This window comes from Coffea arabica, chromosome 1c, assembly GCF_036785885.1.
Source record: "Coffea arabica cultivar ET-39 chromosome 1c, Coffea Arabica ET-39 HiFi, whole genome shotgun sequence".
Taxonomy (NCBI): domain Eukaryota; kingdom Viridiplantae; phylum Streptophyta; class Magnoliopsida; order Gentianales; family Rubiaceae; genus Coffea; species Coffea arabica.
Window position 1 is genome coordinate 51,057,380 of NC_092310.1, and position 72,089 is coordinate 51,129,468.

A 72,089-nucleotide genomic window follows, 5' to 3' on the forward strand; every position below is an offset into this window, starting at 1 on the left:
TTCCTTTCCTCTTGCCTTTTCTCTCTATCCATATCTCTATTTATCTTAATGATAACCTATCATACCATAACCATCTCTGTTTACTATGATGAATATGATACTATTTTACTTGCAAGAGCAAATTTCATTGTCAACTAAAAAGAAATGAATATGCTTATAGTGATGATAAATAAATAAATAATACAATTGATAATTAAGAAGCATTGAAGAGGAGGGATTAGTGGGAAAATTATTGGGTTGATTATTATTCTGAAAACTTGTGTAGGATGTTAATACATGCATTTGATTTTCTTTACTTGATTAATATTATTGGTTCTAGTTTTGTTATCGATGGCTTTACTCTGTTTTATGAAGTTAATATATATTTCTGTGGAGGTCGGAGTATTGTTCTATTGCTGGTGGTAGCTTAGATCATTATTTGTTTTGCGACAGTGTTGTGTATTGAATTGAAATTTAGAGCATGAATTTGGTTATTGGTTGTCAAGGGAGAATTGATTTTTCAAAAAATATTTAAGGCTGAGATGATATTACAAGACAAAGGTTGGAATTTTTTGAGCTGCTGAAATTCTTGAACTGTTCAAACTGTTTGCTTTGTAGGTTTGTCGCATGTTTAGGAATCATTAGATTTGGCGTTGGAGTTTGAAGTGTTTGCTTGGTGGTGGTATTGTTGCGAATTTGGAAGAAAGTGTTGAGAAAACTAATTTTCTTTTGTTTTTTATAGAACAAGGGTAATTTAGGGTATTTGAGGAAAAATCTAGCTTGATGGGCCTATCTTGTCACCTAAATAGTAAAAGCAAAGGAACTAGGTGTAATTTTTAAAATCTGAGGAGAGCTCTCTGCAATTGTCAAAGACTTCAGGAGAGGTTTGTAAAATTTTCCCTTTATGAATACCAGTCCACACAAAACATATTCTGTTTACGTGAAAAGTTAAGATAATATTTGATCATGGCTTGCGTCAGTTTTTGGCTGCTTTTCTACATATATATATATATATATATATATATATATATATATATTCGAATATGTCTTCAATTTAATGATTTGATACCTCTGTTTACTGCTTTAGATCGAGAAAGGAGTCCTGCATTTTGTCTCCCACCCAATAAACTTTTAACTCATACATATATGCAAAGATGGTCAGTTTTTAGACTACATACATCAAACATGCAGTGTGTTTTTTCAATCTTAAACATGTTGAATGCATAATGTAAAGACTCTTAAATTGAACTTGAAACGGTGCGAAAAAAAGGGTAGGAAGTTAACGTAATTTATTCGGGTTTAGTTTAAGTTAAAGGTATATATAACTGAAAGAGCATTGCTACACAAATTAAAGTGACACCTGCAACACGAAATGTCAATGCCAATTTCCATTTTCAGTCACTTTCCCCTCTCTCATTCCCAGTTTATTCTTAACAGTGAATTGCAAAAACTTAGAAAAGGACTAGACAAATTTCAGTTCAATTTTCTCTCCAGAAAAATTGACAACTCCTTTTACTCGATGCACACTATTAGCCGATTTTCATGCTTGAATTAAAGGAAGTGACAAGCATTCGTTTGATACAGGAAAAAAACAAAATTGTTTTAACGTGGTTTGGGCTTGTCATCTCTGTGACGGCGATGTTGCTTTGATCACATTTTTAATAAATAACTCTTGTTTTCCATTTTGGTTTGATGTTAACCAAGAAAACGAAATAAGGGTGGAGTTGGAATAGGAAGCCACGGCCATCAAGAACTAGAAATATATTAAGCAATTCATTCTCCGTCCAAAGTTGTAATAAATATATTTCTGGTGAGAAACGTTGCAAAACAGATTGGCAAACTAAGAAAGAAGAAGTAAAGAAGTTCGAGAAAAGAATCATGTACCAAATCTAGGTTAAAATCCTTGAATCGCCATTTTTCTCTTTTCATTAAAAAAAAAAAAAAAAAAAAAACTTCGTAACTTTTAGCACCTTTTTTCCTCCACCACAATATTTACACCGACAAATGAAGAAAAGTTATAGAAACAACATTTGCAGGCTTTTGGCATTTTATGAATGCCACCATGCATGCACCAATAAGTGAGGTACACATAACTAAGAGTGCATATACTATTCAAGTGGGATTTTCATGTATTTCTAGCCATATGCATGGATTATCGCGTCAAACCTAGACGTATTCATTTTGATAAAGGAATTGAAGAAGGTGTAGGATTGCATGCATGAATGTTGAGATCTTTCGTATGAACATGCTAGGAAGGAAAGGTCATATGGGTCTTGTCAGTCACTTTCTGTTCCATTTCCTAAAACAAAGACGTGCATCTTATCTCTTCTTGTAGTTGTATTGTATAAGATAATGGATAGACCAAAGCGTACGATGATCTGTCAAGTCTTTGAAGCGAAAATCAGCATGTTTTTCTGTTGCTCTTCTGATTATAAAGTTGATTTGTATGCCAGCAGTACCTAAAAGAAACTTGTCATCTTATTCCTCCAAGTAGCACTTCCCTATAAACATAGAATCCAAAAAATCACCTCTGAAATTAATTCATGCAAAAAGGGTCGTTGCATGACTCTCATGCAACAGCTTAAATCGGTTTGTATAAATTAAACATTTGGAATACTTGTGACGGTATTGGGAACAAAGTAGAGGAATATCACAAACTTTCGTGGGCTCTTCGTTGATTATAATATAAACTAAAAGGTGGTGGAGGACTTGTAGGATGTTTGGTCGAGCTGGATCATGCGTCTGTTTAAACACTTAATTCCAATCTGTGATTTGCTATTTGCTGCATTAATTGACTCTCACCATCCTCATCTTCACGTTTCACTCTTCAACTTTTTCCTTCCCCTTGCAAGTAAAGAATTTATAGATGAAATCCAACATAGGCAGCATTACATCAGAGATAAGATTATAAGTATCAAAGCATGATTGGCGCACTGCTAAGCTCAAAACAATCCTGCAGACTGCAAAGTCAAGAAAAGATTAGCAGCCGAGCCGATTTAGTCATCTGCAAACATGCACCGACCACGAACGTGTAGAAGTTGTCAATTTCAATCATTAATTGTTGAAATCTTGAACTTAAATGATTAGACATAAAGCATAATTAGCACATTGCTAAGCTCAAAAGAGTCGTGCAAACCGCAAAATCAAGAATAGATTGCGCAGCCGGAGCACAAGAGAAGCAGGGAAAGAAGGGGGATATATTTATCCTTTTGTAATTACTTTCCAACTGGTAAAAAACAAAAACAGATCGAGAGAAAAGATTAGCAGCCAATCTAGTCGTCTAAAAACACAGATCACGGACACGTGAAGTTGCCGATTTGAATCATTATTTGTTTGGACGCATTACTCAACTATCAGATGAAACCATAATTGGCACGCTGCTAAGGTGAAAAGGATTGTGTAAACTAAGTCAAAAAAACAAAAAAAATTGACAGCCCATCTAGTCGTCTGGAACATCGATCACATTGATCATGGGAACGTAGAAGTTGTTATTTGATGAATAATCAATCACATCACGCTTATCCAAAGCTTTGCTACTATTTATTTGGCATCCATATATATATGGAGAATCCAAGCTGATTGGTCTGTGAGTTGAAGTAAACCCAAGATTAGCAATTATTACGTGCTTGTGATTCAATTCTTTGTCCACTAACAAAGGACGCTTCTATATTTCATCGAGGCTAAAAATTATAACGTTTTCCACCCAACACATTGGTAAAAAATGACTGCTTGACTCTATGGATATAGGTATGAGCTAAAAAGCAAGTAGAATACTTTGGAACCCTACTATCTTCCGCTGTTTATGTAAGCATTTGTTTACTTCTTTCAGAATACTAATGTTTCACGTAATTTCAAATATTTAAATACTTTGCAATTAAACTAGTATTTTTTTTCAATGATTAGTTGGGCCAATCGTGATAAAATTGGCACCTTGGTTGAGTATCAAAAGGACAGTGTTTTTTATTTTTATTTTTAACACTAACACAGTACTTTTTATTGATAAGCAGAATATAGTTGTACAAAGAAAGGCAACAATAAATTACATCCAAAACCAGAACACTATACTGCTGTATAAGTACTAATTAGCCAAACTAGTAGAGGAACAAAAAACTGCTATGCAAAACAGGAAGGAGGTAATCTTAATTCCACGGCTAACTCCCAAGTCTCTCAAGATCTACTCACGTTCTTCCACGCTGCAGTAGTAAAACAAATGTCCCTCACAACGGCTTGCATAATCTGACGAGAAGAAGGGTGCCCAGCATTATAGTAACAATCGTTTCTGGCTCTCCAAAGCTCATAATCAGTTGCGGCAAAAGCCATTATTTTTTGAACTTTACACACGAAGGGGTTAGTCGAACAGTGCTTAATGTACCAATGCACAGCTTAGCTTGCCAACTGAAAACAGTGTTACGAGCCAGATATAGCTGTAAAAGAATTAGTAATTTCAAATATTGAAAATCTTTTTTTTTTTAAGGGTAAATAAGTCTTCAAAAGATACCTGAACTTTTAGAGTGTAAAGTGTTAATTGACGCTTACTATTAATCTTTTGATCCAACTTTAATTTGTGCATCTCCATTTTACCGGTACAACCTGTAATTTGTACTCAATGCAGCCTAGTATTCACGGTATTTCCTGAGATGACTCGGGCAATACATAATTGGCACGAGCCCTCTCGATACGATATTAACACACTGGTGAATCTATTTCGAATATGATTCGAAGTGACTCAGTTGATACTGATTGAATCAATTTGAACTCATCACATATTGGCTAAAACTCGCCGAGTCATATTGTTTTGAATTGGAAATCAAACAAAAAAAAAAAAGAATTCTTGATGTTTTTATTTTTAGTATTTTTTTTAGAATTTTTATATGTTATAATATGCATATCACCCAATTTGAGATCGATATGTCATGATGGATATGGAACAATTGCGATTAGGGGCGACCGCGATGACAAACCTATCCACAGCCACAATAATCTCAGCCAAAACTTATGTTTCTCTCCAAATTCGTCAAAAAATTAAGATCGTGGGTAAGAAATTTTTTGTTAAAGAAAACCCAAGGGATCTACTAATTACCTATTTATGTTACCTAGGTAAACATGATCCTCTAGGCATAGACTTTAAAGCCAAAAAAGCTATATATAAAGAAATTTAATATGTCCAGCAATATTGTACACTCAAAAACCAGAAAAAGAAAGATAAGATGTAAATTTTGACAGCGAGTGTAAATGAAACTCAGATGGACCTTCCATCCAGTGTCAGGCCTTGCCTCTTTGTCCGTCCTCAGTCCCTCCATAAAGTTAACTCAATGTCATCACCCTCTCCATTGTCCCAATGGAACCCTTTCTTCATTGCTGGCGGAGTTAATAGCATACCCTCCGCCATGTTATCAATTAAGGCTGGCATGTTAAACACTGCCTCTTCATCCACGAACATCGTTGCAGAATGACAACAAATATTTTCTGCACCAATCTCAACATCCATCAATCCCAATATTGGATGATCTGGGACCTTATCTTGGCCCTTAACATCTAAAGGATCGTTCGCGGATGAATTCTTACAATCAAACTTCTCTACAGGATCTCCATGTTGCAAACTTGGCGAAGATGAGGAAGAAGGGTTTGCATCAACCAAAGATGGTCTAAAAGCTTGAGCAGCTTGAAGTGCAGCGATTTGAATATCGCTAGCCAAGGATGATTGAGCTCGTGCCACACGCCAAGCAGAGTCAGCAAAGTTGAGTGCAGCATGGTCACCACGAAGAGCCAGGGCAGCAACATCATGAGCCCTAGCTGCCATTTCCGGGGTTTGAAAAGTCCCCAACCAAATCCTCGTCTTCTTGTTTGGCTCACGCATTTCGCAAACCCATTTATTCCCATTTCTCCTCCTGACACCCCTATAAATGGGGTGGCGAGTCTCTTTAAACTTCCTCCTTCCTGCCTTTCTCTTATGTGACGCTAAAAATGGCCCCTGCTGCTCATTTGTCTTGGCTGATTTTTCTTTACAACTTTTTGCTGTAACGTTACAGTTATCATCACTGGAAGAAGAAGAAGAAGAGGATGGTGATGAAGATGAAGACGATGGTGAAGTTGACGAATGATATCCTTCAAAATCCATGTTTCCGCAGTTATTCTTGAGAAGGGATTTTTTCATTTTGCAGTGGAAGCACGGGAAGTTAATAGAGAATTTTTTGTAGTATATATACGGAAATATAAGTGCATAAAGGCCGCTGGGTAGGGTCAAATCTACAGGCCAACCCACGCAATGAACGCTGAGAGGGACGCAAAAATGCGGAAAAGCACGTGCTACATAAATTATACTCATTCCGAATTTTGGCACGTGAAGAATTGTGACGACTGGACTGGAGTTGCTAATAATGCACGTGAGGGAAAGGAACGGAGCAGGGCCGTGGGCAGTGGAAAGAGGGAGGCCACGTGTGTAAAATGATAATAATAATAATTAATCAACAACTTTGCAGGATGCAGAATTCTAAGAGTAGGACTTGATGAGGGACCACCTGGGGCAGGGCCCTGAAGCTGACACTTGATAGGTGTAACTCTCGTGGGTGAGATTCTAAGCGTAGGTCTTGACTGGTGAGCAGCTGGGGCTGGGCTCTGTAGTTGATACTTGATAGGTATAACCCCTTTGGGTAAATTCGTGGTCTGAATTGGGTAAGTGTAATGCTTTTGATTTTGAACTTTGTCTATACCATTTTCTGCATATTCATCTACTGCGTAAAGCTAGCATGTTAACACAAATTTACTTAATTAAGCAACAACGGCCAATTTTTTTACAAAAGATTGTGCGTTCAAATTTTACTGCTGATATTAAGTCTGTATTAAAAATCTCTATTAGCGACTTAATAGTCTTTTCGAAGAAATGTACTGAGTTGTGCTGGTAACCGAAGTCAAATCCATCCAAATTTTTTCCTACCAAAAAAAAAAAAATTCTACTTTTGTTTAATGCATGTTTGCATTTTTTATTTGTAGGAATTAAATCTTGACTCTTTATTTGAAATTAGGGTTAATTGCATAGTACCCCTGAACTTTCTTTGAATTGCATAGTACCCCTGAACTTTCTTTGAATTGCAAAGTACCCCCAAACTATCTTTTTCAGCACTATACTATACACACTCGAATTGTTAGTTCTTCTTATGTACTCTAACCAACTTGCCTCCGAAGAAGTTTAATGAGTAATGTGCTATTAATTGATGTCCTTAAATTTAGTTAAGTAGTCAAAATGCCATTTTTCCTCTGAAATTGGTTGGCTTATATACAAATATCATGATTTTTCTCTTTTATGCATGTACACATATAGAGGGAAAGAGAGGTAGAGGATGCGAGAGATTTTGAGTTTGTGTGAGAAAAAAGATAAGAAATGTATATATAAGTTAGTTGGAGAGGAAGAAGGATATTTTCGCCGCTTAACCAACTACAAAGATACTAATGATCTTTATTCATTAAATTTTGCCAGCAACAAGTTAATTGGAGTACACTGCTAAAAATTTATAGTTCAAAAATGTATGATGCTAAAATTGATAGTTAGGAGGGCACATTTTGCAACTAAAGAAAAGTTCAAAAGGGTATTTTGTAGCTAGTTAATCCTTGACATTATTCGGATGTTGGATGAAGATCTTGTGACATTCTTCATCTCCACTCTCGCTAAGATACTTAAATTCAAAATCAAAGAGAAGTAGATCTAGAAGTTGGGGAACTAGGTATAACATGTTTCCTCACTCTTCCTGCGGAGGTATAATATAAGACAACGCTATGCTTTTTTTCCTTAGTTAAAAAACGTGGTTGAATTTCAGCCAGACCTTGCTCTTGTACTATAGCCTAAACAAAATCGTTTTATTTAATTTGCAGGGGAGGGGTGTTGACATATAAACTCATTATTTATGTTTGAACTCATGTTACACGTGAATTCAGTGGCTTTTATTGTGCTTACAGAAAAAGAACAAGAAATGGTAGAAATGTATAGTTTAAGGTTAATAAAATATGAATTTAACAAGTCAAGATCGAGTATAACACATTCTTGTATTCTCAATTTTTTTTTTTTTTTTTGCTTAAGGTGGCTATTCCAGAAGAAGCAAATTGTTTAAAGTACGTACGTGTTTCCATGAACAAAAGCTTTGTGGGAAATTGTTTAGGTGTAAATTGAACAGCCAAAAAGAGCATATATGCATGGTTGTAAATTGTAATACTCCATTACATTATATATATGGTGGTTGAAGAAGCATAGTGCAATTTTGGACCCACAACATACACCAAGAAAAGCGTATTGAGATATTAATTGATTCCTCACATACTACATAAATCAACAAACAGAAAATATTTATGGTAATAAAGAAAATCCGGGTCAACTGATGCCTATTCGAGGAGTTGTTTTTCCTCAAAAATTTAACAGAAAACTCGTGTGAACAAGAATCTTCGGTCAGATGCTTTAGTTCATGAACTTAAAAAAACGTATGAGAAGACTAACACTGGCCGCTATGCTATGTACTCTTGGTCTCCCAAACAGTGACCAAAAATCAACTTCGCAGTCCCTTGATCACCTGACCTTAATTTCGTCCCCTGTTCACATATAATAGCTTTTCTTTAATTGGAAAAGGTGCGTGCGTAAGCTCGTTAGGCCCTATTATAATCAATTTGACTAGTTTTAATTTTTCCGGCAGAATATAAAACGACGTCTTTGTAGACTTGCTACAGCTACGCATGAGATGACGCAATTAATTAGAGATATTTGCCGGAGTTGGCAACCTAAAAATCGCATCAGTATGAGTCGTTAATCAAGAAACAGAAGACTTTAACGCCTATGGTTGGTTGCTTAGCTAGGGCCTGGACATTAATCATGGCGGTACAATTAAGTGGCATTGATTAGTGGTATTAGTAATCCAGCTTTGTGGTCGGTATCTACCAAGCTTCCGAACTTTGAACTCTCAAAAAGCAGCTCCGACCAGAAGAAAATTTGGGTGCTGTTATATCAAAATATTATATACTCTAGAAAAGTGCTGAGATCGAAAGGCCCACAAGAAGGTAGAAGAAACAAGATAACAACTGGTAAGAAATTTTCTGTATGATTGCTCATTTGTTTGGAAATCATTAGCCATTGGAGGGTTTTGAATCTTCATGAGTTAGACATCATCAATTTGTTCTTTTTCTTCTATTTCATGACTAGGCAAGTTTTTCCATCACCGTTTAGAAGAAGCTAACTGCAGACAGAATGATGGTCAACGATTCCTATTTGCAGGAAAAGTTAAAAATATCCATCAAGAACCCACAAAAAAAAAGTTGATATAATAGTGCGAGAGTTGGTGAGAATTTTTGCACCCTCACCAACTCGTAACTTTTCATCGAGGCATTGCAACCCTCGAGCAACTCTTTAACTTTTCATGAGGGTAAACGTTTGTACTTGTATTCTTTCGTAAAGAAATAAAAGCGAACGTGTAACAAAAATTATGTCTCTCATGAAAATTTATACGTATAATTTCATGCACGCTGACTTGTTCTAAAGATTTAAGGACTTCGTGATTTATACTTTTCTAGCACGTCGACAATGGTTGTTGAATGCAAAGAAAAAACATTGTAGTCTTCTTTGTTAAATGCATTCACATGTACCTATTCGTGCAAAATAACCTGCTAATATACTTTTGAGGATATATATATATATATATTTGAATAAATTTTATATTCACTGAGAGTGTATATATTATCTCAATATTAGATTTATGACATATATGTAAAAGTTAAATTTTGCATTTGTCAGTCATTCAAGATTCATAATATATACATTAATAATGTATATAAGGTTAATCCTATAAATTTTTCATAACAAACAATTATGTTTTCTATACTTTGTCGAATACCACAAACCCTATCGATTTAAGACACAAAATTCTTAATACTTTAATATATACTTTAAGTAACCAGTAGAAACGTCTTATACATCGAAAATTATTAGCATATGCTATATGGTGTATGCATCCCTCATTATGCTCGGATGGTAGGGCTGGTCTGTATTTTAAAAAAAAAAAAAATTTTTTTTTTTTGCCTCTTTCTTGATCATGATGCTTTTCTTTCCTTTTTGGTTTTCTTTGCATTGAATACTCTTGGAAAAAGAGAAAGCTTTCCTTAATCGATCTTAGGGTTTAGGTTTCCTTCATAACTGCGTAAAGTGGCATTGATATATGGTGCTGTAAAGGAGGATGAAAAACAGGGGAAAGGATAATGTATATCGTCACCAAATGAAAGCTCGAGGAAATAAGAGTTTTGACTATTGGGTATGTCTACGTAACTGTATAATAATTAACAACCTAAAGACATTCATAATTACAAATTAGTGTCATCCATAGGTTTAATCGTCAATAGCCAATCCCACATCAATTCTTTTTCCTTTTCTAAAGCAAAAGATTTTGTAGATTTCGAATGTTCTGATTTTTTTTATGTATCAGAAAGGAGATGATCATACTTACCTTTCCCAACAATCTTCGAAATTAAATTATTTTTGGTGCATTAAATTATCAATCTAAAACATTCTTTCTTGGTTCTCATATATTACGAAATTTTGGTCCGAGCCCTTTCGAAAAGGTCTATGGCCGGCCAGTAGCTTGAATTAACATATAATGTTGCTTTTTCTTTGTCTCTTTCATCAGCGTGCGTCGCATGGTAAAAATGTACTATTTTCCGGTGGAAAAGCTAGAAAATGCTATGATTATTACAATACTAATTCTGTCATTATCATAAAACACAAATGGAAAAAAATTTGGATCTTCTATGCATTTACAAACATGTCCATATACCCACTTCTATGCATTTGGATCTAACTACCTTTTGTATGAAAAGGTCGAAAAAATCATTTCCATATACCCTGTCTATGAACATCAATCAAAAGAGAATACTCACCAACTTTGGTATAACAATATGACAGGGAAACAAAAAAAAAAAGGATAAAATAAAAAAAAATCCCCTCATGATTTGGCGTATGTATACTTTAGCTCCCTATGATTTAGACACCTACAATTTAACCCTTGTAGTTGTAATAGTGAAGCTATTAGATTTTTCATTAGATTTGACGGTCAACCTTGAATAGTCAAACTCTTCATATACAATTATTATGAAATTTCTAAACCACCCCTTAAATCTATGGTTAATATAATGTTCTAAGTAAAAATTTGAGGGCAAACTATAGCTTATAGAAAATTTTGAGGTAAAAATAAAATTTAAATAAAAAATTATATTTGCTTCGTTTCATAAAAAAAGGCATGAACAAATCGAAAAAGGATCCGTGCTGGGCTTTTTTCCCCGCAGAAAATCGTCCCAAAAGGAACTCTGGCCCCGCACGTGGGCTGCACAGGGCACCTCATTAAATTAGGCAGGCCCACAAAGTGTGAAACTCAAGGGACCGAGAAGGGGAAGCCACCGACCGGAATGAATGTTCGGTCAAATCATTTTCCTTACTTCCATGAGTTTATCTCGAAGTCATTCCAATTGAGTTTAACCTTTTCTTTGGGTAAATAATCCAATTGAGTTAATTGCTGGTAAAATTTTAGAAAAAATTTCTTGAAATTATTAAATTCCTCAACAAATATATGGGATAATTCTAGTAACCTCCCCAAAGATTTATAACAGTCTCATTCCCCTCTCTTGAGGTTTCCAAAATAATCAGAGACCTTCCCTGATAGAATATTGGATTCCACTTCTTACATCTTCATGGGCGAAAAGACTTAAATACCTGCACAAGTTGCCAAATGTTTCGCAATTATATGGACAAATTAAGCTAAGTTAGTTATAAATACGGTTATAATTTAGATTCCTTTAATTAATATCTAAAATGCCATGAAGAAAATGGCACCAAATTCATGCGGTGCTTGATGATTGATATATGGCCTAGAAAGCTCCAAGTACAACAAGTCATTTCAATTAGTTTCTTTAAACCATTGTTGATATATGGTAGAGAAAGCTTGATACATGATATAGAAAAGCTCTAAATTCTTACATTTGTTGAAGAGCTCTTTAAGCTTCTACCAGTTTAGTTTTTAAGAATTTTGAAATTTTTCAATATTCCTTGACAGTTTATATTGATATAGTGGTTGTTTGTGTATGGTAGATTATATTTAGCTAATTTTCTATTACTTGACTGATTTGATTTGCTAATCCTCTACAAAAATTATGCTTAGTTGATTCTATGTTTCTTGTATGACTTGGATTGCTTCATATAGTAAAATGCCAAATCGGTGTGCTTAGCTCATTTATGTATGCTTTGTAAATGTGTGAGAGGCTACATATATGCTAATTTGCTATTGAAAATTATTACTTGTCATTCACCTGTAACTTCACTAATGCAAGACAATGAGGGCATTTGTGGTGTCAAGTTGTTTTCTCTCTCTAGCGTCGAAATTTTTATTTTCATTTTTGAATTGGGTTGGATTTTGGACTGCCTATCTAGTTTTAGGGGAAGTTTCTAATATTTTGAAAACCTCAGGGGAGGGGAGCGAGACCATTAGAAACTTCAGGGGAGGTTTTTTTGAAATTATCCCAATACCTTTTTCATACATGGGTGGATAATTTCTTTTCGTTCTAACAAGGTTAGACAACGGCACTTGGGTGTTTAGTCCAATCAGTTGAACTGGTTCAGGTCAAGGTCAATCACTGAAATAATTTCATCTTTAAATTTGATATTATCAGAAAACTATTGGGAAAATTATGAAGAAAAAATTTCAATGAATAATAATTAGAAGCAAAAAAAAAAAAAAAAAAAACAACTCCTCTTGTGGTGGAAATTCAGTAGATGGTTTAGAGAAAAGACGAGGCTATATCGAACAAAATTGCTTATGGACAACGTTATGGTGGTTGTTAATTCTTCCACCGTAGAAGTAGCTTTTGGAGGTGGACCAGACATGTTGGAAAATCACGAAAGCATACAGCGCATATCCTCTTACGTTTGATGCACAAGGGACTGGACCTCATTGAAAAATGACATGAATTGCTATGTTTTTTGTATTCTTTTCTACTGACTAACAACCCAAGAACGAAGACAGATTTGTCGCTGACAAATTTGTACCGAAACGTGGGTTCCATCTTATTTTGTCAATTTTACACTTGGATGTTGGCACTGGCTCTGACGTCTGATAAAATGATGGAAATTAGTATTAATTTCAACCTCTTAAAGAAGATGGAAAATTAGGGATATGCGTGTGATATTACTTGATTGGAGGTTTCGTTTCTCCGTCAAGGAAAGAGGGCTGCATGATGATGGCTACCAAATTTCCGTCAATGTGAATGTAAAAGATCCGGGGGATGTAATCAAAATGGAGTATGCAATTTGTCTTCTTTTTTTTTTTGGCATATCTAGATTCTTAGGTCCTTTTGTCACATCTCAACCTCAAACTTAACTATGAATCAGTTGAATATATAGCAAGCAAATCTGACAATGTTGAAACACGCACAGATTTTTTTTATTTATCCGAATTTCAAACCTGTTGGAGTTTCTTGATATAATCTTTATTATTTTTGGATTTTCAATAGGATGCCGGTGATTTTTCACATTAATTTATTGCGTATACAACTAGTATCTGCCATTGGTAAATATTTTATGAAATGAAAATATACGCTTTTGCATTATATATTTCGCTATTTTCCGAATTTACTTTAGGCGAAAATCAGAAGCCAACTGGTCTCCTTCAAATTTCTATAGTTGCATGTGATTGATTGTATAGCAAAATTTGCTGAACAACGAATGCATCACGTTTATTACTGCTCCAGAAAACTATTTGCCACTGATATTTCTTGAAAATCATCGCTTGGCAAGTTGGCAACAGCAAGCCGAAAAATCTGCAGTGCTGGTGCACATTCTCTCCTCACTGTTCTTCGTTCTCTGCATTCTCTGTTTGTTTTTCTACCATAGGGTCCAGATGGAACATGGATTATAAAGACCTAAACAGTGGGTAACTTGGACCACGCATTCGTATCCTTATTCCTTCCGCAGTAGGCCTACTGTTGCAGTTGGTGAAGAAGGAACTGATTACGTCTGATACAAAAAATTCATAGGTGCCCGTGCATGTACGCGAAAGATTGTCCCATTTTTTGTCAGAATGGCTTCTCTGGACTTGCATATTTTGCCATCTCTGTCAATCCGCATACGGATCATGTTTGTAGTCTTTGTTTACGGATCATATTCTTCAGTGTTACGTAAAACCAAAACTTTGGTGAAGTTGTTTGATGTGAAGAAATGCACGATGTTATGACGATGCATCGAGTTCTTTAACAGTGACACTGTACATAATCAAAAAAATTGTTGATTTTGAAGAATTGTAGAATGTGATTATGATGGAAGAGTAAGTAATAAATGAATTAATAGGGGCGGGGGAGGAGGGGATGGATTGAGTGGTTTGAGAGAGGAAGTGTAAGTAAAAAATTTTGGATTCAAACTCTCCCACTTATACTAAAAAAAAAATTATTAGGGGTGTCAATTAAACTTTTTTAATCGAATTTTAGGAAGCTCAAATTCAGCTCACAAATTATAAGGGTTTTCAGGTTTCAGATTCAAATTAAGATGTTCAAACTTAGTTTACAGTATTATATGAGATTTGAGCTCAATTTAGATTCGATCAAACTCATAACTAAACATATAATTATATATAAGGGAAAAATGCACTCTTCATCCCCATTGTTTGGAGTATTGGATAATTTCATCCATGAAATTTCAGTCAAAACACATTTTATCCTTATAATTATATAATTTCGACCAATTTCGTCCCTAAAGTTTCATGCAAACACATTTTATCCTCGTAGTTTCATAAATTTGACTAATTACGTATAATTGATGGATTGCCAAACAATTTGAATCGAATATCATCACTTGAATAAAAGCATGCACATCAGTAAAATACAAAAAACATTGGATCGATAAAAATCTCAAGAATTGATTTTTAATTCACTTTCTTATTTCTTAAAAAAACTAAGAAATTTTCAGCCACCATTACTCTCGTCTTAGTCACAAATTGAACAAAAAGATTGAGAGGAAACGAAGTCATGGAGAAGTATCAACCCCACTATAGCCAATTGGAGAAAATTTTCAAACAATACCATTGCAACAAATTGGAGAAAAATTTTTAACGTGAAAGAAAGAATTGTTTAGATTGTCATTTATTTGTAAAATTTTTATTTTGTTGCATCACATATATGTTTTTCAAATTGTCTATCTATCATCCAATCTTTTTTTATCTCACATACATCATATCACAAATTTTAAAACAAAAATCTCTTATTCGAACACATTCATTATTATTTATGTAATTTAATCAATGATTGAATATTAACAATACAATTATTAATAGGACATGCTAGTCACGTGATAATTTTGGACCCAAATTAGTTAATAATCATTCAATTGTCCTCATCTATTCAAATTTATGAAACTATAAAGATGAACTATGTTTGCATGAAATTTTAGAAATGAAATTGGTCAAAATTACAAAACTACAAGTATGAAATGTATTTTGACTGAAACTTTAGGGACTAAATTGTCCAACATCCCAAACTTTGGGAATGAAAAGTGCATTTTTTTCCTTATATATAATATATATTTTATTATTATGAATTACTATAAATTTATATATAAATTATTAACATTTTATGTCATAATATGTATAATTATAAATTATGAATATTATTATATCTTTTATATACACGCACACTCATATATTGACCGACTCTTGATGGGGCTTGTGCTTAGTACATCCCAAACTTTGCTCACATTTAGTTAAGACCTAATATTTAGGTCCAAACTCTACTCGATTCAATTAAAACTAAGGTTCGACGAACTCTTTTTGGGCTAAATGGATTGGGCTCAAACTGGCCAGACTTCATTGACAGCCTATGAATTATGACAACTTTAATTGAGTGTCAAGTGTTACTGCATTTTTTACATTTTTGTGGATTGAGATCGCAACATCAAGCCTTACAATATTTTTTAGGGGTAATTATTATTCTAAAACATGTTGTAGCACAAAAAGGTATAATAAAGAATCCAAAGCCTTTAAGGTTTACTTCGCCTGCATTCAAGATTTGGGGTGTGTAAGAATGCTAAAGAGATTTAGTTGTTGTTCTGTGAAAAAGAAATTAAGTGCCTCGTACCATAATCTTATGTTGGAGAGCTTAGTGCCTCGCCCAATTGCAATTAGACTATACCATTGCTCATTCTATTGAGTTATGACTTGAGAACTCAAAACAAGTAATTCCCAACAATAATTGCATTTCTTTTAGCAGATTCTACATGATTAACGACTAATAGGGCCAGGTTTCTCCATGACCACATATTATCTTTCAAATTGAGAGAGATGGTCGATCAATGGCACTGTGATGCCTTGCCCAAAAGTGGTGTTATCTCACTAGTCTATCAAACTTTCAATTATGTGTTCCATTTTTCAAGCATTGCACGTGGGTGAGGACAGGGAAGAAAACTCCAGCAATGAACAATCAAGCAAAGTTGGTTCAAAGATTTTTTGTAGAGAAAAGAAGCAACCAAAGTTTACTAGGATGAAAAGAAAAGTTTCAGCTCAATTTCATCCACAAAAAGATAAAAGGTGCAGTGACGATGTTTACTGTTGGAAACGAGTCATTTCCAGAACAGAAAGACCAAGAAGAATGGCATCAATTCAGGACCCCATTCGTGTGAGAAACACTAGTGTCAGACAATTCAACCATTTGTGTGAAATACAAGGCTTCCTTGAAAAATTGTTTTGTGGGTCTGAGTCCAACAGCAACTTTACCTTTCCATATTTCGGATTGCAGATATTGTCTTGTAAAGTCGAGTCTGACATTCATGGTACAACAGTTAATTTCACACATGCGCCTGTTGTTGAGGTTGACACCTAAAAAGATTTTTCCTTTCGAGTATAAATTGAGGCCCTTCTTGTAAGCCACTTGCTTCATTCGGACTGTTGGCAATGGCTGAATTCAATCATTTGGCGGTGGTTAAGTTCAAGGAGGGTGTGGTGGTGGAAGATGTCTTGAAAGGGTTGGAGAAACTTGTTTCTGAGATTGAATCTGTCAAGTCGTTTGTTTGGTAAGTGATCATAACTCTAATTCCTCATGTTTTGCGAATTTTTGTTCTGACCAATACGATAACTGGCATAGCAAACTTGAGATTCCTGGCTAGAACAATACAATGCCATCATTGCAAGTAATTTTTTAACAGGGACAGAAAATTCTTTCAACTTCTGTAAGATGAGAATCTATCTTTTACAGGGGACAAGACATTGAAAGTCCGGAGATGCTTAGACAAGGATTTACTCATGCTTTCTTGATGACATTTGGCTGCAAGGAAGACCTCACGGCTTTCGTTGGCCATCCTAATCATGTTGAGTTCTCATCCACATTTTCTACAGTAATTGAAAAGGTTTTGCTCCTTGATTTCCCTGTTGTTACTGTTAAAGCTCCAGCTTGACCAACAAGATCGCTGCACAATGACAAAATTATTGTATGACTTTGTAATGTAATATTATACTCTTCCAGCAGTGTGTTTGGGAGGGGATGTTTCAGAATTTCTGCATTTCCTTGGGTTTTGCCTGTTTGGGTTATTATGTGTTATATATTGGTGTTGTATTGATTGAAAGATCGTCATCCAGACTTTTATCTTGTATTTCAGAATGATCTCTTGTGCCTCTCTCAGTTCAAAAAATAATGCTGCATCACACTATTATGACTAATTTTCCAATATGGTAACACTAATACTACTACTATGACTAATAATGGTACAATAAAGAAGTGCAGAAAGATTTGACTTTGTGCCCCGCCAATATAATATCATGACTAATACTATTATGACTAATGATGGTATAATACTGCACTGCAGAAAGATTTGACTATGTGCCCCACAAATATATACCTTTTCAGAAGGTCCCAGTTAATGAAATCTGTCTGCCACTTTAAGACCTGCCTCAGCAACTAATAATGCAGGTTATGAAGCCCCTAAAGCTCTGCTTATTGGGTTGAAATTGAATTATATTATCCAGACAAAGCCTTTATCTAAATGGGCATTCGTCTAATAACAAATCTAGTGAGATGGGTGGATTACAAAATCTCAATTTAAAGAAGGCTGTGGTGTAACTAACTGTGTGTTAGTTCACACCATGATATATCTAAATTGCCGTCACTTGCTCCAAAATTATAGGAAAGGTTTTTTTCCAACAAGATAATGCAACACAGATAATGGTTAAGTGGTCTCTGTGGGAAAAGGAATGTTTACAGGATTTAAAGAGTTCACATGCCAAAAACCAGAAAAAGAAAGGATATTCAGATAAGAATGATTATGTATCCTTTCCTTTTGTTCTTTGTTTCTATCCTTGCTAAATAAAAAGGTTCCCGTTGTATAATCTAGCAAAAGGTAGTAATAAATTATAGGCAGAGCATAACATTGATCAAATAAGTATGTTCGGATAAGAATGATTGTGCATCCTTTCCTTTTCTTCTTTGTTTCTATCCTCGCTATATAAAAAGGTTCTTGTTGCGGAATCTAGCAAAAGATAATAACAAAGTGTAGGCAGAGCATAAGCTTTGATCAAAAGTTGAAAAGTGGATTCTTTGTTCTGTAACCTCCTTTAGCTTTCTGCATCTTATCAAAACAGCGGTGCTCTTTCTAACGTTTCTCCAGAGTTGAAGCCGGAATTCCAAGCCAATATCAGAAAGGAAATGCAGATTTTGAAGAAAGTCCATCTTCTTCAAGCCCTCCTTTTACTCAAAATTTCCTTTCCCACTTCCGTATCTCAAGAAACAACAATCAGCAATTGTGGAAAGATAAGGATCCAAAGTCCTTTTTTTCTTCATAATTCCACATATTTGTCCCCTTTAAATCACATGCTTCTTTGCAAAGCTCAGAAATTGTACTTCAGAACTTCACTTGGTCTTTTCCAGGTTTCTTCAATTGATTATGAGACTAAACTGCTGACCATTTCACACAGCTCTTGCTCTTCCGCCTCTCACTTCATATCTCCTACAAGTCTATCAGCAGGATTCCCTCATCCCCCTCAGCCTAACTCCTTGGTTCTTTACAACTGCTTAAGCCAAAAGAACTCAGCATCTCCATATATGAGCAATTGCTCTAGTTTACCTGCCTTGGGAGGTTCTTGTTCAAAACTTCACCAACAAGAGCTTAGAAAAGGGATCTCTTCTTGTTTTGTGGTTCAGGACGTAAGGAAACTGGATGGGGACTTTCATCCCAAACAAATGAACTGCACACATTACAGAAGAATGTATAGAAATGCATCAGTGGATGACAATAGCTGTGGATTTGAATTGGGGACAAGAATTTCTTTTGATATTCATGTCCCTAACCCATGTGACGAGTGCAAAAAGCCAGATGGAAATTGTGGAGTTGGATTAAGATGTATCTGCCACGCCAGAGAATGCAGTACGCAGCATCTTTTCCTTGACAATTTGCAATTTTTCCCTTCAATTCTTAATCTTATTGCATTGTTTGATTGTTTTCCTGTGGTGGTGGTGCAGAGGATAAGGTGGTTTCACTTGGTGTAGTCTTGAACCCTTTTGGCAGTGTTCTCTTCTCATTTGTTTGCTTCGTTATAATGATGGACCTCTTCAACAGTCCTTGAGGTAGTCTATTCTATGAAACATGAACCTCTTCTGCTTAGAATATGTGTTTAAATTCTTCTTTTATTGGCTGTTTTCATAATCGCTGCAAGATTTCCCACACAGGTTGTTTGACTGGATATTTATCACAAACACAAGGCCATTTCATTGTTGTTTTTTCATATAAAAATAATATTTTGGTTAATCTCAGCTACAAAATAATATTTTGGAGGGATTGAATTGGTTAGGGCAACTGCAAGCCTCAATTATTAACAACCCTGATTTTCAACTTTCCACCCTTCTGTCCACCCTGTTCAGAACTCTATAATTCCCCTTTGTCGCCTCTGCTCAGAACTTTATTCCTTCTCCATGTGCATGCATCCCAAGTTATATCACTATGCTCTCGACTGATGGATTCCTTCTGTAGTCAGCTACATGGTACTTTTTGAGTCACCTATATGGATATGCACAATCCATACTGTAACCATTGTTCCATTGTCAAAATAATACAGGATTCAAGAGCATTGGATACCTTTTTTTTACAAATTCTCAAGTGGAACAACCTACCATAAAAACATGGCATGAGTAAATGTAAATATCTAACGTCTCAAATACTAACTACAGAGCATTGAAGAACCACAAAGCGTAATACCATGAGTTGATCTGCTCCCAAATTTTCTATAGGTAATGCTCCTCTGACAAAGTAATTCAGAAAGAGAACATGTTTGCATGAGAGGTCCGTAGTTCTAAAAAATTAATTATTCAAGTTAATTGTAACTTCAGCTACTTTACTTGAGTCGATTCTAAATTTCTAATCTGAATATAGGCCAGGAATAGTTAATAACTGCAGATGGTATCTATTTGTGAGTTGGGACATGTTACTTCATCACTGCTGCAAGTTTTTGTTGCAATCGCATAGTATGAGCCATGTAATTTCTTGATTATCCATAGTTTCTGACTTCTCGATACCACGACAGACTTGGTCATTATACAGCCTTGATTGCGGAAGCTCTCTCAGGTGGTTCTTCATCCAAGGGCTTGAGCACTGCTCCTGATTCAATGCCTTCTTCAGGAGACTTGTATCCTCCTCCTGCATCAGCCTCAGGTGGCCTAGAAAATACATTATATCACAGAAAAAGAAAGAATGTAAAACTGAGTGTAGTCAGAATGGTTATGAGCAGAAAGTGGATTGCTGAGATCATGGAATTCCGTACTCTACAAATCAAGTGATTTCAGCACCAACTAAAAGGATCTTCAGCTTTCTGTTTGAAGAGAACAACAATTTCCTGGTGCAATTTGCTTGTGAATAATGTTGTTGTGTACTATAAAATATATGGTAGTATGAGAGGGCAAGGAAAACTGGAAGTGCTTGTACTTAATTTTGTTTCACTGAAGAAAAATTGAAGAAAGAGAGTGTGTGTGTGTGTGTGTGTGTGTATCATGACTACCAAAGCAACAAAATACCAAGAAAAGGATTAGAAAGTGAATGAAGTTTGGAACTGAAAATAATCAAGAAACAAAACACGCTATTGTTTACTAGTATCCGAAGCCTATATTTATAAGTAGACAAGAAATGCTTTACATTGAGATTGCAATAATGGCTTTTAGTTGCTTGCACCAGACGTGTTTTGAATTTTTTACCTCGTTCATAAATACGAAGCCTTTTATCGTTTGAGATGGCTGTGCATATAAAAACTGCTTGAAGGTTCAATTCATCCTCGTCGACTCTACAGCTGAAGCCGGGGCATGGGCTTGAGGTGATGGGGTTCGGCGATTACTCCATTTTGGATCTAACATAGGTCATGAACTTACGATGATGGGTGTTGGACACAGCAAGTTGAATTGCGGATGCCAATACTCTTCATCCAGTTGATTTGGGCCAGAACCCATTCTGGGCGTAGCAACAAGGAAAATCCACGACCTGTTTACCGTGTGATTAGCAGATTACTTGTACAGCAGGTGTTTGTAGAAACTCCTATTGTACTCGTTTATTAAATCTCAGCATAATTCCAAAAAATTTTGATATTGCATACAATTTTCAAGTACCCTAAATAATATTTGTACTTTCTGGTGGAAAAATGCATAAAGCACGTAATAAACTCTTTCCTTATTAAATTTCACAATTGTGCTTCAATTTAGAATAAAATTTAAAATTTCTATTAAGATAAATACGTTTTTTAAGTGTTATGAAAAAAAAAAAGAGACTCTTATTGGCCTTTTTCATATAGATTCATATAATATCAACAATTTGATGTGAAATTATAACTAATCTAATACCTCATGTATAAGAATATGAGTCAAACTGATGCTAATATAGCATAACGTCTGAAAATCATAGTAAATGAACTTTCATTTGGAGTTTCATAAATTTTAAACATATTTTCATTATTTACATATGTATTCTTAGAGCATAATTTATTGAACTTGTATTTTTTAGACTAACTTTTAATCAATCTTTTGAGAAAAAACTTGTATAATACGTGTACAACAATAGTAGTATTTTTGCATTGCACTCTAGCCTATTTTACTAACTATAGTCCTAACTTCTCCCAAAAAAAAAAAAAAAAAACCCCTTAGTAACAAGAATTACGAATTGTCCTTAAAAAATTTTTTTTTAACTATTAGTGGAACTTGTGTTTGAACTTAAAGTCCAGGCTTGACAACAATTCGTCTAGTCAAATTATCCAACCAATAATATTGTTATAGTATTAAAAAATATAGTTATGCATTATTTAGAATAACTTTGATTGTATTTCTTTGTCTTAAAAAATAAATAATACTAATTTTATGTATGATCACTTTTTTTGAGTAAAATATTATATATATATTAAATAATATTAAATATATTTATATTTGTATTTATTTATTTTTATAATTATACATGTGTTCACGAGCATTCAAATAGTTCGCGAGCAGATTCGTATTCGGTTCGATTATTAAACGAGACTAATATTGTGTTGGAATTCGATTCATTTAATAAGCGTTCGAACTTTAACGAGCCAAACATGAACATGTTCACGAATAATTTGATTTATTAAAAGGTTTGTTCAATACTACCAAATAAAAGTATGCCATATTCAACTTTGTCAGACCCATGAATTTTGAATTAACCATGAATATCATGTCAAATCGTTCGTATATTCTCCTGATGAACTTTCATTGGTTTATGCAAACTTTTATTGCTGGGATGCAACCCTCTTAATGGTAACCATGTCAAGTGCCAGCAAAAATGAGCTCAAATTACGGATGCAGACCCGTTCTGCGGTTCTGGGCTATGTAGAGTCTTAGACCAACAATCATGAGAATTGCTATTTGGTGGTTTACAAAATTAATTGTGATAGAGACAAATTGTTTGGATGCATTTATCCTCTCCCACAAGAAAAAAAGAGAAACAAAAAAGAAAAGTTGCAATTGAAGAAACATGTCACAAGCCATAACTCAAAACTAACATCTCGAATAAGAAGCATGTAATTTAAGTGCTTGCTTTCTCTTTTTCTTTTTTCTTTTTTTTTTTTTAATTATTAAGATTTGATCCAAAAGTTTTGATTTCTTGAATCTCCACCTTAACCGTTAAACAGTTAGTTTAACGCGGGATGGCATTCTTACCTTCTAGATGTTTAAACTAATCATGAATTTTCTCTTTGTTGACAATCAAGATTGGACTAATATTCCATTAACGATTATCATATTGTTACTTCAAAGTTCAAAGTACAGCCATTGAAAACTTTGACAACTTCTGTTTTTCATTACGAATATGAGAAAGATATTTTCTGGAACATCCATCCGTCTCACAAGATTTGTTTAGTGCGTCTTACCTTTCCCCTGATTTGCGGGTTATTGTACGGGTGAGATTTACTCAATGCACACTTTCGAATAGCAATTTCGGATCCCTCGTCAACAATAGAGACTTGTGCTAATAAAAATGCTTTGGCAGTCCAATGACTTTCTTGGCCATTGATTCATTTCCATCGCAGACTCCATTTTCAATGTTGGATACAACTTCACCTGCCGCCACTCGTGGTCAATGGGCGCTCCTTCGAGAGAATTCAAGATGACCAAAGTTGCTATGCTATGATTTAAGGAATTCCTCCTTAGGAATCATTTAAAAAATTACGCTATATACAATTTCCTTTTTCTTAAAATTTATGAGATGGAACTTACTTGTGCGAATTCAAACTTCTAATCTAAGAATTTAACGAATTAAGTCACTCGCAGACATTTTTTTCACTTGAACAATAATTTTGACTAGGGCAAGATTGTATCCTTCCTTCAACGATGATAATCTAAAATATATTTCATAAGAATTTAATGTTACGAACCACAACAGATGCATCGTTGAATCGGAATATAATTGATGTCTCGTATCGAACCAAAAACTAAATAAACTCGACTAGATTTGGGATGTTCATCGGGTCTAATGCGTCGGATTTAAACTTTTAAAACAAAATCTTAAATCTAGTTAATCTCATTTGATTTTCATTGGAGTCGACTGGAACGTCAATTGTCTGGTGCAGCTGCTCTAAGTCTGAGAAGTTCTTAAAGAATTCATGGCGCTCCGATCTCCATGCGTGGAGTGGAGTGGAGAAGAAAGAAAAGCTACAATAAACTAATAATAATGATTACAAGATGGTTTTTAATGCGTGCAAGTATGTGCCACATGCATCATCAATACCTCAATTTAATACATCACAATATTGACCAGCTCAAGCAGTAAAGAGTAGACGCCATGTGATGTAATGATAGGTCAAGTAAAGCCAATTTCATTCATAAATTTTGAAGTAAAAAATAATCAGTATAATTTGTTAGGGTAAAAAAAAACTGAGCAAACAGCAGCATCCTCTTTCATTCAGTGATCAAAGGACAAGGGGCACTGCAACCGTTTGTGCAGGTTGTGTGCATTTTGCACTGTGAGTAACATCAATTGTACACGGTGTAACTTTTTTTACACACAACGTAACTTTAGAACAAATTTTTGTAGATCCCACACTTGACTTGAAAATCGAATTACAAGACGTGATCTGAGCCGCACAAAATTTTGAGGCCAAATCATGGACGTGATGAAACTACAATGGAGCAACAAATTTGCACTGGGATAGCGTCCTTAACTTGGCTTAGATGGCCTTTCTCCTTCGTCCCCTAAAATTAGTGCAGTTTTATTGTTCAGGAAAGGGACATCGACCCACCATTCCTGCAAACTTCAATAGCTTCTGCTGCTAATCCTGGACCAAGAACTCATCTCAGCTGATGCTCCAAGGCACCATCTGGCTTCTGCGTTCTTGCCATAACGGCACCGGAACAATCCAATTGTAACAACAACGTACCGTTTACTTTTTTTTTACAGGGTCGTACATCGTACAATCATTTGTTCAAGAAGCGCAGAAATGTCAGACCAAATCCACTTTAGCCAGGAGACAGTTCGTGGAGTACAATTCAGACATTTTGACCATCCTTTGGGTGTCCTCTTGTTCCAGTTGAGTTGGGCCGTCTCCTAACATAAGTTAAGGTAGGAATAGGAGTCGCCGTTGAAAAAAAATAGTAGTTCATGTATGAAGTATCATTGCACATAAACGTTTTACAAGTACAATTCAAAAAAAAAATTAAAATATTTTTTTGACGCTAAACATATTAAAATCAAACAAAATCCCAAACAATATAGATTGTTTGCCATAACGTGAGTGAAGTGCCAGGAGAAATGACAAAACATATATACACATATTGCAATTGAGAAAGCACAAAGATAAGTTGATGTGCCCAATAAATGCCTCCTCCAAACTGCACCATGGCTTTAGAATAGCTGCTTATAAGAAACAAGGCAAAAAAGGGTCCCCAAGATTGTGGTCCATGGATTGGGGTTGTCATGAATCATGACAACTAGGCATTTGCTAAGTGCATGCAAAGAAATTGAGGATGGTCACATTCCATTCTACTAAAAGAAAAAGAACAAGAAGATGGGGTCTATGTGTCATCCATCTCATTGTTGCATTGCATACCCATCTCAATTATTTAGTTTGCAACAATTTGATTGCCTTGATTACAAAAGGAAAATGAAACATTTTCAGACTAGCAAGAGGAAATGATACATTGATACTAGTACTAGTCTTCTTTATATAGTCACAGTGAAAGAGAGAGCATATTTTGTCTTGGTATTGTTCTTGTGTGAAAAGTAAGAAGAAGTTAAAGTCATTACTCAAAAAATGTGCTTCATGCATGCTGCTTTTAAACTAATCAGTTATAGCTTTTTCTCTAAACTTTTTGCTTCCTTGAAGCTTTATCCCTACATGTCCCCGGGCACACTGATCTTGCATACAAATGTATCAAAATCAAAACCCCCAGAAAAACATCAAGAAATCACATATTCATGGAATCTTTCACCTTCAAAACCTAATTTTCATCTGCATTTTTTCTTTTTATGTATTATTTCCTTTTCTGCAGCAGTAATCATTCCTTGAATCTAGTGTTAATGTAACAGAAGCAAAAAATAAAATAAAATAAAACAATGGGATGTCAAAATCAATGATTTGAAATATTGGTATATTACTGCATCTAGCAATTTACAAGAAGAAAGCGTGATCATTCAAACAAGATTCTTCACTTCTCATCAAGTAATTGTAAGTTTACCAAGATCCAAAGAATGAGATTTCTACTCCCTTCAGGAGTAAGAAAAAAAAAAAGGAAAGGAAAAAAAATACAAAAACAGAAAAGGGAGAAAATCAGGAATACCACGTGTTATGGGCACCTACAAGCATAGATCAACAATGAGAAATCAACTTTATCTTGATCCTTCTGCACAAGTTTTTCCTCCAACCACAATCTACTATCCATCCCACTTCTTGTTCTGAACATGAAAACAGCATATCCAGAAGCCGGATTGAAGAACCAGTCATGAACATCCCACATGAGATCAACCAATAAACCATCAAGAAATATGGTCTGATTTCCTCTGAAATTCCACTGCAGCCTCTTAACTCGAGTTACCATCTTTTTATCAATGCAAACTGACAAAACTGGATGCTTTAACCCTTCATTTTCACCACTGCACCTTATCAGAATATCATGACAAGTGCCTGTATCACAAAATTGAGCCTTGGTTGAATACAGGGTATTGCCAGAGAAGTGCTCTTGCCTTGAAACTAGTGAAAATTTAGCAACCGGGGTGCCGCTTTTCAGCTTTTTCAAAGATGCTTCTTCAGCCATATCACCAAGGATTAAGCAAAGTTGCGAATCAACGGTGACCAGAACATAATATCCATCAATCGGTTCAGGGCCTGTATTGTACCTGGCTGCAGAGAGATCCCAAAAGACTTCAACTTTGTAATCATTGAATTCACAACATTTACTGCCTTTCTTCTTCCTGAACAACCGAGAATTCGTATTGAGCTTGAAAGAATTGGATGGATCATCACCAAAGTGTATGCTCAGGCCTTGAGAAGCAGAGTTCTTTGACCATGCAACTCTGATGACTAATTGATTCTGATTAGAAAGAATGGTTTTGTATAAACAAGTCACCGCATTCTGGACTGAAGGGATCAAATTTTGAGAGATGCAAGAAGTATTTGCATAACTAGAACAAGAAGCGCTATCAGAAACTTGTACAGCATATTCACTGAAACAAGAAGCAAAGTCTCTCATTGTAATAAACAGAAAAAAAAAGGTCAGATTTTCTTGCTTCAGCGAGGAAAATCTTATGGTACTGAGAAGAAAGAAGAGGATTGAATTGATGTCCAAAGACAAAAGGGTTTCTCAAGAATTATTCGAAAGAGGAAACCTGAGAGGAAGTTCAATGAGAGGAGAGGAGAGGAAAGGGCAAAGAAATCCAGCTTCCTGACAGGCCCATATTTATGTGTATTAAATATGATTCGGTCACCTTAAAAATTGCATCTAACGAATAAGGAAAGACCGAAAGAGCAGAACATTGAGACAGAAACTCTTGAACTTTCCATTTTTCTTACTGTTTCTTGCCAGTTCATGTGACATACGCAAAACTTAACAAGAAAATTTTAGGAATAAACACACGCACATACACAGACTTAATTAACTAATAAAGGATAAAGGTAGACCAAGAACAAGAACCATTTTACCATCTTGTTATTTGGGGCTCACAATTGAGCATAAACTGCTAACATAGTATGAAATTTGATGGGGTTTGAGCTAATTCTTGGTGCTGTGATTTGTGGAAAAAACGGCTTGTTAGGACAGAGGCGTGAATTGGTAAACCAAGTGTAACAGTCAAATAAAGGAACTAATTTCTGATTCATACCAATGCTGATTCATATTGGTAGTGAAAGGTTATGGGCTTTGGGATCATTTCGATTGAGGAATTACCGACCCCACGAATTTAAACCGGTCTGTTGACCCACCAACTCCTACTTCCAACACTTCTATGATTAAAAGCAAAGGTATAACGTGAGTTTCTACTTTCTTGGCAATCCCTCTATTTTCTTTTTTCTTTTTCTTTTTTTTTTGATGGATTCTTGGCGATCCCTCTGATCCCAGCTTCTTTATATTAGCAATAATAACAGTAATGAATAATTTTTTGTGAATTGAAGGATTCCCTGATGTTTTTCTAACACTATTTTTAAGCATTAGGAATTAATATTAAATGACAGTCGAAAGTAGGAATGTTTTTTTTTTTTTTCTTTTTTTGAAAGTAGGAATGTTCAATCTCATTATGATTTGAAACCCTATGACAGATTAAGGTATGGTATTATTCCATTGGTCCCTTCCTTGGCCTCCCTTAGGCTGTCAGTCCCTTGGCCTCTTTCTGTCCTGATGTGGCACCAATCTATCATCCATTTTCTGAATACAAAAATTAATTTACAATTTGAAACGAACAACTTAGATTGAATTTATTTGATGTGATTCGATTTGGGCCATTAACCTTTTTTTAATAAGAAAAATCAAAGATTTTATTATTGAAATCGCTAAAAATTGTCTAGCACAATTTGCTTAATAAAATTAAAGTGGAATTCCACAGAGATTTGGGCCATAACCTTACTCTTCATAATTACACAAATTCATGATCCTCTTCTTCTGGCTCTCAGTTATTAAGTTGCCTCGAAGGCTTGAACATGAAAATTGATTCTGGGCTGTAAAGTTTTACGTTGGAGCATTAAGTAGTGTTTAGCAGTGGTTGTTTGTCGAAAGATGAAATTCAATTCCAATTACTTAAATCTTTTTTTATCATTGAAACAATAAAAAGTGCTGTAACTCAAGTTTCGCTAGAATTTGTAAATTTTAGAAAAGCACTGGTATGTGCTGAAATAGGGGACAAAAATATTAAAGAAAGAAAAGCCGAAAGGTATCTTCATAATGTACTTAAATGATTAGAAAGGAAGGGGTAATATGATAAGGTTTAAAGTTGCATGGAGTTTTGAAAAAGTCGAAACTAGGCAAATCAAAAGCTCCAAGAAAGCTGAATAGTATGAATCAAAAGAGAAAAAGGAAGAAACACCCAATCCACATTGCTCTAAACTCTGGATATATGCATGCATTTTTAAGATCATCTTTGTGAAAGTGCCAGAGATGATTACATCTTAATGATGCCTCCCTTTCCACCAAAAAAAAAAAAAAAATATTACGAAGGGTTTCTCCAAGTGTCATAATAAATGGGAAAAGGAGAATCCACAACAGAGCCATATAAGAACTCAATTCTTTCCAGCATTATTACTTGTGATGGTGGGTTCAGATGATCTTCTTCTTTTTTTTTCGGTCGAAGGGTTCATATGATCAGAGGCAGTGCTTCTGGGGTATGGACCCCAAATGGTCAGTTCCATGGTCATGTCTCCTCATTATGGCAAATTAGTACAATGTACAAAACTGCTTGAGATGCCAAAGAAACCAAATCCGGTTAAAGGAACAAGTTGTTGAAACTTCTTTGTTCCGCTGCATCAATCTGGCTTTAATTTCTGGTTGCCATGAATGTTGTGCTGGTAGGACTTAGGAGTAGACAGGGTCCCAGATGGAGCTTATCTTTTCAATTTTATTTTTATTTTTCTATCATGCTCCATGATTTCTTGTTTTATGTTGCTTCATCACTCAGTTAGCCGTAATATATCTATATATATATATAGTGATCCGAAATTTTTTATGATATTTTACTTCTAAATTAATTTCAGCATAGAATATGCTAAAATATGATAGCCAAACATTTCTTGAGTTTAGTTAGAATTTTGCCAAACTTCAAAGGCCATTTGGTTTGTTGAGCCAACTCACAATTCAATGGGAACATGATCCTAAACTTACTCCACCAACTGAATAAACTACCCTTAATTATGTTGGTGATCCATATGTAGATTTTTGCAAGATTAGTTTATCACACGGTTGTAATCTTTAGGATATTTATTTTTCTAAGACTGTGGTAAAGGTAAGAATTAATTTGCAAATACTTGGCGAATGGAGACAAAGTACTAGCATGGAAATTGCCAAAATTTTTTTAAAAAAATGGTAATCGTGATAAAATATAAGCATAACAAGGTCAAACATCCAACTCGTACTCCATCCTCCCACACTCCCTCAAACCCTCCTCTCCAAAAAACCAAAAAATTAAAGACAAAAAGAAACCAAAATAATTTCAATAGTCTCAATTTTTAACTTCATGTATCGGGGAAGGGTTGGATGATAAGATGAGAGGGATTATAATATTCTGAATTCAAGATCTTCCACTTAAAAAGACAGAGAGAGAGAAAAAGAAGAAAAAAAAAATCTTCTTTCTGCCATTGAATTTTGACCAATTAGGAGTGAACGTAGTACCGGTCAAGTTTAAAAGTATAGTAATTGCAATGATTAAGTTAAAGACGCACCAAGATTAAATTTCATCAGATTGTTCTTCGCACGTTAGTTAAAGACGCACCAAGATTATGTTGACATCTTATTCCACAGTGAAAGATTTGGACCGTCCCAAAACTCAACAAAATCATTATACCTTTATTTACTTGGATTTCGAATAGGGCGACACATAACTGAAATTCTTGACTACTGGAATTTTATGCCCTATTCTTGGTGGAGAGCATGGATTATTCGTTTAGCCCTATTAGGTCTTTAAGTTTATCATATGTCACACGTTCAAAAGTCAGCCGCCAAGCACCTAAAATCTCAGAACGTGAGGGCCATAATTGAAGCTTGAAGAGACTAAAGTAAAGAATCAAATTTCTGCTCAGGAAAAATTCTTCTCTGTTGGCCCTTTAGAGGGTATCGAGAAGTTCTTGCTCAGTCCAAGGCACTGCATGCACGCTAATCAATCTTCTCATTGAAGTTACTACTACTTTGCTAAAAAATTAAGGAAGAAAGCAAGAAAGTATTTATCTAGTTCTAGCAGACAGACTCGTGTTACATGTTTTATTGAGCATGTTGAGTGACAATTAATCTCTTTTTTTTTTTTTTTACTGCTTAGAAGGTTGCAAATGCAAATGATTCACTTGGCTCTTGCATTAACTTTTGAGGCCAATGAAATGAATGTATCTAATGGGGAAAAGCACACGAGTTAGCTCTATGGATATAGATCATTGAGGTGGTAATATATATAGATTGTTTTGGCCTTTTTCTGATCATAAATGATGGGAAAATGCTAGAAATCAGGTTGTTCAAGTGAAGGAGGAAAAGAGACATTGCTGTTAAGCTGTCTTAGTTACTTTTTCTACTCAACTACCAATTAAGAAAACATGGAGCAAATTAATGATTAATTAAGAAAATAATAGTAGCATAACTTGTGTTCATATAAGCATGAAAAAGACAAGATTCACGTTAATTATAGGCAGTTGTCAGAGTGTTCACATACGTTTGAGAAAATGTCAACTAATTCCAAACTTCCAATCATACTTTATTTCACTGACAATTCTTGTCATTGTCATCTGACCTGCTAACAAATAATCTAATCACGTTGCTTCAATCTTTCTGATGGGGAGGGGGGGGGGGGAAGTGGCAAGCAATTACAAATAGTACATCGTCTAAATATAATGTCTAGGAATTAATTAGCTTGTATTTTACAAGCTAATTCCTATCCAACAACAGTTGGAAGATAATTTTGAAATTTTGAAATTTTTTAGATCCATTGCATACGTTCTGTAATTTCTAATACATATTTAACCTGTTAATAGGACAGTGATGATTATCGAATTATACTAGACAATTTCAGCTATTTTTTTAATGAAATTTGCTGTGTGTGTAAACACACACACACACACACAAGCTAATCCCTGCCTAACAGTTACAATTTGAGTGTTGGTGTTAATTAATGAATTTGCAAAGTCAGAAGCCCTCAACAATACAGCAAACCTTGATGCTTGCTTCATTAGCTCCCTTGCTTCTTGGAAACTGTCTGCCACTGGCTTTCCTGTCTTTCTGCTTCATTGTGAAAGCTACTTACTTGCAAATACCTTTGATCCTTTATTTTCGGCCAAAATTAATTTGCTCCAGCTAGTCTTCTAAACATCGATTTCGTCCATTTGCTCCCTTATTTATTGAACTACAGATGTATCCAGTAGGATTAATTTTTATTTTTAGTGCTTCTTCAATTGACATTTTGGCCTAGCTAGCAATAATATATACATTGACAAACTTATGAATGGTACTAGAGCCTTTTAAGTTAGATCTTTTCTGGAAACAGTTATGATTTCGATCCTCTTCAGAACCATTTTCTTAGTTAATTGTTTTGAAACACAAGAACATCATAGAATATGTGACCAGCTGAAGGATCAAATTATATATGTTCACAAAATCCACGAAGAATCATTTACTTTTTTTGAGTCGATGAGCGTGGGAATATTTGCATGGTTCAGCAAATCCAGCAGAATGTGAATAGTCAGCTCACTATAAAACGTCCGTGGGATTAATACTTATTATTAATTTCTGCAGATTAAATATCTTTAATGGGAGCCTAGTAGGTTAGGAATTGGACCAGAGCCAAAGGGCTGGTACCTGAGAGAGATGATAACATATGAGATGATCCTCAATTACAAGTAAGTAATTCTCTTTAGATTTCAATGTTTTTCTTTTATTTCTGTGGTAATTGACAACAAAATTTTGGTTAATCACCAGATAAGTTTTTCTCTCTCTCTTTTTTTTTTTAAATTTCTACCTATTTATTCCTTGCAAAGAAGAAATGTATGATCTGCCATTTGGCACGAGACATCTAAGCCTACAACATTTTTTAAAAAAAAAAATTCTACTTTGAGTTACCATATTTCCTTTAAAAATTTTTATATTTTTCGTGAACACATTTCTGAATCACTTTTTAACCTCACATATATCGAATCATTATAGTATTTTTTTTTTTTACAAAAACTCTGAAAAAGGAAGCAATCCAAACGAAGTCTTAAGCCAACTACTGATAATCAGAAGTGGTCCTTCACTACTAAAGACATGGCAGCATCAACGCATGCTTGAAATTCTACTGTTAGACATTGCATGCTTTCTTTTTCTGTCAAATGTCAACTTCTGCATTTGCCTTGAGAGCCATTCTGGGTCCACCCTTATCTTTCTGTTTTTCATGTTTTTCAACTTTTTTAGGTCAAAATCCCGTACTTCTTATGATTAATGTTGCTCATGTTTTACTAGCTACATGGAACCATTATGTAAATAACTTTTCTTTTCTTCCTTTTTTTTTTCTTTTCTTGCTTCAGTATTTTGTAGCCAGAGGGCATAAATATACGAAATATAAAAACTTGACATGATCATCCACCTCCTAAATTATGTATATGTTAACGTGACATTAAATTTTAAGACAAACAATTTAACATTTTACGTGCAAAATAATAGCAGACTCGAGTATCTCAATCTATTCAACAACTTATGTGAAGTTTAAACCAGAATGTGATGCCCTTTGGACAACACCAAGAAATTGTTTATCGTCTTTGAAGACTTTTGAAATCTTATTTATTCTTTGGGCATAAGCATATGAAATTGAAAAATGAAGGGTTAAATACAATTGACTTGCTACTGTTTCAGCGAGTTGCTCCTTGTTTTTGTTTTTTAAAGAACTATCTTTCGACTCACTTGATTTGATTTAAAAGATCATTGAAATTGTAAGCTCCAAAAATACTATACGTCCTGCAAATGGCATTACCAGTCACTATTACTAGGAGTTAAACCAAAAAAGAATTGTTATTTGCTGCACCATTTTTTTAAGCAATTTTTTTGCACCAATTTAAATAGTAAACCAGACTTAAACGAAATTATTTGAGCCCATTTAATCAATTTCACATTGTCAAAAATTAAAATTTTTCTTTCTGTAATTAAACTCCTACACGTTCCTATTCGTTGACAGGCACTAATCAACTTTTTTTTTAATCCAACTCATGGATGTGGAAACTAGCTGCTAAAACCCTACAAAAATTATGGCTAAATTGTTTAAATGGCAGATGGTTTGTGTGTGAGTAATCCAAAAGTCAATATATGCAGGTAATACTGCATTATCGGATCTTAGAACATCTGAACTCTTTTATCTTTTCTCGAGCTTAAAAGGTTGATTTTCAGTTTGCCTAGTTGATTACGCCACGTAGCTTAGGCTTCAATGTCTTAGTCATGATAATACTCCCTGAATTGTGGTTATTGTTACATCAAACATGTCAAGGCAAATCATTAGCAGCCTTGCATAATTTTCTCTTGTTTACTGAGTTTATGGCCACTGTCGGATGCCATGATCTTCTGGAGACTTTGCATAATCTTAATCCACTGCATTCCTCAAGACTTTATCTAAACTGTTGTCCTAATGGCAACTTGAAACGTAAAGTCCAAGGCATGGTTTTTAATTTTCGTCTCCAGGGTATTAATATGTCTTGTACAAGAATACATGCGGACTTTACATTACTTCCATGTGCTCTCAGGCCTTGCATACAGGAACTGCACATTATCACTTATGGTTCTGGAATGATAGGACTGGAAAAATCTATTATCTATTGAGTTTCAGAATGATGTATCAGAATTCCTCATCATCTGAGGTTGATCTTGTGATGGGGATTGACCACCTCCCTAAGTGAGCAGTGTAATTTATGCAGCGAACAATGCCTCTACCAGTCGGTCCATCAGGAAAATCCACTACACTGATGCTGCCGGCATCAAGATGAAAAGTCCCCATCCATTCCTCTGTCAAGTTTAAGCAGTGCCCCAACATTGCGATATGAAGGGCAGGATGGCCTACTGCAACCATAACATTCTCCTGCTCTGAGCCCTTAGAAAGTTCATCCAACAAGTATCTCCACGCCTTCGCTGATTGACCCCATAGTGATGTTGCAATTTCACTTTCGTATCCATTCAACCAGCCAGGCTGAAGAGGCTGAGATCCTACTGCATCCTGCAAAAGAAAATTTGAATAATGATATTTTAGTGAAAATGATTAATGCATTCCAGATCGGATAATAGAGAATAATGAGCAGTTTTTATATGCTTTTCATTAACACCATACGGTATTGAGTCGAACTTCTATCTACAATCAGTTCATTCACCGAGGAAAGGGACTGAGACAAGACATAAGAGACAAGAAATCAATGAACATCGTGATGGAAAAAGGCCAAGCCTCGTGGATGGCCGAAAAAGAGCAAAATTTAGAAGTTCATATCCAGATTGTGGGGGTTTTTCTTATTCATTCGCTTTATTGGTTGCTAAAAGAACAAAAAGGGAAAATATTCATTAAAACTTCCATCACTGGATTACAAGTGATTGGCTTTGATCAATTCTAAATTCTTGTGTTCTTGGTACCTGAAGTTGGACATCTATAGGAGGTTACATGCACTATCACTTTCAATAACAAAACAAAGCTCACTAGCCAACTTCCGCATGAAAGGCAATGCCCTTACCTGCTTTGATTTCTTAAGGATTTGTCCAACATCAAGGTCCTGAATCTGCTTCATTTCCACATACCGTGGAACGCAGTCAGCACCAAGGCAATCAGCAGCTTCTTGAACCTGTCAGGTTATCCAATCACACAAATACAACAAAGGAAAAAAGTTTGTGTATTCAACATGACATTTAGACGATCATACTCTACAGATTGTATTAGCTGTCTCTGCTGATGCAATCTTAGTGCTGCTGACTATAGTTTTCAGCTTCAGGTCAAGAAGAAGCTCTGCAGTTTTCTGTGCCTGGTTTGTATCTCAAGAAGGAAAATTAGATATACACCCTCAAGTAGCAAGTACTACATATGAAAACGCAAAGAATTTTGCTCACCTGTATGACACCAAGCATGTTCAATGGTCCATCCCCAGAGTGTGGAAAGTTATCCTGCAATTTAAGTAGCAAGTTCGAAACATTCTTAACTGGAAGAGGACATACCATAACAGAAAGATGTCGCAGAGGAACAACAAAACTACTAAGCCACATTTTAAAGTGCACCAATCAGTTCTTCGAGGGGGAGACATCTTAATTCAAGAACTCAAATTGAGAGGAAGAGTAATTTCAATACCAAAACAATTAATCAACACTCACAGTTAAGTGATCCAAGTGACGCCAGTCTATCTAATGAATCATTGATTATGGGTGCTTAAAAGTTCCAGTTGAGCATTTGGATCATCCAAGCTGCTCAAGTTTAGCAAAAGAAGTAATAGGGAAGAACATATCTCCAATCCCCACCTTGCCCCTGGATTCTTCCATTCATAAACTAGAACCTTCAAGAAACAATAACGCAACCTGACTTAAACTATAACCCATGAAAAATTCCATTTTCCGTCATATCCACAAACACACAAACTTTTATATCTGTATGGCAAGAAAGAGCTGCATCATCAACGTTAGCAAATAGATGATTCCACTAAATCAAATACAAGAGTGCTTTTGCACATGAAAAGCAGCCAAGTGGAATAGAAATGCTTGCATTGCCAACTGTTGAATGTAGCTTCTAGGCAAGATGCTCCAAATGTTCAATCATGTATGTGATAATTTTGCATGTATTCAAGTTGGGACATGACATGGTTGCCTTTAGAACATGCAAGGATTACCATGAGAGCTCTGTGTGTTTGGGGCTGCAGGATCAACTTTAGATGAAAAGGCAGGCAAAAGCTTAATACCACCCCCTTCCAAATATTCAACAATTCTAATGGTCACAGACTCATGATTTAAATAGTTTATCTACCAAACTTTAATGCATGAGTTTCTGATAAACTAAAACTGCCTCATTGAGTCAATGGCAAGATTAGGTTTCATTTTAATGATGTGATCAAGAATAGAACCGATACTGTTGCCTTGGGCCACAAATTTCATGACTAGAGGATAACTAAACAATTTCTGGCTCCCTGGCAGTTTGCTGCATACCTCAGGATCATTTTGAGAGATTCCATGACACACAAGTATGATCCGCATACCAGTTTTCCTGCCTCCAGAATTGCCAGCAGCTATAGGTGAATTGGGGGTCTGCACCATTTACATTTAAATACAGGATAAACCTCAAACCAACCTACAAGAAACAGATATTAAAGTCTACATAAAGCTTAAAGATGGGAATGAAAGGAAGAATAGAATAGGATTTTAGTAAATCAAAACCAAATTAAGAATGAAAGAGAAATGTTTAATGCACAAAATATGCAGTTAAACTCTAAGAAATAAAATTCATGGCATGAAAAACACAAGTCAGTTGGCAGATCAGCACAGAAAATAAAGTGCTCTTCACTGAAGGTTATTGTCAGTTCAGCCTTGATTTTCAGATAAATGTTTCATTCTTGGTTTTGATCTTCTTTTATGAATTTGATCTTTACCTGGTTTAAGCGATTAAGAAAAATATTGGGCGATCCACCTTCAGGTTTTGGGGTGAAGTCCAAGACACTAACCCCACAATTGCTTTGAAGTAAAACTCTGAAATATTCGGTGCCCAGTCCTGATTGAGACAAAGGGACAAAGACAAAGGAAAAAAAAATATGTATTGTCCTCAACATGAAATGAGCATCATGGACATTAATCAAATAACTGGAATAAAACCTAAGAGTACCAATGGCTGTGGCAACAAGTGCCTGATTAACAGCATTGTGAGCAACAACAAGTATGGACCTGCTGTCATGAGTTAAAATTCTTGTCCAGCAGCTTCTTGCTCGTTCCCACAGCTCCCTTACAGGATAATGACCATCAATATTGAAATTTGGAGCATCAACTTGCCATTGACGATAAGCTGATCCATATTTGGCTTTTCCCTCATGTTTGAGGAGGCCCTAAAGGAGAAAGCAGATACGGGATGGGAAATAAGACATATCTTAAATAGTTGAAACCTTTCTGGTACATGCTAATTTTACTTGTACAGACAATGCATTAGTGGCCAATGAGTAAACAATGCACTGCATAAACCCACAATTATTGGAACATCATCAAGAATATTCATGAAAAATTGACATCTAGAAAGAAAATGAAACTAACCTGGAAAGAATAAAGATCAATTTCTCGCAGATCAGCATCAGTGATCATCTCCTCATTGCGAACATTCCATATGATCTCAGCTGTCCTCTTTGATCGAATCAGTGGACTGAAACATATAAAGGAACTTGGTCAATGGACAAAAGAAAGTACAAGATACAAAACAAGAAACGGTAAAGCTTAGATATCTTGAAGATAAAAAGCTTTGGTGTCTTTCAGTGCCTTGACTGAAAATAGTAAAGAATACACTTAACTAACTACATACATAGCATGATTCTGATGTAATCAAATATATTAGTATCAAAATCATTATGTCATCACTGTGCATCTGACATCTCTACCCCACTCATAAGCATCTAACTGCTGCCATTCAGGGCATGGTGGAAAGGACCCCTTACATATAGCCATATCTTATACTGAAATTTCAACTATAGCTAGTCATATTGGTAGTGTCTTCTTCTGCATGTGACTACAAGATTGAATTTATTATTCTGAGAAATCAAGTTGCAGTTCGATTTCACCAATAAAATTGAAGCTCTATGAGAATTTTTTTTTAATGAAAACAGTTGTTTTAATGCACAATATTTAGGAAAAGAAACAAGCTATTCGAAAACTGCAAATCTGAAAGTGTACCACATGATTATTTAGTAATATATTGAAGCTTTAAGTCCACTAAACAAAAATTGAATGTCAATGGGAAAAAAACCAGACAACTAGGAGAAACAAGTACGTGTCCACTATCCTGACTCATATTTCATGGTAATAAATCCCAAAAGGGCAACCGCTAACTTCTCTCTTCACACTTTAGTTTTCTTTTCATTGTTTCCTTATTTTTGACACTTTGAAGCGGCTTAGCGAAGGCAAATAAAGCCAGGAGTTCTCCTAATTCTACAAATCCCAAAAACAAGGAAAACTCATTTCTAACTAATTGCCTATTAGTAGCAAACTTAGAGCTTAACTAGTACTACTTCATTTTCATATTTCAACCAACTAGGAAAAACATAACACTGAAAATGATAATGCTGAAAAATAACCAACCTTGAAAAGCAGACATCAAAAGAATCATCAATAAGCATCTGGCGAGAAGTCTCAGCCTGAGCCTCTCCTTTTTGCGTCAAAACAGAGAAGTCAGAGCTGCCCTGAATCCTCCCCTCTGCATTCCAACTACTCTGCCCGTGTCTCACCAGCACCACCCTCTTTGCAACCTTTATAGGCGGGAGAAAATCAAGTAAATCACCCTTTTTACTCTTCAACAAATCCCCCTTTCCCGTCAACTCATTCACTGATGACTTTTCTTGAATTTTCTCTTGTAATCTTGTGGAAGAACATCGAATTGTGAATTTTAAGGTTCCTTGTTGAATCTTTGAGGGGAATAACTGATGGGCAGTATGGATTGTGAGATGGGTTTGTGTTGGAATTGGGATTGAGGTTGGTGCTGCGAAGAACATCATTTTTCTCTCTTTTTTTTCTTTTCTTGATATTGTTTTCGCGCTAAAAACAGTTGTTGCAGTTATAATCTGTGGTTTCCGTTGATTTGATCGAAAGGTTTAAGACATAGATAGGATCATAGGACAATCATTTGAAAGCCACGTGGCAAATCCAATTTTTTCGATTTTTTTGTTTTTTTCTTTTTCTTTTTGATTTCTTACTTGATCATATATACGTGTGAAATTGTGGACAGGCCAAATAGGTTTACATATATACAATTACTAGACCGATTTTATTGTCATAATCTTGTATAAGAAAGATACTCAAGGAGCTCTAAATGTAGTATAACAATTGAAGTATAACAATTTTATTACGTGATATTAAACAGAAAAATCATAAGTTACATATTAAGTTAAAAAGTATAATATGCAATGAAACAGAATTATAAGATACAACCAACTACTTTGCATCTAATCTAATAAAATAAAAAACTTACTTATATCTGCTCATGCACTTTATGGATATTAAAATCTGTTGTTTAGTTTGGATTTGATCTTGATGTATGGGCAATCCACCACATTATCTTGTCATATAAGTGAGATTTGAACAATTAGCATACTTGAAGAAAATCATTGTTAGTGGAATTTCAGTTCTTGCAAATTAAATTCTTGAATTTATATTGATTTCAAGGACATATCATTACGAGACCTCCACATTGACCAATCACTCAATTATGATTTATTGTATAATTTAGAATATATAGCAAAGCATCTCCTTCTCAATAGAGATTACAATCACGAAACATCAATTTTTGACCTAATTGCAAAGATATACAACAACTAACATGCTAATTTATAGGAATAACCACATCAAATAAAGTACTAAAACATCTTAAATTACTTAATTCAAGAAAATAATTAAAAGTAATAAAGTATATACTTTAGATTTGCAACCAAATAGTTTTAAGTAGATAGCTAAACCTATTGGACAAATCAAATAAAGTGAAAAAATTACCTAAATAGAATCATCAATAAAATAGCAAACAATTTGAAAATTATCATAACTAATAGTTAAAACAACAAAAGTAGATACAATCTACATATGGGAAAATTTATGACAATAAACTTACTTTAAACCACAAATAATAATTAACAAATGCAATCTCCTTCATATCATGCATATCTAACATGAATAATTGAATTAAAACACTAAAAAATTATTGCACATACAACTTGCAAGATTACAAATTTCTTATAACCAAAAAATAGATTGGTTAAAGAAAACATACCTATTGAGATTTCTTACAACAAAAAAGTAGATTGGCTAAATAAAATATACCTATTGAGAAAGGTGTTGCAAAATGAAGAAGAGTAATAGCTAATGTAGCAAACATCAGAATTTAATAGGCTACATGATTGTGGTGGAAAAAAGCTATAAGTAAATGAAATGAATTTGAACAGATGGGGGTAACGGCCAAGAAACCAAACTTCTCTACTAATTGGCATTAATTGTGTCTTAATATCTATATATCATAAGTTTGCAAATAACTAATGAGAAAAGTTTTAGAAAATTAAGAGACTTGGATGTTAATACAATTAAATGATTAGAAGGGCTTTTATGTAATTTCACTAAAATACAAGTTGAATTTAGTTGTACCCAATGTTCAATTGGGCATCGAACACTATCATGTGTCAAATTTGCCCCTAGGTTTAAATGTCTAAAAGGACATCTAAGTAATTACAACAAAACTAAATTAGCTATAATAACTTGTATTTAATGCTCCAATTGCACTTCAAATACTCTCACACTTCCAAAATAACCTCACCCTTGCGGTTGAAATTCAAAGAACACCTTTGCCTTAAACTCATTCTTATATAGTATAAGAACATAATTTTTTTTTTATATTTTTCCAGTGCATTTGTCTCAGACGATATCTTTTCGTTACGATTATTAGGATTAATCTTTCCTACACTGAGAGTATATACATTATCAGCATTAGATGAATGACAACTATGTAAAATTTGAATTTGAAATCCAACTTTTATACATATATCATGAATCAAGTGGTGATGGTGTATATACTATCAATGTATATAAGATTTATTCTTTTATTAATCAAGAATGCTATTAAGTTTAACAAACTTAAAGAAACAAAGAAGTAATCAAACTAATTGAGAAAAAGTAACCTATAAATGATGAAAGTTAGAGAAGCTTTTCTTAGCCACTCAATTGATTCTCCTATCTTAGTTGGTAGGGGCATTAATTATTAGTCACTAAATTGATTCCGAAATTTAGCTGGTGAGGACTTTAATTAGATGGCCATGAAATTTTTAATTTCACATTCAGCCCTCTCCTCTCTCTCTTTTTCCTTGTAAATTTTCGAGTTTGTCCTTGAGCTAAAAAAATTGATTCTCAAATGGTAGAAAATATAACTATTAAAGCTAAGAAGGGAATAAAAAGTTTCATAAAATACAAACAAATGTATTTAATTATTGATTTGGAGGAAAGAAGTGTTATAATTTGCCATGATTATTTTCAAACAACTTCCACATAAGATTACGGCAAGCTGTCTTCATATTTATATCTAATTCCATTTCCAAAAGAATGCGACCTAGAAGTTAAGTCTAGTATGAGTAAATAAGAAAAATATTTCGAAAGCTATCTCCCAAACCAAATGAAACTAGAAGAGGACATTTCTTGGTAGAGTTTTTTGAGACACTTTTTCTTTGCCCTTTCTTTTATGTATTTTGAAACTTTCTTTGGGCGGTGTTTGAGAGAGTTGGTTTGGGGGGCATATAGAATCCTGAAATAATTGAACATTGATTGTTTTTTTTTTTAAAAAAAAAAAAAGAAGCAACACACACCTATTATGAACAAGTATTTTCTAACCAATTGTGGAAATAGAAAGAGATAATAAGCTTTTGTTAGTACTCCTTGGCCCTTACTAGTTGAAGGAGTAACATTCCTCCCAATGTTTTAATTGGGAAAAGTAATTGAGTATTTAATTTGATGAAGAATACTACCTACTTATAGCCCCAATTGGGTAGGGTTTGATATTATTATTGAAATTTTACAGTGCAATTTTTATTTATTTTTAAGATTAGTAGATTTTGGATATTTGTACATATTCAATGATGTCATTTCTACTATTAGTATAAATTTTAATAAAATTATAATATTTTATCTAAAACATAAAAAATATTTATTTTTCTAGAATTGTACCTGCGGCTTCTTTATTAATTTCTCTTGACACATTGCTAATTCTAATTCTCCTAAAGTAGATGTTGATACATTCCCATAAGGCCTGTTGAGATCTGGGCCTCCTACCCAGTGAAAATGCTGAGAATGGGCTTTGGGTGCTCGTTTTGGACGGTGTCCCTTTTCGTATTCGGTTATATTTTGGAATCCAACGACCTATCAGTAATTCAAACGCTAATCATTACCGGTAAGGATGCGTTTGATAAAAATGAAACATGAATCCATCAAGTTGTTAAATTATTAATTATTAAATTTGATACATTTGAATATATATCACATTAAGTGATAAGTAAATAATTTATTACTTATTTTTTGAAACTAAGTTTTACCTATATAATTCAATGTCACTTAATTAATTCAAATCTTCTGTTATTTACTATCAAATATAACTGAACATATTAAAATCTAAATCCATTAACTTTAAGTGTTGAATTGAATTATTAAACAGGATGACAAGTCTCAAATTGGAAAGTATATAAAATTTTAGCTTAATCATCCCTTTAGTCCGTCATTTTGTTTGGATTGTTTGAATTTTTTGTATAGCGTAAGCTCTATGCCAAATATAAATTCATGTTTGTTGTTGCAAAAATATTGAAGGATATTCAAGAGTGTATAAACTCTGTCAGAACTTATAATTAGATGCTCATTTGAACACATGGAGTTATACATCACATATAGATAGAAAATTAGTGTTTGTTCTGGTCACCACTTCATTTTTATAATCCTTTTTTTAATAGAAAATAGTATTTTATTATTTGAGATATTATTTGGAATAATTATTGCAATACTTTTTATGATGTAATGTATGTGAAATAAAAGAGTGGTTAAAAGTATAAAAAAGTGAGTTGAAAAATATATTTATGACGTAAGCGAAATATTATTTGGAATAACTTTCCTAACTATCCAAGCACATAAACTAATTTATCTTGCTTCTCTTTATCACGGTTCAAGACTTGACATCTACTCAACGAATCGTATAAACCTTTACTAATCGCATTGAAAGGATTACTAGGCTTTCCCTTATGTCAAAACATCATTATTGCCTTTGGTTTTATTTTCTCACTGTTTCTTCCTTCACACCCATCTCATAGCCTCCAATTAACTATGAACTTTCCTAACACCTCCAAGTAATTTTCCCTGTTTTAATGCCATAATCACACACTAAGTCCACGTGATAAAACGTACCAAAATGACATATAAGAGACATTTTGGTATGTTTTTTTATTGAAGCACAGGCCTCTAATCAGGTTGTGTTAAAATAGTATATCATCAAGGTTTAAATAAAGCAGTCAAAGTATTCTTTTATTCTTTTTTAAGTGTAACTGGAAGGCACTGAACCCACGAACTTTCATTTACGCTTCCTCTCCCCTTACAATTAAATTAAGTTACAATTCCAAGATGCATATCTAAGGGGTTTGGCAAGTCCACCATTGAAACACAAATCTCTAATCAAGTTGTATTAATGGTAAATTCATGTAAATCTCCTACTTATAATTCCTCTTACCTTACCATCCAACCCAACCTTCCCTGCAAGTATCTAAATTCCAAGATGCCCTTCAATTTTGATAGACTGCAGAGCAAGCAAGGAATGCATTCATCTTTCTTTGTTATATTACAAAACCCAACATAGATTATTGTCATTTGTGATCATCAACAAGCATGCAAAATTCAGTGGAGACTACCATTCGTGATCACAAATGTGTACGCAGATTGTCCAGAATGTATAAACAAGAAAATTAATAATGACAGTGCACATCATTTCCCACTCGTGCTAATGTCTAAGTACATGTGATATCTTTTCTTTTCATTTTAATTTCTGTTAAAAAAAGAAAATATTTTAGAATTTTTCCTTGTTTTTTCTTAACAGTTAAACTATTTCAGTTGAGAAAACAGAATTAAGATCAACAAGGAAAATATATATGTATAAATTAATTAATTACCTGCGAATTTTTTTTTTTAAGAATTTTTTACAAATCTCTTTGCTTCCATTAGGTTCAACTTTTTATAAGCAAGCTATTCTTGATCATAAATTCTCATAGAACATTTTAATTCTATATGTCAATTGATCCCATTTTTTTCAAGATAACACAATATGCTCACCCAGAAAGAAAAAAAGAAAGAAAAGTAGAGATTTCAGAAAGAAAGAATGAAATGCTGTGACAATAAGAGATGTTCTAACTAGTTTAGTTGTGGGGAAAAAAAATACTTATGATGAACGCTTCAGTAGAACATATACCTCTTTCCATAAAATATTATTGTTCTCACGGAATCATTATCATGCTTTGAATGGTCATTGGATCTTTTAACCAGTCGAATCGGCATAATTTAATATTGTAACTCGAAGGACTGTTATTTTATGAAGTTTTTATAAAAATTTTATTATAGCGATCGATATATATAAATTAAAAAATGTGTTCATGAAAAATAAAAAATCTGTTCACGAATCAGCAATCAAAGTATTTTGAGATGAACAAGGTTCGTGTATTAAACCATTACAAGCGAGTTAGATTTATTAACGTTATAAAGGTGTTTGAGTTCAGCCTTTATAAATTTGGTTCATTAAGAAACTCTCACCAAGATTTTGTCGGCGCCTAATTTTCTAGTGAAAAATCCAAATGCCAGTTTTACATGACTTCCAAGGTCGATCTAAGCTTTCCAACCCATCATTGACCTTGAGCATTAAAAACTTGAAGGTATAGTCCAAGGAATAAAAACACAATAAGCTAATAAGGCCTGTGGATTTGTAATGTTGACATAATAGTAGTGTATTTTGAGAAAAGATATTTTCTCCCAAAAAGATGATTCATAATCAAGTACTTTCCAATTGTCTTAATCCTGCCCCATCTCCAAATAGACCGTGGATGTAACCTCTAATCAATTTTCCAATCACACAATCTTTGATTTTAGAATCACGAGCTCAGCTAAATTATTCCAAACAAGGGTCGATTCGTGTACCCTATATTAGTGTCAAAGTGAACTCAATGAAGATAATATCATAGAATAATGTCATCGCAACGTTAACATCAGATGATTCCGTGAGACACTCCTACGGGTTTTAAAGGTGGCCGATTCGTGAATCTTATAATAGTGTCAAAGTGAACTCAATGAAGATAATATCATAAAATAATGTCGTCGCAACATTAATATGAGATGATTTTGTGGGACACTCCTACGGATTTTAGAGGTGGCTCCCATCCTTTTTCAAGTGCAAGCACTTAGCTCCCCAAGTAACTTCTTAACTTCATAATTACACCTTGAAAGAGTACAATTAACATGCCGATCAACGCGACAACATGGTAAAGTATGGCCAGAACAAGGTTCATCACACAACATTTATCAATCCAAAAATCTATCTCACATCACAAACTGTACAACACGAATTCTCCGTTGTAATTTATTTTGAAAGTCTAAGTTTTCAAACGTTTGTCATCACAGAGATCAGCAACAGAGGAGGGAAAAAAATGAGTTGAACTTATTCATGCAATAAATTAAGAGATATGTCCAAACCAGTTCTTGAAAATTCCAGTTCGGCAAGGTCACTTGAAACCAATATATCTTGAGATACATTAATCAGACAAATAATAGCGTGGTCCTATATTACAAAATTTTGCCGAGTGCGAGACAAAAAAGGGCAAAACCAGCAGAAGTTTTGAGAAAGATTCTACCAGCTACCTCCACTCTTGTATTCCATCTTTGCTTTTCAACTGATGGATCGCTTCTCGTTTTCATCCTTGTGTTCTTTGTCTTAACCAAGTGAAAACGACCATTTTTATAAGACATTCGACTAAACATGATAAGGATGAATGTGGCATGACCGAGCGGGCTATCGTCATGTTGTTTTCTGGTTTTCTTTTCTTTCGAGCTGCGAAATCGGCATGATCGAGCGGATTATCGAGGGAAGTTTATAGGGATTTGAAGGCCACTAAACGGTCTCTTGCCGTCCCGGAATTATTTGTATTTTTGTTACGAACAAAGATTACCATATATGATTCCAGGATTCTGTTTTACATGCATGCACGTCAATTTATACAACTATACCAACATTTCTTTTCATATTTATTTTCTCTTGGTACGTATGAGTTTTAGTACTTTTTTTTTTTTTATAACTTTAAGCACGTAAATTTTTACTCATAAAAGGAAAGAGTTAAGCATGGGGTATTTTTTTTTTCTTGTTAGTAAAAGAGCCCCCCAAGAAAATTTTAAGAAAAAGAAAAGCAAAATGGTGCATAGTTGCACCTTTTTTTTTTTTTTTTTTTAAGTAAAGTTGATCAACTTAATGGTAGCGGTCAATGTGAAAAAAAAAAAATCTGAGGTGTATTGTCAATTGAGATGGCCAGTTGCTGTTACAGGACCATTAGGTCTGCAAGCTAGGGTTGAGAACCAGCTGTGACGGCAATTTTGCAAGTTGCAACTAAGCTGTCTAGTGGAATTATAATATAGGTTAAATTTAATAAAAAGATGTTGCCTAGGAAAATGGTACAAATGAAGATTACAGGAATCAATTAGCTACTACAACTTTTATTCTTTTTTTTTTTTAAAAAAATACAATTCCTTAGTCCTAATATATCCAACATAAATATTCATGCGTACCTTTTAAAATCCAACATACATCGATTAAAGCCAGGGGCCTTTACAACCTTAGTAGTGGTTCGATCGGTTCAATATGAGATTTGCATGCATGGAAATGATTGTGGAAGAAAGTCTTTGATAAGTATTAAAAATTTGTCGTGTTTTTATGCATTATCATATGCAATGTATATCATATATATATATTTTTAATTTTAGTAGTTACATCTTTTGTGTTGGTCCATCTATTGTACCGTACAATAGTGACTCACAATGAAGAAAAAAAAAGAAAGAAAAAAGCCCTGTATCCCACATGAGTCATGGCTCATAAGTTTTATTTTATTATGATGGTATATATTTTTCTTTTTTAAGTATATAGAAAGGCTCTAAAGGCAACATCAAAATCCAGGTAAGCCACAACCAAGATGGCCAAGGATGGGGTTGTTGCTATGTATCAATCTTTTGGCTGAGGTAATGAGTAGGGATTGCTTAATAGAAGTGGCATTTTGTGCACATATAATTACACAAACATCATTTTCAGTCATCAACGGCCATTTGTGGTATCTTTTGGGCGTATGTAGCTGGCTCATTGTCCAAGCCAAAAAGGGCTGTTACTTTCACAAATGGGGTCTTCTTTCTCACTTCTGTTGAGACAGAAAGAAAGAGCAAATCACTCACAATATATTATCTCCATACTTGTCCAGCTAGCAAATGCAAATTACTATATTATAGTAGTAGTAGTTGTTGTAATCTAGCCAGTTGCCTCTAATATAAATCAGCCACCATGTATGTTGTCTTTTCTACAAATCACATGGCCACAATAACTTGGGATGCCTCTAATGCAGTAAGAGAAATCCATTCCTTTTCTTTTCTTTTCTTTTCTTATTTTTTTGGGGGGGAGGGGAGGGGGGAGGGATTTTCGAATGACATGAATAGTATAGGGAAGCATATATGATGATGATGATGATGATGATTCACAAGTATAGGCAAGAAAATTCATTTAGTCCCAAGGCAAGTAGTTTTCATAACCTTGGCAATAAAAGATCCAAAAGAAAAAAAGAACAAATTGGAGACTTCATGATCATATGGAGAATTAATTGCAAAAAATTGGCATTGCGTGACAACGATGTGTTTAGTTGGATAACATACTATTTTGATCATCCAAAAAATCGGTATTATTGAGCTTGTTTTGGACCATATTTTTGAAAATAATCACTAGCAAAACCACAGTTAAGGTTGGGGGGTAGCAAGATTGATAAAGATGTTTATTTAAGAAAGTACCCTTGCATATTTTAAAATTTTACGGGGACACACTCTAATATTACATTTTTAAGGGGACGTTCAAGGATTTATTGGATTTTGGGGGGGCCAAAATTTAATTTTTACTAGGATATGGGTAAAATTCTAAATTATTTGGAAGGGCTACTAACAGAATTTTTGAAATCTCGGGGCGCCCCATTAGATCCGCCGCTGGAAATAATTATAACTTTACATTTCATATGACCAACATTGCCGCTTAATTTTACTTATCTTCTTCCTACATTTTTCTACGATGAACATTTGCTTGTTGAGATTTTAAAATTTGGCACTAAAATTCAACAAATGATATTTGAACAAAACTTTCCATAGGCATAGGCTAACGATTTCTTTACCGCTTGCATAACTCTTAAGATTACCTATTTGAATTGTTATTTTTAAGCGTTTTTGTAAAAAAATATACTATAGTAATTTGATGTATGTAAGATAAAAAAATAATTAAAAAATGTATTCATGAAAAATATAAAAATTTTTCAATAGAAAATCATAGTCCAAACAAGGTGTAGTGTTTCCATGTATAAATACTAGTCTTGGAGGATTTTGCTTAATACTTTCAATACCCATTTTGGAAAAATTTCCTTCAAATTTATTGACCAAATTGGTGAATAGAGGTTATGGTACATCATACATGGATAAAAAAAAAAACTAACAATAAAGAAGTACGTTTAATCTCAATGTGCAAATGTACACACTGTATATAAAAATAATCTATATATTGATCCAATTTTCATCTCTATTAGTTAAATGTCTTGTAAGGTTTGAAATCCTTTCTTGAACCAAAACAAAAACTAATATACATATACATATATATATATATATATATCAATCAATGGATAAAGATTCCTAACTTATGCATATTATACCATATTTAAAAGATTCCTAACTTATGCATATTATACCATATTTAAAAGATTCCTAATTACCCTAATTTCTTGCAAAATCAACGGCTATTTGAAACAAATACAGCAAAAAGTCATCAAAAAGGGACCACAAATGATGAAAAAACAAATCCTTGCGTTAAAAAGAAAAAAGGAATAAATCCTCCTCATAGTGATTGATGTATGCTTAATTAAAATAATTTAATTCCTTAGAAAAACGGGCCTCGAGATTATTATCATAATTAATTACTTTTAAGCGCTGACCTCATCCAACTTTTAGTGTCCTGCACCAGCAAACGCGGCTACGCTTCTTTCACTACAACATCAGTCCACACTACTCACTACTACTACTACGACTACTACTATTACTGGTTCCTCACTCTCAGTCCTAAAAAACACGCACAACACGCACTAAACTCTCTCCTTCTCCCTCTCCCTCTCCCTCTCCCTCTCTCTCAGGTCTCCTCTCAGACACATTTCCCACAGCAGTGACGCACACCTCTCTCTCTCTCTCTCTCTCGCACAACACGCACTCGCTTCATTGAACTCCACCTTGTTGGTGGCTTAGATCTCTGTCTTTAAAACCCTAACCCGTATTTCTTACCAGATCTGCTATTCTGTGATTGCTAAATTTTGCAGCCGCATTCCGGTTAAATTATTGATTTTTTATAGAAGATGGTGGTTTAGAAAGTTTAGAGGACCCAATGGCGAGCTCCGACCCGAGTAAGCGACCCAGGCCCGGTCCATGGCCGCCGGGCGCTGCTGCACCAGAATCCGGTCCCGCAATGCCGCCTTCCTCTTGGGCGAAAAGGACCGGTTTTCGTCCTAAATTTTCGGGGGAGACTAATGCCACGGATTCCGGTCCGATTTCTGTTCAGCCGCAGCCGAAGCCTAAAGAGCCCGAACCCAATCTCGATCTCGAAGCGGGCCGAGTTCGGCCCACTCCAACGTCAAATGGGGAGCTGTCTCCTGTGCCGGAAAAGCCCGGTCACCAGAAGGATAAGGATAAGGTGGTGAGGAAAAGGAGGGATTCTGATGGAGGTGGTGGTGCGGGTGCGGGGGCGGGGGCGGGCAAGGGTTCGAGGCCCAATGGGCAGGCTGCGAGTGGGGGGGAGACGGCGCAGGGGACGGGGGCGGGGAGTCGGAGGGCGACTCGGAATGAAGAGGTGGTGGATATGTTGCCGCAGACTGTGGTGGAAGATGATGGGTTTATTTCAAAGCAATCACATATGAAGTATGAGCTTAGAGATTCACCTGGTCTTGGTGAGCTTTTGATAGACGAGTAGTGTTGGATAGTAACTACTAGTTGTTTAAATTATAATCCAGATATGTGGTGTTTGGCTGAATATTTAATATTTTATTATTGTGTTAGTGAAATGGGTTTTACGTGAAAGGGGTTTTAGCTGTCTGTTCTAAATATGGCGAGAATTTGGTGTAGTTGTTAATTTTTAAAGTAGAAACCTGGCACTTTTTAGTGAGGGTTTTGTTGTACTTAGACATATGTAAGTGGGTTTTTATGCTTGTCTCTGTGTGAGTGTCTGTTGACTGTAGCCAATTTTGGCTTTCCAATAGCTAGCTTATTTTGTAATAGTAGTTCAGAAAATTTTTTATTTTTGTTCATTTTTTCCTTAAAATACGTCAATGCTATCACTGCTGATCGTTGTTATTCTATGAAACAGTAAGCTTCATTGATAAAACTATTGCGAATTTGAATTGCTAAAGCGTGGAAAAAGATTATCTTATCAATATAGTTTTGAAAAGAATATGTACTTGGAGATTGTAGTCTAAAATGCTGAGTATTGTATGAATCTGGTATCTTTCAGTTCCTATCGGGCTATATGGATTTCAACACTATCTTTCAATGTTGGGGTCACTGATACTAATTCCTCTGGTTATAGTTCCAGCAATGGGCGGCAACTATGTGAGCACTTGTAATTTTTTTTTATTTGATATCTAGGAAAGATTCTGCCTTTTTTTTGGCTTTATGTTCATCACATTATGTTGAACTTAATGAAGTAACTGGTGCAGGAGGATACAGCAAACGTGGTTTCCACTGTGCTCTTCATTTCAGGGCTGACGACACTTCTACATACAGCCTTTGGATCAAGGCTGCCCCTAATACAGGGTCCATCTTTTGTTTATCTTGCTCCAGCTCTAGCAATAATAAACTCCCCTGAGTTTTTGCGGCTGAATGGGAATGTATATCTCAACTTCTCTATTAGACTTATAAAGTACACCTGCTTGTACATAAATTTTTTTTCCTTATTAAACCATAAAAAAAAAATTTCAGCCCTAGTTCTTGTTCTTCGGTTAGATTTTGATACGCATAGACATTGATTTCCTGAAAAAAAACTAGAGTGTTGTTCCCAAATAACAGAGATAAAGCTGGTGCCTCATGTTATGTAGATCGATGACAGTACTTCTGCTAGTTCAGGAGAATAGGCCCTAAAGCTGTGGACTGGCTTGTCAAAGGCTAATTAAAATAATGATTGATCTTCTGTAAACTGTCAGATTAAATTAATCTTCACACTTGTAGGTTTAGATGCTGAAGAAAAGCACTTCTTAAATTCAAATTAGATCTTAATGCACATGGGATGAAGACCTAGGCCCTCTTCATTAAAAATATTTATATGCTGATAGTGCATACAAGATTATCTTTGAAATAATATTGCACCTGATTGCTAAGAATCAGCTGGGGAGCTTGAATGTTGTGCCTGCATGTTGATAATAGTCTAGCTTGCTTTTACTGATCTCCAGTTGAATTATGCTGCTACTTGCATCAGTCATGAACAGTGTAATGAGCTGTTGAGCAGATGAACCCACTAGCAGTTTGGATTTTGTAGTATGTTGGTACGTTTTAGGAGGATGGAATAGGGAAATGCTTTCTTATTGTTTTTCCAACTAAAAGTTAATTTTCTCTTCAATCCTCTTCCTGATAGACCAGTCAGGCCTTCAATGAAAATGTATCATGAAATTGTATGTTTTGTCTTTGGTAATTAATAACATTTCTTATTGAGTTCTAATTCTTATGCTTCAGAATTTCAAGCATATTATGAAAGAACTACAGGGGGCTATAATCATTGGTTCAGCTTTCCAAACCATCCTGGGATATAGTGGTCTGATGTCATTATTATTGAGGTAGGATATTATTACTGCATCTTATCAGGAATGAATTTCCTATTAATCATTGTTTCAATGAGTTGAGAAAAGCTTGATTCGTCAGGAGTGCAGTTGTTAAATGTCCTATTGCTGTGCTTCTGATGCCTTAACAATGCTAGATGTTAGTAGTTGGCATGTGTAATTGGCTATACTAAGGATGCTGTTGACTCTTTTGCTTATGTTTTCAACTCCAAAATGGTTGAATTGTGCTGTATGAAATAAACTTCTTGCACATATAGAAATAACAATTCCAATGTTATTTTTATTGTTACTTTTGCCATATCCAAGGATTTGTTTCTTATTAGAAGGGGAAATAAAATGCCAAGGGGTCCTATAGTTGTTTAAGAACATAAGCTTAAGATTCCCAGATTACTAGATACAAATATATTGCTCTGCACGTTACAACATATAAACTGTCATATTCCTACAAGCACATACCTACATAGATTTTTTTTTTTGTTTTTTTTTTAATTAGTTACATTAAATACTACAGGTTTGATAATTATCACAACAATGTTATGCCTGGACAGATGTTAAAGGGTTGATATAGGAAGATTCCACTGCATTGTGACCAAAACTTGTTGTATTCTACAAAAACGAAATTCTGGACATTTAGAGTCTGCAACATGTATAAAGCTAATCACATACATGTATAAAGCTAAGTTTACCCAAGTAGTACCTATATTCTTCTGGGCTTGATTAACATGCTTATCCACATTTGACCTTCTTCAGATTCATTAATCCAGTGGTTGTCGCCCCTACCATTGCTGCTGTTGGACTTTCGTTCTACAGTTATGGTTTCCCACGAGTTGGTACTTGTCTTGAGATTGGTGCTGTGCAGATATTGTTAGTTGTTATTTTTTCTCTTGTAAGTTTATCTGCCACCAATTGATTTTTTTTCCTCTCTTGTCCATTTTACATTATATTACAACTTTATCTTGTTGCTGTTACCTCTTGGTTCCCTTATCCTGTCTCACTTTGTCAATTTCATTGTCTCTCTCTTGTACTGCAGTACCTTCGTAAAATATCTGTTTTGGGTCATCGGATATTTCTAATATATGCAGTAAGTGGAAGCTTTAATTTTTTTCTTTATTGGACTTTTGCTGTCATTTATGTACTTTGTCTAGTCTTTTGCACATTTAACCTAAATATGTGTACAGGTACCTTTGGGCCTGGCGATTACATGGGCCTTGGCTTTCCTTCTGACTGAAGCTGGAGTATATAGCTACAAAGGTTGTGATGCGAATATACCAGCCTCGAACATAATATCAGACCACTGCAGAAAGCATATTTCTAGAGTGAAGCACTGTCGAGTTGATACATCTCATGCACTAAATTCTTCTCCATGGTTTAGATTTCCTTACCCATTGCAGTGGGGTACACCTGTGTTTCACTGGAAAATGGCTCTTGTGATGTGTGTGGTGTCCATTATCACATCAGTGGATTCGGTGGGTCTTCCCTGTTTCCTGCTATCTTATATTCATGTACATTTTACCCTTGTTTCTTTCTGGGTTATGTTTCTATGGACATTCTTAGTCTGTCGTTTAACTTTTGCTGCTAACGTAAATACACAATCTTACAGATATATATTGCACAGTTTAACACGGGTTAAGTTTTAGATTTCTTGGTCCTGTCAACTTTCCTTGATTTACAAGACAGCCTCTATTCTTTTTTTTTTTGGGGGGGGGTGGTGGTGGGGGTGGACAATGTTCTATTGGTACTAAAGCTATGTATGTGGCTTTGGAGCATTAGTGCCTTGTGCTAAAATCCTATTATATTGCTAAGGCCTTGTAAATGAAAGGATGGTTATGTGCATTGGATGTATATGCTCATCCAGTAATTGTAATTGCAAACATTACCGACCAGGAAGATTTGAAGTTCAATAGAAGACACGGTCTTAATTTTTTGCAAATGGTAGTAATTCTGTTAAGTGATGGGAATTGATGAATTAGTTTTTGGTGTCCTATCTCTGTTGTTAATTTAGACAATATCTGGGATGTGTCTGATTTTGTAACTGCAAACAATGACGTTCAATATCTGGAATTCCAACATCTGTTCTAAAATCGTGGCTTTGGTTCTGGAGTTGCTGGCCTTAAGATGTGAAAATCTTCCATTCTGCATGCTAAACCCGATTCTTTGACTATCACAAGTATTGGCTGATTTTGACTTAATTGAGCAATACAGAACCAATTTACTGGGCAACATTTTTTTAAAGTAATTTGTGTATTTCCTTTTTAAGCATGATGCTAGAATATTGAAAGAGCTGTTATTGATGGCAATAGAAAATAATATTAAAATAGATGAAGGGAATCTTCAAAATAGGCTTGGTAAAAGAAAATTACGATTGAAATTCATGCATCTTTTATGAAAATTTAGTTACTTGTGAGTTTACATTGATTTTTTTCCCCTGACTTGGGTCTTTTGAGGCTTTTGATTGGATTTTCTAGTCTATATAAGCTAAGTATCTCAAGTTTGTTACCCTGATGAGATAGAACTTTCTTAAGCTGGTGAATAGGCAACAAATTTTATTGTCCTTGTTGCGCTATGCTGAATAGAACTTGATTTTATGATGTTCAAGTCTTGGACTCAATTTGATTTCCAATAGCACATTTATGTTTTTAGGTTGGGTCATATCATGCATCATCCTTGTTGGTGGCATCCCGACCTCCAACACCTGGTGTTTTAAGTCGAGGAATTGGTCTTGAAGGCCTAACTAGTCTATTGGCTGGTCTATGGGGAACTGGGACTGGCTCAACCACCTTGACTGAAAATGTGCACACAATTGCTGTCACAAAGATGGGCAGTCGAAGAGCAGTTCAGTTGGGTGCAGGTGTTTTAATTGTCCTTTCCCTCATAGGTATGTGTTTTCGCACTTTTGCTTAATATATGTGCAAGAGCATGGCAATAATGGTGGGAATGTATTGCCACCATGGACAACTATGTTTAGAACATTAGTTCAAGGTGTTTTAGAAGATAGGACTCAGCTGATGCGAGGTTACTGCTTGGATTATATCTGGTGGTTGTGGGCTCTGTTTGGAAGTTTAAGTGAATCTCATAATGCTTAAGATGTCAAAGGTTGTTTGTTTGTGTGTACTAAAACTAATGTATCATGTGTGTTGGGAGAAAGGCCTCTGAGTGGCCCCAATAATCACTGAAAAGCATCAATGCAATCAGATAAACTTTGGGACGCTTCCATTCGTTAATTGTGGCAATTTGGTCAATCATTTTATCTGTAACTTTTAATGCCTATACTGGATTATAATTCTGATGGATTCTGTGTGTTATTGTCTGATGACCGATCCCTAGAATGTTGTTTATGTGGGAGTTTTAAGACATGGTAGTCAAGACCAAACTTCCTTTGCTCCTCCAAGCAGTCAAAATTTAATGCTTTTCCCACTTATATTAGCAGGATACTTTATGCTACATACACATACATACATACATACATATATGTATGCGCGTGTGTGTGCGTATATGCATTGTCAGTATGCTAGTTGACTCCAATTTTTACCTTGTGAACTAGCTACGTCTGCCTATGTCCTCTTTTACTCAAAGGAGATCCTCAAATTGATTCAAGTCTCACCCACCCAAGTTATAACTGTAAATCCTCTTTGCTATGTTGACAGGTAAAGTAGGTGGGTTTATTGCATCAATTCCTGAAGTCATGGTTGCAGCTCTCTTGTGCTTCATGTGGGCAATGCTTACTGCATTAGGCTTGTCAAATTTACGATACAGTGAGGCAGGAAGCTCGAGGAACATAATCATAGTGGGCTTGTCATTGTTTTTCTCCCTTTCAGTGCCAGCTTACTTCCAACAGTATGGTATTTCTCCAAATACCAACTTACCAGTTCCAAGTTACCTTCTACCCTACGCTGTGGCTTCTCATGGTCCTATCCGCACCGGATATGGAGGGGTATGCATGCATGTAGCTATTAGCAAGTTTGCCTGATATACCCCAAATACATATTCCTTTTTTCTAATATTACAGTTTTTCGGCTTTCCATCATTTAATATTTTGTTTTGAAGGCTTTTTATACTTGAATGTTGCAGTTAAACTACTTTCTGAACACGCTGCTTTCACTTCCCATGGTGATCGCATTCTTAGTAGCTGTAATTCTGGACAATACTGTACCTGGAAGTCGGCAGGAACGTGGAGTGTATGTGTGGTCCGAAGCTGAGACTGCAAGAAGAGAACCTGCTGTAGCTAAAGACTACGAGTTACCATTTAGAGTTGGGAGAGTTTTCAGATGGGTAAAGTGGGTTGGACTGTAGGAGGAGGATGATGCTATGTTACTCTCCTTGCTACAAGTTTTGTCACACATTGGTAGCCACCATTTCTGGATGAGTGTGGTTGATGTTCTGATATAAGCTCCTCGAATTTGCATGGCGATCTATTGAAGAGTTTTTAGTTTGCAGCGACGCGCAAATGGGGCTTTCTGGGACTAGTGGCCTGATAGAGAGTTAATTTTGTGTACATTGGAGGATCAGAAGGAATCTGTGTTGTAATTTAAAGTTGTAAAAGCCCTGTATGTAATTTTGAGGTAAGGTCTTTGGATGGACTTCTCCATTTGCACAGTAGCTAGCAATGAGAATTTACTTCTTCATCCATTATATAAAAAAGTTTGCATGTAATCTTTTTTGGCTTCGCGGGGGGCTGAATTAATTCTTTTTTATTTTTTTGAGAAATTCAAAATTTATAAGCTGCAGTGCTTCTTGAAGCGCCGGTGTAATTTCTTGTGTGTTTTTATTTCGTATTTTGATGAGAAACTTGTTGTAAAGACTAAGGGTATATATACGTATAGAGATGTTTTTGCTACACTCTCTTCGATGATTGCTTTTATTCATCATCTTTTTGTACACTGGTAGTAAGTATATTTTTATTATTAGATGTATGATGCATACTTTAAATTCATCGTGATAATATATGTATATTGTGAGTGTATATAAAATTTATTTATACAATAATAAATTTACTTTCCCTACAGCCTATTCCCTTGAACGGGATTGGGAGCGTCTTTGAAATCCAAATGCGAAGTTGGCCTACACCAGATACTAGAGTCCAAGAACTATGAAAACCGCAATCCTGCCCGACCCAATGTTTGTGGATTTTCAAGCAACTTATGGGCCGCCTCAAACCAAGGGAATCTGTCATGATTCAAAGTTTTTCTTATTGGTCTCCAAATGCATTTTCTTTTGTTATATGTCACTCTTTTTTTTTTCTTTTTCTTTTTTTGGGGATATTTCTGTCGTCAATTGATTGTTAGGATGCCATTATTTAAGCTCGAAATCCAAAGATTCCTCGACTAGATTTGACGGGTGTGGCACCCTGTTTTGAAGAAGTCGGTTATGATTGGTGTTTTTAGTTTTGTGTTGTGGTGGGAGGGGGGCTTGCTTTAAACTTGCACCATTGACAGATAATTATGAATTTACATGCTTCTTTCTTTTCCGGATGCCACTCAACTTCCTTAAGCTGAAAAACCATGAACCTCTTCTTTCAACATTGTCAAACTCATTCTTTTCTCATCCAAAAACTCTACATCATATCTGTCCAAACATATTTCATGTGTACCATATTAGAAAAAGTATTACAGTAATTATTTCGATTGATTACTCTGTCCAAACAATGCCGCCCAATGGAAAAGGGTAAAACTGGCTGAATGTCGGTCAGCTTTCTGCACATTTGCAGAGTAAGTTAGCGTGGAGTCTTCCTCCATATATATATTTTGTGGGTTCTGCATAGGGCTGCAAACGAGTCGAGTCGAGTCGAATTTTGGGCTAATCGAATCGAGTCTCGATTAAATTTTACCAACCTCAAACTCGAGCTCGATGAGCCGGCAATTTAAAACTCGAGTTCGAAAAAAATAAAAAATAATTATTTTATTTTTAAAAAAATAAATAAAAATATTTTTTAAATAAATAATAAAATATTAAGGATATATATGTAATTTTACTATTAAAATAAAAAAATAAAAAATATATATACTTAAAATAAATAAAAATAAAAAATATTATATATATATATATATATACTCGAGCTCGCGAGCCGAGTTTAATAGTTTGAGCTTGAGTTCGAGCTCGATATTGATCGAGCTCGACTCGCGAGCGGCTCGATTAATTTGCAGCCCTAGTTTTGCATTTGCTAGGAAATAGCATAGAAAGATCTATGCGACTGGCTCGATTCGTTTACGGGCCTAGTTCTGCATTTGCTAGGAAATAGCATAGAAAGATCTATGCTAGCTATTCTAACTTGTCTCGTGGACATCTGATCACAATTACCCTTCATGGGAAAAAATTTTTTCCTTTCTTTTCCTTTTTGTGGTAGAATTAAGCACCCCCAAAAGAAAAATTCAACCGCACAGTATAATGAAAAGCATTAAGTTCAATCACCCAAAATGACAGATGGAGGGCAGCACAGATACAAGAAGGTAACAAAACCACTGCTTATCAATTAGCTGATAAAGTTATAACTCCTTATACGGGACTTAAATTTTTCTGAGAGTCTATTCTAACATATGGCCCCAGTGCTTTCATTTCACTTCACACGATGCCCCGCCACCCCTCCAATTGTCACTTGTCATAGGTTTGGATTTTAGTCTGCGGTCCTGACGGACTCGTGAGGACTGAGGAGAGGGTCGGTGGCCGGGAAGTTTTATGCGTAATTGCAGAGGACAAAGGATGAATTGAGGGGCTCCTCGAGGCATGGGAGCAGCCATTGGCCAGCAACCACACCGCTTTTAGGCCAGCATTGAGCACGAGTAACCATTAGACCACTAACTATGACTATTAACTTGTGTGGTGTGTACATGAACAAATACGCGTGCACTTTTTCTTCGACTCGAATGCTTTGTCGGAATTTGTTAAATTGCTGGAGTTTAAATGAAAGAACGTACGCTATATATATATATATATATATAGTAGTAAGAGTTTTTGTATTCACTAGAATTTGGAATATGAAGGTTAGACTCGAAAGACTAAAAGGCAAACAGAGGGCTCATTTTACTCAGATTAAAGAAACCAACAAATTTGATGTTGCCATTTGCCAGCAAGAACCCCATTTCCAAATTGACAAATGACGCTGGTAATTAGTCTTGTTGGGTTAGTGATTTATTAGTAAAAATTTATTTAGGGAAAATCGTCCAAAACGTCCCTCATATTTTGTAAAATGACTTTTTTCGTCCCTCACTTTTAAAAGTGTAATTTTATGTCCCTTACATATTCACATCGGTCAAATTTAGTCCTTAACTAGGTTTCCGATCATTTTTTAGCCGGAATCCATTGTGTGCAGGGCACGTGATCATTTTTGAAGGGTAAATTTGTCAAATTATATTTTACATAATTTGATCTATAGTCCTCCACATTTTGTAAAACAAATTTTTGTGTCCCTCACATTTTATAAAATGATTTTTTTCATCCCTCACATTTCACAAAATGAATTTCTCCATCCCTCACATTTCACAAAATGAATATTTCTATCCCTCGCTAATTATGTATGTGAGGGAAACCCTAAAAAAAAATGTGTCTGAATACATTTTGTTTAAACACGTGTATATGTCTATTTGATTTTACTTAATAATATAAATAGCATAAATATATGTATGTGTCTATTTAATTTCACTTAACAATACGAATACCATATATTATACGTGATCATTTGATTTCATCTGGTATTAGTTAGTAAATAATCTTGCATTCATTGTCAAGTTAGCCAATAAAGTTATTTTCGATCAAAATACAATAAGAATATGCAAATTAAGATTCTATTGGTAAATATTAGTCATAATCGTACAAAAATAGAAGATAGCCCATAAGTTGGGGCCAATTACATACATGTGTTTATGCTATTATTATTAAGCAAAATTAAATAAACATATACATGTGTTTAAAAAAATGTATTCACACACATAATTAGTGAGAAATGAAAAATTCATTTTTTGAAATGTGAGGGATGGAGAAATTTATTTTGTGAAATGTGAGGGATGAAAAAAATCATTTTATAAAATGTGAGGGACGAAAAAATTTGTTTTATAAAATGTGAAGAACTATAGATCAGATTATGTAAAATATAATTTGACAAATTTACTCTTCAAAAATGATCACGTGCCTTGCACACAATGGATTCCGGCCAAAAATGATCGGAAATCTAGTTAGGGACTAAATTTGTCCGATGTGAATATGTAAGGGATATAAAATTACACTTTTAAAAGTGAGGAACGACAAAAGTTATTTTATAAAATGTGAGGGACGTTTTGGACGATTTTCCCATTTATTTACTTGTATCATCAACATACATATCTTGGCGAATTTCTTAGGATATTGTCAATTTTGAAAAAGTTCATAAAATTGGGGGTATTCGGGGTGGAATGCTGAGTAAGGTGTCGCCGCAATTGATAGTTAAGTCTACTAATAAAAATATTTTTAATTTTTATTTATTTTAGTTTCATGTATTTTGGGTCAGTTTTTGTAAAAAAAAAAAAATTCTTTGGAATGTTGCTTCGCCGCTCATGTGATGGGCGGCGAAAGAATGTTGGTCAAATTGCTTCGCCGCTCAATTGATGAGCGGAGAAGCTTTTGTCCTTATGTTCTAGTTTTTTACTTTTTTTTTTTTCGAAGCATTCTTCTTACGTTTTTATTGTTTCATATGTAATTTTTAATAAGTGTGGCCGCTCATTCTAATTTATTTTTTTTACGAAGCATTCTTCCTACCTTTTATTATTTCATATATAATTTTTAATAAGTTATTTAATGTTTAATAAAGGTAGCGCGACCAACTTATAAATTGGGACACTTAAGTCCCTAAACTTATAAAATGGGACACTTAAATCCCTAAACCCTTATAAAATGGGACACTTCGACCACCACGGCATTCAAGATTTTGTTAACAATTTTTCTTAATTGGGAGGTATTTATAAGTTTAGGGAATTAACTGTCCCATTTTGAAGTTTAAGGACTAAAGTGGGTAATCGTCCAAAGTTTGGGGTGACAAAGTGGAATTAACCCTATTTTTAAATTTTATAATATTATTATCGCAATTAATAATGATAAATAATACAATATATTGGGAGGTTGTGTTATATTAAGTCATATTAATAATACAATATTAAGTCATATTATTGTATTATTTATGGTTGTGTTATATTAAGTCATATTATTGTATTATTTATCATTATTGATTGCGATAATAATATTATAAAATTTAAAAATATGACTTAAGTAAATTTTATTAGTAATTTAATAGCATACTCGATTATCATGTTAATTTATAAATTTCTCATTATTCTAATATCATATTTTAAATTTTTGATAATTTTGGTTTATAATAGAATTTTAGTAATATGATTTAAGAATTTTAATTTAAAAGTATTACACTGTAATTTGAAAATTAGTATTTCATGTAAAACATAAAATCCTAATTACGCCTATTTAAGGTTACATAAAAACGTCAGGAAAAAACCTGGTCACTCTGCCTTTCATTAAACATTAAATAACTTATTACAAATTACATATAAAATAATAATGGGTAGGTAGAATGCTTCGTAAAAAAAATAAACTAGAATGAGCGGCGACACTTATTAAAAATTACATATGAAATAATAAATAACTTATTACATTTATTACATATGAAATTAAATATTAAATAACTGATTAAAAATTACATATGAAATAATAAAAGTTAGGAAGAATGCTTCGAAAAAGAAAAAAAAAAGAAAAAAAAAGAAAGAAGGGACAAAAGCTTAGCCGCTCATTTGATTAGCGGCGAAGCAATTTGACCTCCACGGTCCCATCAACCAATTCCATTAGCACGGTCCCATCAACCAACCAATTCCATTAGCGAATTAGCGAATAAGGACAAAAGCTTAGCCGCTCATCAGATGAGCGGCGAAGCAATTTGACCAATATTCCTTCGCCGCCCATTTCATGAGCGGCGAAGGGGTTAAAAAAAAAAAAAAAAAAAGGGACCCAAAATACATGAAACCAAAATAAATGAGAATTAAAAGGGTTTTTATTAGTAGCCTCTATTCTCACTTGCGGCGACCCCTTAATCAGCAACTCTCCTTGGATGACCCCAATTTTCTGAGCTTTTTCAAATTTAACAATATTCTAAGAAATTCGCCTACATATCTTTCAACCACGTCTTTTTATCTTATGTATATATCACATCAAAAAAGTGTTACAGTATTTTTTTAAAAAAAATATATATATATCCAAATAATCTACTATCTAAACGCACGCACTGCTAGTAATAAATGCGTAAATCTAAAATCGTGTTACAAATGACAGTGGCATGAATCTTCCCTCTTCACCGTAAAAATAAATTCCGCGAATCCGCTATCTAAAGGTTTGCCCCCAAAAAAAAACTTTTCAGTTCAATCTCAAATCAATGTATCAAGCAAAAGATTTAGGTGTCAATTTATGACACCTCTACTAGTATGAATACATGAATTGTCCCACTTTATACGCCCACATGCACACCTAATGTACCCATACACCAAATACTATACTTGTATACCATATGTATGTATAGATAATTTATAAGGAAGGAAAAAAAAAAGAAGAAAAGTAAAAAAAGTGAAGAGAATGGGGTAGGTATGAGATTGACCGAACCCATCCATGTACCATATTCTCCCCTCCCCTTCCCCCTCTCCAAGTCTTCTCTACTCATCATCACATTTCTTCCCATCAGCTCCCTCACCGTCACCCACCCCCCAGCCGCTCCCTTTATAAAAGCCTTCCCTCCTCCCTTCTTTCCTTTCTCAGCTTGGACGTTTTCTTTTGCCAAGAGAACTACAAGCTTTTTAGGGCCCCAAATCTTTTACATTTGTTTCATTTTAGCCCCTTTTTTTCATTCTTTACAATTATATATAATATATTATAATTATATATTTTATTATATTTAATTATATATATAATATTTAATTTAATTAGTTACAAACTTATGATAATGATATTATTAGTTATATGTATTATATAATATATAATAATCTATGTAATATAATTGATATTATCAATTACACTAATAATTATACATGTTTACTAATAGAAATTATTAATTAGTTATACTAAATTTACTAATACATTTATACTAATATATTTAATTAGTGAAAATTTCTTATATCTCATTTACAAAGAGCCAACGAACCAAACATCAACTATAGTAATGATATACATTCCTAGCACTGAACCAAACAAATGTATTATAATGATTGATTCCATTTCAACTCGAGGATAAATGATTCTGAATCCGAATCCGATTCTAACATGCGAACCAAACGCCACCTTAATCTTTTTTCAATATATAAGAATTAATCTTTTATATACTAATAGTGCATATAGTTTCACCATTAGATGCATGATACATAATTTAAATTTATCGTGATAGTGTATATACCGCCAATACATATATAAAAGTTATTTGTACAATAATAAGTTTACTTTCCCTATTTCCTTGAATGGGATTGGGAGCGCCTTTGAAATCCAAATGCGAAGTTGGCCTGCACCAGTACTGGGGTCCAAGAACTATGAAATCTGCAATCTTGCCCGACCCAATGTTTATCGATTTTAAAGTAACTTATGGGCCGCCTCAAGCAAGGGAATCTATGAGAACTCATGATTCAAAGTTTTTCTTATTGGTTTCCAAATGAATTTTCTTTCGGGACAATGCTTTAGTAACGATAGTTATGGTAACGAAACAGTTTTAACATAATATAATAGGTTGTTGCACTTTTAGTTACCATTTGATTATTTGTTGGTCTTATCCACCTAAATAGGATAACACCTAAAAATATGAAAGTAAGTTTCTCATCTAAAATAGTAAGTTAACCTTAACAGATTAGTAATTTTTATACGTCAAAAGTTAAATTGGAATAAACATTAAACTTACTTTTTAAATAAATAAATTAATACTTTATATCTCAAATTTACTTTTTAGAGAGTAAGTTTAGTTCAAGTAACATTAAGTTTTTATACATAAACAGTAATTCTTACTAATAACATGGTAAATTTGATTAATGATCAAAACTTGCTGATTTTTGGAATCCATGTTCAATTTTACATTAAAAACTTATCTCAAACTAGTATTAGAAAGTTTATTTGAAATAACGATAAGATGTTTTATTAATGATTAAAACTTAGTACCTTAAATTATTATAGGTATAATTTAATTTTTTTTGTATTTATATATTCTAAAATACTATGAAAAGTAGTTTCACTTTTTAGATAACCTTGAAAAATATGTACTAAAATTTTGTCCTATTATAAGTTTTTAATCATTTTCAATTTTTGAAAAGTTTGAAAGTTTGGATAACAATAATAACAAACCTTCCTAGTTATTTATAGAATATCACTTGTTTATATATCACAATTTTTATAATTTAACACCTGTGAATATAATAAGATGATAAAATTTTAATAAATTTGCATCTAGAACACAAGAATTAATAAGAGTTAAAGCCCAAACAAAATGAAAAATAGTATAACAATAAAAATGACAAAATTAGTATAACAATTAATATAAGAAAATCAATATGATCTGAACTTTTTTCCTTGGGAGATTGTTCATAAAAATAAGATCCAACAATTAAATGAAAATCACTTGCACATATAATCTATAGTATAATTTAAATTAAATTCAGTTCACGTATAATACAGTCCTAAAATAATTAATGCACTATGATACAATGTTATTTTAACAAAAAAAAAAATTTCACCGAAAGTCTCAAATATCCATGACATACATATGAGGGATATTTTACCATATTTGTATCTAACTGTAAGCACAAATTTCATTGCCGAAAATAAAAGACATGAAAACTTGCACAAATATCAAATTTATTAAATTAAATAATAAGAGAGTTACAATCTCTAAATATTCTTTTTTTCTTTTGATAATTACAATATTTAAAAATTCTTGAATTAAAGAAATTAATCCCTTAATTCTTCTCTTCAAAAGCACTCCTAATTAAAGCATAATAAAATAAAAATTTTAAACTTTTTAATGTAGTAGTTATGTTTACTAAAAAAATCGGTAAACCATTCCTACAATGCTTTGCTTCTCCTAAAAGTACTAATATTTTGTAAATAAATTGGAATAATTTTGTAAAAGATTTTATGCATTTTCATTAATATAATCAAGAGAATTTTGCACCTTTAAAATATAAATAGAAAGAAAGGAAAATGGTATGAGTATAAAGGTGACCAAATGCAATATATATCACATCATGTGTTTAGATATGATTTGTTAAGTAATCAGTAATTTAATCCTGGACAATATATGATGCATATTAATTTCTTATAAATAAAAATATAATTTAGCAATTATGTATTAATAGAATTCATAGTTTGAATGCAATCAATTGAGCACCTATTTCCTTTTTAAGTAGCTATTATTTATTTTATTACTTAGGTTATATATTTACATGTAAAATAACAACAATAGTATGCCAATCCTCGAACCAACAGAACTTCAATTATTGTTAACTAAACTAATTTTACATTGATAAAAATTAGTCTAGAAAATGAAATGTTAATGGCAACAATTGGCAAAAATAGTAATTTTTTAATTTTGGGAAAATAAAAAAAGTTCCCAAATATGGGGAAAAAAGAGATAAAAATATGATAAAATATTTTTCATAGTATTTTAAAATATATAAATACAAAAAAATTTTAAATTATACATATAATCATGTATTATACAAGTATATTACGAGCACTTACCAACTAAGGTACTAAGTTTTAATCATTAATAAAATATTTTATTGTTATTTCAAATAAACTTTATAATATTGGTATGGCATAAGTTTTTTAAGTAAAATAGTGCATTTGTACCATAAATTAGTAAGTTTTGGTCATTAATCAAATTTACTATGTTATAAGTAAGAATTACTATTTATGTATAAAAACTTACTATTATTTAAACTAAAATTACTCTCTCAAAAGTATGTTTGGGATATAAAATAGTAATTTATCTCGTTAAAAAGTAAGTTTCATATTTATTCCAATTTAGCCGTTGAGACACAAAAGTTACTAATTATTACGATTAACTTACTATTTTAGATGAGAAACTTGTTTCCTTATTTTTAGGCTTTATCCTATTTAGATTGATAGGTCCAACAAGTAATCAAATGGTCGCTAAAAGTATAATAACATGTTATTTCTGTGGTCAATTGATTGTTAGGATGCCATTATTTAAGCTCAAAATCCAAAGATTCCTCGACTAGATTTGACGGGTGTGGCACCCTGTTTTGAAGAAGTCGGTTATGATTGGTGTTTTTTGCTTTGTGTTGTGGTGGGGTGGGGTGGGGTGGGAGGCTGGGAGGAGAGGGGGGCTTGCTTTAAACTTGCACCATTGACAGATATTTATGAATTTACATGCTTCTTTCTTTTCCGGATGCCACTCAACTTCTTTTTAAGCTGAAAAACCACGAACCTCCTCTTTCAACATTGCCAAACTCATTCTTCTTTTCGCAACTCATCCAAAAACTCTACATCGATTACTAGTCCACAGAAGTGTCGTGCATAAATTCCCGCTACTTCTTCGTTCAATAACTTGACAAACCCAGACAAGAAAATGACCAAATTCAAGCAAAATGGAATCCTTTGAATTTTCCTTCCAAAACATGCGCAAAAAAATTTGTTCGTTGAAGGTTTTCAAGTCTTTATGTAACAAATAGTTTCTCGTTTGAACGAAATTGGGCTAGCTCAAGTTGATCCAGCACAAGACCCTTCAACCCCGAAATATTACCATGCCCATGTGTTAAGAGACTGCAAATTCCCTCTTGTACCAGAACAAGTCAATGATCAATCGGTAACATATATTATATAGAATACTACTTTTTTTTTTTATTAAGAATTTCAACTTCTTGGTGAAGTTATTTGGTTGACATATTGCAGGGACAATGTTGACAAGAATTCCACTTAGAGGTATGGGAGAATTGTGTGAAGATTTTAATCACTAAAACTTGTACTAGTTGAATGCAGTCAGCCAATGTGAAGCAACTAATAAAGCATCAGTAAGAAATGAAACAAATTAAAGCACCAAAGAAAAACCCAAAATCTCAGCCTCTACACCTAATTGATCACAATTTATATGTCTGGCAATATTAATTTCTTGAGTGTAAAATTTTAATTTGAATCCAATATAAGAATTATTATCACTTTATCCCCTTAACATTTGATAATAGTATCAATTTTTCCCTTGACATTACTTTTTAATCACTTTACTTCCAAAACTAATGGCCAAATTCAACCAAGTTTGTTAATTCATTATAAGTTAAAGGAATAAAGTGATAATAACAATGTAGTAATAAAAGAGTATTTTTATCCAAAATTTGTTAATATGTTGAGTTGAATTACCCATGGGAGTAATTAGTAAAGTGATAATAACCTCCAATATAATCGACATTCAATTCTGATTATGATGGTCGTGCGGCGTCATCAATGAAGCATTTTACCAACCTCCTTGAAATAGGGCACACCATAATCATAACCATGGAGTATGAATGGACGTTTGCATAGATTAGCAAGTGGTTAACCTGTGGTTTCTTGCCCACTAATCTTTATATGGTTGGGAGCCCATGCAACTTGCAACTGCTAAGACCTTTTATTCCCATAGTGATGCACTTAAAAAGGGTCTAAATCTTCGTTTTGTGAGATTAAAGTTGTTAAACCTAGTCCTCATACATTGCACTTGTCACTTGATAATATTAAACCGTGATTACCTACCTTTACCAGGATTTTTCTTAACCCCGGTTTTTTCTTTTCTTTTAGATGTGTTTATCATGTTGCATTTGTTGTTGTTGGGGTTGGGGGTAAAGAGGGAGGGCGGGGGGAGAGGATTACTTTATGCTTCTTAAACAAGGAAAAGGATTTTGGTAAAGGGAGAACTTTTGTGCTTATTCAAGCATGGCTTTCTTGTAGCAATAGAGGCCCATATATAGATTGATTTTTTCAATACTCACGATGTATATGCTATCAGCATTGAATAGTGTATACACTGACAACTATGTAAAATTTAAATTTGAAATGTAATTTTTGCATACATATCATAAATTAAACGGTAATAGTATATATATTGTTAATGTCTGTAATTAATAAGATTTCTGGTGTGTGTGTGTGTAAATATATATATATATATATATATATATATATTAGTTTAGCAATTTTGGATTAGGTGTAAAATTTTCCGAGCAAAACTCTAGTTGACGTATTCGAAGAGAGAGAGCTACATGTCGTACCCTTGAAATATCAAATTTGACCAATTTCGTATCAAGGAAGACACCAAAGGCTTGAAATTACGAAACCAAATGTTGCTTCAAGGCACTAAATCACCATTTCCTAAGGCTTCAATATAATATGCAGCTGATGTAAAAAGGGTAAAACTTGTCTTCCCAATGACCTGTCAATTTGCAGGTAAGCTGGTCAATTCACCACCGGTATATCTTTTATTACTCCAATTTTATGTATGCGTGTCCTCGCAGCTGGCTACGTAAAGCACGTTCCACTTGTACACAGGGTTTAATTTAATAATGATTGCTGACAGCCCAAATAATAAAAAAGAAACAAGAAGACGAAAAAATACACATCGTCATTACTTGTCGTCTCTCACTTTCATCGATTCTTTTTTGTTTTTAAAGTTTGATCTGTTTCGTGTCAATAGAGTCAAATGATGTTAGTTGAAGACATGATCGAGTTGGTGATGTGCGAAGACATAGTACTTAAAATACATCGGAGAAAATCAACAGAGGGCGTCGCTTTTGCAGAAATTCAAGACAAATTGAAATGAAAAGCCGAGGACATTTCTCATTTCTGAAGCTGCACGTGGAGTAATTCAGATTCTACGAAAAAAAAAGAATGCCATGGCACAAGAAAAATGAGTCAGTGTTCATATTGGAACGTGGGCATATTGAATTTGATCTGTAAAACAGGACCAGTGGTTGGCAGCAAGTTTCTTTCACCTACCATTATTGGTGACATCGCGCAAGTAAAATGAAGCTGCCAACACCGGAAGCCATCAGGGTTGTTGACAAGTGACGGCCACACTGCATGAATTTCAAACTTTTTGGGGGGGGAGCCACATGATAATTGTACCAAGATGATGGAGGGACCAAAAAAATTAAAAGTAGAAAAGGAGGAAGCATTTTAATCATAGCAGTAGTATTTCATACTTCATACTATATAGGCTGTTTCATTTGTTTGATGTACGCTATTTGTCCTCAGAGAAAGAAAAAAAAAAAAAAAAAAAAAAAAAGAAGAAGAAGAGCATGGATAATACGTTTTTTCGACTACTATTACTGTTTAGGCTAATTCCATTTTTCACTCCCGAACTTGTACCTTATTTTCACTTTAGATCACAAATTTTAATTTTGAACACTTTGCATCTGTAATTTTTCAAATTTGTCCCATTTAAATCTGATTAATAATAAGGTTAGTAAAACTAAAGGAATAGAGAACTGTGCGCACAACTTATACTCCAGCCACTCTACTAGGTGGTAGGAGTAGTACAAGTATATTATCATCATCATCTCACGTAGGAGCGTGCAAAATCAAAAAATTTCGATTTGCCAACCGAAATAGGGAATTTTGAATTCGATAATTCGGAATGGAAATCGGAATATCCGATTTCGAATTGGTCGAATTCGGTAATGAGATTTTTTAAATCAAAAATTTCGATTTCGAATTGTGAAATTGAAATCGAAATCGAAATTCGGAATTCCTATTTCGATTTCAAATCTATTTTTCATATATATATATATGTATATATTATATATAATATAACGTTTATATTATAATAATAATTTTTATATTCATGAATTCGGTGAAATCAAAATTTCTATTTCGATTTCAATTTCAATTTTGTTTTCACATATATATTTAATATTATATATATGTAATATAATATGTATATAATAATAATAATTTTTATATTAATGAATTCGGTGAAATCGGAATTTACTGAATTTCGAATTAAATTCGGAGTTGGTGAATTCGAAATAAAAATCAGTCGAAAATTCTGATACCGAAATTTTGAAAAATTCCGATTTCAAAGTTCTGAATTACCGATTTCGATTCCGATTCACACCCCTAATCTCACAATCCATATCAGCTAGGGCAAAAAAAAGGATGTTGTATGTACGAACCTTTATTTTATCAGTTTTGCTATTGTTGTTGCTGATTAGATTTAAATGAGACAAATTTGAGAAATTAAAGATTTCAAAGCATTCAAAATTCAAATTTAAAGTGCAAAGTGAGAATAATTTACAAATTCAGAAAAGCTAAAGTGAAATTAATCCCAAATGTATAGCATACGTAAGTATCTAAGTTCATAATCGTTCTGATTCCTCTTTCGTCTGTACCTGTGACTACTTACACACAAAAGTACTACGAAAAGCTTCAAAAGCAATTACACCATATAATTGATGATATAGATAAAATTAACTTTACTTGTTATCTGAGCGTATAATTTTGTTGTTGTAGTGTCTGTTGTATTAGTGCATATTAGTTGAACGGATGAGGGATGAGTTGGATGATTTCGGGGGATAGAGTATAAATGAGAGGTCTCGAATTCTAGTTCTTCACTTATAGTAAAAAAAAAAAAAAAATTAGAACACTAATTGAACAAAAAGGAAAAAGCCTTTGCTAAGCTTTCGTATAAACATTAGACTTTCTATAATAACATTAGACATTCTATAATAACATTAGACAAAGACATAAGGTAATTCCAAATGCTCCAGACATATATGGTAGAAGGAAAGATGATTCTTGTTCGCTAGCACCAATTAGGAAAAATACAGATATAGATCAAGTGCCATTATTAATAAGCGAGTCATAATTAATGTCGCTACTGTTTTTAAAATGGATAATTAACTTTGATTGAATATCTATTATGCATTCATTTGAAAAGGCCTTACCCATGCGAACAAAATGTTTGGGTGAACAAGAATCTGATTGGATTAAACGACCGGCTGTTCCAAAAACAAAATAAAAATAATCAGTGAGAATGTGATTGCTTTTGAAGCATCTTAAGATAAATCATTGTGTAGATTATATTCAGTCCAGAATACATGTACGAGTAGAGAAAGGTAGAAACCCTTTGTCTACTTGGAATGCATGACCGGCCGTCAAAGTACTAATACCAACAAGAATGTAACTACGAACTGAGTTTTCTTAAATAATCTCATTAGTATTTGATTACATACATTTCATATATTTAAACCCCAATTGTTTACCTTTTCTTTGAACTGCACTTTGTCTAATTAACAGTGGAAAGGGAATTTCATACTTTAAGATTACGGCTAACACCCAATTGTACACACAAACACACATGTATGTATGTCTATATGTGCGTGTGTATGTGTGATAACGTTTGGATTGTCATTTTTCCTTCAAAAATTTTATATTTTTTGTGAACAATTTTTCAATTAACTTTTTACCTGTACACATCAAATCGTTACAGTATATATATATATATATATATATATATATATATATATATATATTCATAAAAACTTCAAAAAATAGCAATCCAAATGGGTGCAAATTGATTTAAGCTATCTATTGGAAAATTCTTAGGTAATTTGAACCCTCTATAGTTTGTCATCACAA

At 34.0% G+C, this 72,089-nt stretch overlaps 6 protein-coding genes across 8 annotated transcripts; 3 read left to right on the forward strand and 3 right to left on the reverse strand.

Moving 5' to 3' along the window:
* Positions 1 to 5,077: 5,077 nt before the first annotated feature.
* Positions 5,078 to 6,132, reverse strand: LOC113742099 (dehydration-responsive element-binding protein 1A-like). The gene has a single exon (XM_072048876.1). The coding sequence runs from the start codon at positions 6,095 to 6,097 to the stop codon at positions 5,267 to 5,269; it is 831 nt and encodes a 276-aa protein (XP_071904977.1). The 5' UTR covers positions 6,098 to 6,132; the 3' UTR covers positions 5,078 to 5,266.
* A 10,682-nt stretch (positions 6,133 to 16,814) lies between these two features.
* Positions 16,815 to 17,687, forward strand: LOC113726845 (stress-response A/B barrel domain-containing protein At5g22580). The gene is made up of 2 exons (XM_027250742.2): positions 16,815 to 17,044; positions 17,227 to 17,687. The coding sequence occupies exons 1-2, from the start codon at positions 16,926 to 16,928 to the stop codon at positions 17,423 to 17,425; spliced, it is 318 nt and encodes a 105-aa protein (XP_027106543.1). The 5' UTR covers positions 16,815 to 16,925; the 3' UTR covers positions 17,426 to 17,687.
* A 150-nt stretch (positions 17,688 to 17,837) lies between these two features.
* On the forward strand, positions 17,838 to 20,972 carry LOC113726839 (uncharacterized). 2 transcript variants are annotated; one of them, XR_011839576.1, is made up of 4 exons: positions 17,838 to 19,387; positions 19,483 to 19,587; positions 20,188 to 20,247; positions 20,541 to 20,972. XR_011839576.1 is itself a non-coding variant. In XM_027250730.2 (3 exons), exons 1-2 carry the CDS (start codon positions 18,670 to 18,672, stop codon positions 19,584 to 19,586), a joined length of 822 nt encoding a protein of 273 aa, XP_027106531.1. In that variant the 5' UTR covers positions 17,838 to 18,669; the 3' UTR covers position 19,587; positions 20,541 to 20,972. The 2 variants fall into 2 exon arrangements, 1 of the variants encoding a protein (XP_027106531.1); XM_027250730.2 differs by lacking the exon at positions 20,188 to 20,247.
* Positions 20,973 to 24,382: 3,410 nt separating this feature from the next.
* Positions 24,383 to 27,874, reverse strand: LOC113726852 (uncharacterized). 2 transcript variants are annotated; one of them, XM_072076219.1, is made up of 2 exons: positions 26,304 to 27,874; positions 24,383 to 25,051 (listed from the first exon to the last, which is right to left on the reverse strand). In XM_072076219.1, coding segments are annotated over exons 1-2 (891 nt in total). In that variant the 5' UTR covers positions 27,193 to 27,874; the 3' UTR covers positions 24,383 to 25,049. The 2 variants fall into 2 exon arrangements, with proteins under 2 accessions (XP_071932320.1, XP_071932319.1); XM_072076218.1 differs by having other exon boundaries at positions 26,284 to 27,872.
* A 6,409-nt stretch (positions 27,875 to 34,283) lies between these two features.
* On the reverse strand, positions 34,284 to 39,430 carry LOC113726859 (2-carboxy-D-arabinitol-1-phosphatase-like). The gene is made up of 9 exons (XM_027250767.2): positions 38,926 to 39,430; positions 37,891 to 37,996; positions 37,472 to 37,688; positions 37,242 to 37,360; positions 36,802 to 36,900; positions 35,722 to 35,775; positions 35,538 to 35,636; positions 35,352 to 35,459; positions 34,284 to 34,849 (listed from the first exon to the last, which is right to left on the reverse strand). Exons 1-9 carry the CDS (start codon positions 39,336 to 39,338, stop codon positions 34,475 to 34,477), a joined length of 1,590 nt encoding a protein of 529 aa, XP_027106568.2. The 5' UTR covers positions 39,339 to 39,430; the 3' UTR covers positions 34,284 to 34,474.
* A 10,369-nt stretch (positions 39,431 to 49,799) lies between these two features.
* On the forward strand, positions 49,800 to 57,311 carry LOC113726868 (nucleobase-ascorbate transporter 12-like). The gene is made up of 10 exons (XM_072076231.1): positions 49,800 to 50,597; positions 51,158 to 51,255; positions 51,363 to 51,533; positions 52,372 to 52,472; positions 53,226 to 53,361; positions 53,506 to 53,556; positions 53,654 to 53,941; positions 55,116 to 55,350; positions 56,120 to 56,406; positions 56,544 to 57,311. The coding sequence occupies exons 1-10, from the start codon at positions 50,039 to 50,041 to the stop codon at positions 56,763 to 56,765; spliced, it is 2,148 nt and encodes a 715-aa protein (XP_071932332.1). The 5' UTR covers positions 49,800 to 50,038; the 3' UTR covers positions 56,766 to 57,311.
* The last annotated feature ends 14,778 nt before the right edge of the window (positions 57,312 to 72,089 follow it).

Coding starts and splice junctions, on each gene's coding strand:
- LOC113726852 (XM_072076218.1), bottom strand. CDS start 27,192: ATGAGAGACTTTGCTTCTTGTTTCAGTGAATATGCTGTACAAGTTTCT.
- LOC113726868 (XM_072076231.1), top strand. CDS start 50,039: ATGGCGAGCTCCGACCCGAGTAAGCGACCCAGGCCCGGTCCATGGCCG. Junction 51,256..51,362: donor CAGCAATGGGCGGCAACTAT/GTGAGCACTTGT, acceptor TAACTGGTGCAG/GAGGATACAGCAAACGTGGT. Junction 52,473..53,225: donor CTGATGTCATTATTATTGAG/GTAGGATATTAT, acceptor GACCTTCTTCAG/ATTCATTAATCCAGTGGTTG.
- LOC113742099 (XM_072048876.1), bottom strand. CDS start 6,097: ATGGATTTTGAAGGATATCATTCGTCAACTTCACCATCGTCTTCATCT.
- LOC113726839 (XM_027250730.2), top strand. CDS start 18,670: ATGCAGATTTTGAAGAAAGTCCATCTTCTTCAAGCCCTCCTTTTACTC. Junction 19,388..19,482: donor CTGCCACGCCAGAGAATGCA/GTACGCAGCATC, acceptor GTGGTGGTGCAG/AGGATAAGGTGGTTTCACTT.
- LOC113726845 (XM_027250742.2), top strand. CDS start 16,926: ATGGCTGAATTCAATCATTTGGCGGTGGTTAAGTTCAAGGAGGGTGTG. Junction 17,045..17,226: donor TCTGTCAAGTCGTTTGTTTG/GTAAGTGATCAT, acceptor TATCTTTTACAG/GGGACAAGACATTGAAAGTC.
- LOC113726859 (XM_027250767.2), bottom strand. CDS start 39,338: ATGATGTTCTTCGCAGCACCAACCTCAATCCCAATTCCAACACAAACC. Junction 37,361..37,471: donor ACTTGTTGCCACAGCCATTG/GTACTCTTAGGT, acceptor TGTCTCAATCAG/GACTGGGCACCGAATATTTC. Junction 36,901..37,241: donor TTCTTAATCGCTTAAACCAG/GTAAAGATCAAA, acceptor TAAATGGTGCAG/ACCCCCAATTCACCTATAGC.